Source organism: Leuciscus leuciscus, assembly GCF_965113295.1.
Source record: "Leuciscus leuciscus genome assembly, chromosome: 19".
Lineage (NCBI taxonomy): Eukaryota > Metazoa > Chordata > Actinopteri > Cypriniformes > Leuciscidae > Leuciscus > Leuciscus leuciscus.
Window position 1 is genome coordinate 38,743,180 of NC_138743.1, and position 65,522 is coordinate 38,808,701.

General features: G+C 38.5%; 1 protein-coding gene and 1 pseudogene across 2 annotated transcripts in view; both read right to left on the minus strand.

Annotated features, from left to right (window-relative positions):
- Positions 1–18,098, minus strand: part of LOC309482478 (NLR family CARD domain-containing protein 3-like) — a 199,886-nt pseudogene extending 181,788 nt beyond the window's left edge. The window contains exon 1 of the transcript XR_014211700.1: positions 17,980–18,098. The product of XR_014211700.1 is annotated as an NLR family CARD domain-containing protein 3-like (transcript). The remainder of the gene's footprint in view (positions 1–17,979) is intronic.
- A 12,295-nt stretch (positions 18,099–30,393) lies between these two features.
- LOC309482462 (sterile alpha motif domain-containing protein 9-like) lies at positions 30,394–53,934 on the minus strand. The gene is made up of 12 exons (XM_082147829.1): positions 53,879–53,934; positions 43,391–46,559; positions 42,999–43,036; positions 42,704–42,768; positions 42,396–42,610; positions 41,842–42,086; positions 41,577–41,717; positions 35,639–35,774; positions 32,539–32,568; positions 32,337–32,375; positions 31,827–32,096; positions 30,394–31,608 (listed from the first exon to the last, which is right to left on the minus strand). The coding sequence occupies exons 2-12, from the start codon at positions 46,530–46,532 to the stop codon at positions 31,598–31,600; spliced, it is 4,332 nt and encodes a 1,443-aa protein (XP_082003955.1). The 5' UTR covers positions 46,533–46,559; positions 53,879–53,934; the 3' UTR covers positions 30,394–31,597.
- Between the last annotated feature and the right edge of the window lie 11,588 nt (positions 53,935–65,522).

Sequence of the window (65,522 nt, forward strand, 5' to 3'; positions counted from 1 at the left end):
TGCTAAATAAGTTTCCTTATCTTCTCTGAAAAGCGTCCCGGACATTCAGCTGACATAAAACAACACTTTAATTAAACGAAATAAAACTATACTGTGATGAAATGTTTTCTATGTTGACAACTTGACACAAATCTTGGATGTCCATGTCCTAACTGCTGGGATAATCACACAACGCGCACGACACGTCCAATTCGCGAACTAATAATAACTCCTTTGAACCGATTCATTTTAATGAATCGTTAAAACAACTGATCTTTCCAACAGTGAACTCAGGAGACGTCTGAATCGGTGTATAACTAATCAGTAACACTTTACAATAAGGTTCTATTTATTACATACATTATATAAAAAGTACAGTTTGCTAACTCAAGCTTAAACTTTAAAATAAATAAAACCACTTTTTTTTAAAAGCATTTTAAACATTTTTCCACACAGTGCTATCAAGAATCGATAAGAGAATCGTTAAAGAATTGGATCGATAATCAGAATCGTCAGTGGCATTTTTATTGATAAAATCTTATCAAATCCCATCCCTATGTGAAGACAGTAAAATTATAATCAAACATTAAAGAACATACATAAATAAAAAGATGCTAACATGAGGTCTTATTGTGTCACTGTCAGTCTTGTTACATCTGTGCAAAACTAGGGTATGCAGATTAATTATTATTATTATACATCATTCATCAGAATGCATTGATTAATCCCATGGCATGTATAAAAAAAAAAAGTTAGTCTGCACTACCTTTTTTTTTCTTTTTTGATATCGTATCGTGACGTATCGTATCGTGACCCTGGCATATCGAGGTGCATCGTATCGTGAGTTTAAGTGTATCGTCCCATCCCTACTAGTTACAGCTTGTCCATAACAAACACCATGTTCAAGCATAAGGGTGTCCATCAGTGCACATGGCACCAGGACACTCTAGGCCGGAAGTCAATGATCGACTTTGTGGTTGTTTCATCTGACCTCCGGCCGTATGTCTTGGACACTCGGGTGAAGAGAGGGGCGGAGCTGTCAACTGATCACCACCTGGTGGTGAGTTGGATCCGATGGCGGGGGAGGAAGCTGGACAGACTCGGCAGACCCAAACGTACTGTGAGGGTCTGTTAGGAACGTTTGGCCGAATCCCCTGTCATAGAGATCTTCAACTCCCATCTCCGACAGAGCTTCGACCAGATCCCGAGGGAGTCTGGAGATATTGAGTCAGAGTGGACCATGTTCTCCACCTCCATTGCCAACGCGGCCACTCGGAGCTGTGGCCGTAAGGTCTCCGGTGCCTGTCGAGGCGGCAATCCCCGAACCCGGTGGTGGACACCGGAAGTAAGGGATGCCGTCAAGCTGAAGAAGGAGTCCTATCGGTCCTGGTTGGCTTGTGGGACTCCTGAGGCAGCTGACGGGTACCGACGGGCCAAGCGGACTGCAGCCCGGGTGGTTGGGGAGGCAAAAACTCGGGCCTGGGAGGAGTTCGGTGAGGCCATGGAGAAGGACTATCGGTCGGCCTCGAAGAGATTCTGGCAAACCGTCCAGCGCCTCAGGAGGGGGAAGCAGTGCCCTACCAACGCTGTTTACAGTAGAGGTGGGCAGCTGTTGACCTCGACTGGGGATATCACCGGACGGTGGAAGGAATACTTCGAGGAGCTCCTCAATCCCGCCGTCACGTCTTCCATTGAGGAAGCAGAGGCTGAGGACTCGGAGGCGGACTCGTCCATCACCCAAGCTGAAGTCACCGAGGTAGTCAAGAAACTCCTCGGTGGCAAGGCACCGGGGGTGGATGAGATCCGCCCTGAGTACCTCAAGTCTCTGGATGTTGTGGGGCTGTCTTGGCTGACACGCCTCTGCAGCATCGCGTGGCGGTCGGGGACAGTACCTTTGGACTGGCAGACCGGGATGGTGGTCCCTCTTTTTAAGAAGGGGGACCAGAGGGTCCAACTATAGGGGGATCACACTTCTCAGCCTCCCCGGGAAAGTCTATTCCAGGGTACTGGAGAGGAGAATCCGGCCGATAGTAGAACCTCGGATTCAGGAGGAACAGTGTGGTTTTCGTCCTGGTCGTGGAACACTGGACCAGCTCTATACCCTCTACAGGGTGCTGGAGGGTTCATGGGAGTTTGCCCAACCAATCCACATGTGCTTTGTGGATTTGGAGAAGGCATTCGACTGTGTCCCTCGCGGCATCTTGTGGAGGGTGCTCTGGGAGTATGGGGTTCGGGGCCCTTTGCTAAGGGCTACCCGGTCCCTGTACGACCGGAGCAGGAGCTTGGTTCGCATTGCCGGCAGTAAGTCAGACTTGTTCCCGGTGCATGTTGGACTCCGGCAGGGCTGCCCTTTGTCGCCGGTTCTGTTCATAACTTTTATGGACAGAATTTCTAGGTGCAGCCAGGGGCCGGAGGGGGTCAGGTTTGGGGAGAACACAATTTCATCTCTGCCCTTTGCGGATGATGTTGTCGTGTTGGCCCCATCAGACCAGGACCTTCAGCATGCACTGGGACGGTTTGCAGCCGAGTGTGAACCGGCTGGGATGAGAATCAGCACCTCCAAATCCGAGGCCATGGTTCTCAGTCGGAAAAGGGTGGTTTGCCCGCTTCAGGTTGGTGGAGAGTTCCTGCCTCAAGTGGAGGAGTTCAAGTATCTTGGGGTCTTGTTCACGAGTGAGGGAAGGATGGAACGGGAGATTGACAGACGGATCGGTGCAGCTTCTGCAGTAATGCGGTCGCTGTACCGGTCTGTCGTGGTGAAGAAGGAGCTGAGCCGTAAGGCGAAGCTCTCGATTTACCGGTCAATCTACGTTCCTACTCTCACCTATGGTCATGAGCTGTGGGTTATGACCGAAAGGACAAGATCCCGGATACAGGCGGCCGAAATGAGCTTTCTCCGCAGGGTGGCTGGGCGATCCCTTAGAGATAGGGTGAGAAGCTCAGTCACTCGGGAGGAGCTCAGAGTAGAGCCGCTGCTCTTCCACATCGAGAGGGGCCAGCTGAGGTGGCTCGGGCATCTTTTCCGGATGCCTCCTGGACGCCTTCCCGGGAAGGTGTTCCGGGCATGTCCCACCGGGAGGAGACCCCGGGGAAGACCTAGGACACGCTGGAGGGACTATGTCTCCCGGCTGGCCTGGGAACGCCTCGGTGTCCCCCCGGAAGAGCCATCCAACCATGGATGGATGGATGGATGGATTCATAAAGACTTTACATATGAATATGAAAAGACTAGCACAGTGGTTTTCAAACCATGGGTCGCGAGACTTAAAAATGGGACGCGCGCGCATCGACATAGGCTCGGTCCTGCTCCTCCGTGGTATCGCGGTTGCGGCACAGGCGATGAAACGTCAGAAACAACAACAGGTGACTAAGCTATCGTTATATGATCCCGCTCTTATTCATGCAAATGCTTTTAAACCATTCATGCGCGACAAGACAAAAGAGTACGCGCTGTCAGTGAATGTCCTCCTGACACACACACACACACACACACACACACACACACACACACACACACAACCCACAGATAGACGCGCGCCAGTATCAAGTTCTCTTTCGCGCTAGAACGAACAACACGCATGTATGCCAAAATGTCCGTTTTGTCGAGTATCCTCACAAGAACAGTCTTAAATGAGTTAAATAAAATCTTAAATGAAAGTAAAGAGTAGTGAGAGAATGGGATGCGTGAGATCGTCAGCTGTGGCTGGTCCTAAAGTGGCAGCAGCTAATTCTCGGAGAAAATTACTAACAGCTCTTGACTAAAGAATGCGTGTAGCTTTAATACGGATTTCTCTATAATTAGTTTATAATTTATGCAGTGCGGAATGTTTTGATAACCTTATCCAATTTCTGTATATTTCATATCTGTTAGACAGGAAAGGCACAGGTAAATATGACATTTACAATGGGTTTATGTAAGGTTTGTTTTAAGTTCACTTAAATTAAAAGTTTTTATATTTTTTTTGAAGCCTAATAAATATTTAAAATTTGGGGGGATAATCATTTTAATTTTTTCTTAGAAGCCTATAATAAATAATAGTTTAGCATCCAAATAAATTGCGAATATGGAAAAAAAATTTATTCGAATGAGAGAGTTAGGTGAGCCCAACGAAATTATTTCGTTTTGGCTTGTTTATAGATATTTTTTTCATTCTTGTTCTGTTCTGAATATCATTAAATTTAAAGGATTTGTTGTGAAATATTTTTAGTGAATTTTTTAAGCATACATCAAACGATAGTAGGCTATATTAATTGGTTAAAATTCTGACAATGGTTAATGGTTAACCGGTTAATTAGCATCCCTGTAGCTTTAGCTAGATCAAAAGAGTGCAGAATCAACTTTGCGTTGCGATCGCGTCACGGATAAGCCACTGCACGTGCATCATCAAAAGCGGTTGTTAAGAAAAGGCTTAAGAATAGGCCTATATAGGCCTATGGGTCGCGTCAAAAAAAAAAAAAAAAAAAAGGGTCGCTCTTGAAAAAGTTTGAAAACCACTGCTCTAGCAGTTAATAAACAGAACTGCATATGCGTCTTGCGGAAGAACATTGTTGCCGGAGCTACTTCTCTCTATATGTCTATGACGAGTCACGCAGGCACTGGGCTACTCCGCAGCGGCTGCGATCCGCCAGTCTAGAGTATAGTCCCGAGTAAAAACGCTTATTGCAGGCTTAACGTAGTAATTCTGGATAAGACAAAAACACGGTTTGGAAAAAAGGCATTCATGATGCACTCGCTCATTCTAGGGATGCACCGATACCGATACCAGTATCGGGTATCGGGCCGATACTGAGCTCATGTACTCGTACTCGTACTCGTAAAAATGCCCCGATACCAACAACCGATACCAGGCAGCGTGTGTACGGTGTTTGTGTCCAGACAAAGAAACACTGACAACAGAAATTATAATGGGGATAAAAAAAGAAGGCTGTCTATGAGGCAAATATATCTTATTAGTGAAATATTAAACAGAATATAGTAACGCCTGTGGTGCGCGAGCTGATAAGAGAAAAACACGCAGTGGATTGAGCGCGCAAGCGGCACAGACGCGCGAGCTGGTCGAGCGCATCAGACATCAGTGGAAAGTTTGTAGTTCAGTCGGATGTCAATGGCAAAGAAAGTAAAACGAGGCATGTAGCTTATTATTAACGTTAACTGACCAGAGAGAGAGAGAGAGAGAGAGAGAGAGCACTTCTGTTGAATGCTCTTGATTGTTGATCGTTCACTCAGTACGTGTTATTTGGATTAAAACTAAATCGTATATGTAAGTAAAACATGAACTGTTACCTTATTTATGTTTAACGAGTGGTTGCCTACATTATTACAGGACATTTGCAGGTCAAGAAGTTACATGAACTTCAAACATCCAAAGCGCGCGCCCCGAAAACCATCGCCTCAGACAGCGCGCGATACTGAATGGAAGTCTTTCACGTCTTGCGCTTGTACGGATGAATTCATTTTTCACTGTTGGCGAGTATCCTAGTAAACAAAGTCTGTTATATCTCAAGTGAACGTAGACAGTAAATTGTCTCTGGTATAATTCAAATGGGGTCCGTGCGTTTGGTCTTAAAGGTGCAGCAGTTTAATTAATCTGCTTCTGTGTTTTAATGTTAATCAAACAAAGGACAAATAAATTACTCACTGCTCTTGACTAAATAGGCTACCTTTTTTTTACTTTACAAAAAGATCCATCTATATTTAATTTATACAGTAATGAATATGCAGTGTATTAAATATATAGTTGATGAACAAATTAAGTTTAAATTTAATAAACAACTAATATGATTGATATGCTTTTGGTTTCTCTACCAATACATTTAAAAAATTACAAATGCATGAATTAAAAATTAATTGAAAATTAAAAATACAGGTATCGGTTACGGTATCGGTATCGGCGAGTACCAAAAATTAAAGTATCGGTATCGGACTCGGTCTGGAAAAAGTGGTATCGGTGCATCCCTAGCTCATTCTATACATTTTGTAAATTCTGAACATAAAAAAGTTATGGACTGCGTCTTTATGAATGTTTTGAAGCATCAGATGTAATCGATACACTCGTTATTTGAAGGCAGCGGCTTTCAAAAGGTGATTTACTCTCAGGCATGAAAACAGGTCAGGGGTAAAAAAGGTGAGAAGGATGCGGCAGCAAAAAATCCAATCCAATCAACTTTTATATATATATATATATATATATATATATATATATATATATATATATATATATATAGTGCTTTTTAATGTTAAATTCATCAATCTGGTGAAAATTAAACAAAGAAAAATTATTTTAGTTACAGTGTCTGTCTACATTACTACTACATAATAATAGTTATAATATTAATCCCATGATAGTAATAGCCATATATTGTAAAACAAATGCACTGAAAAATAAAGGAAACTTTCATAATTAGTTTTGTACTAATTTCTTCTATACTTGAAAGAGTATATTTCTATACTTCACATTAAAGGTGTGATTGGGCTAGCCCAGTGTCAATCAAGAAAAGAACCAAATGGGCCGCTGATCTACGTGTTTCATGGGGTGTCAGAAAAAAAAAACTAACGCTGACTTTTTATTGACCAATGCATTACATACTAATTACGCACTAACCCAGCGCCGCCAATTAAGCAAAACAAAACGAATGGGCCGCCGATGTACGAGTTTTATGGGCCGTTAAGACAAAAAACGAAACAAAAAAGTATGAGATGTATCGGCCCAAAAAGCACGTCGGCCCACCGGGAATCTCCCGGTAGTCCCGATGGCATTAGCCTACATGCCTGGACGTCACACAAAACAAAATCCTACCTGTAGCCTTTCACCATCCACTTATTTAGCTGCTGTTGCATCAATTGACATGCCATCTCCTTTCCTCTCTTTCTTTTTCTATGTTTAGCCCCCGACAGCTTTTTTGCATTATCCATCTTTTTCGACGACAACTCACTAACAGTTACTTGTTCCTGCTCGCTCAGCGCTCACGGCGCCCGCGCCCGCTCGCGATATTATCCCGCCCTCTTCTATGTCAAAATTAAAAATAATGACATTGGCAACATCGCTGTCTGTATCTGACAGGACAGTTAACATTGTAAGATAACTTACCTCAGGCTTGCTTTCCGACGTGCGGTTCTTTGTTCGGCAGTGTGTCATCAGACTCGCGGTGTTAAAGACTTTGAAAACAATTCTGCCCTACTCTGACTCGGATTGGCTGTCAGGTTTCGGCATTATGATGATTGGTTTTTTAAAGCTGCTAAGTTTATGGTAACTATAGAGATATAGCGGGTAAATGCTGGCCACGACCACGACCCCCCCTCCCACCCCATAAATATTTTCTCATCGGATCTGCACAAATCACGTAGGTTACCCATTTTGGTTTTAAAACGGCGAATTTCGCCGAAAGGTGAGGAGTTTTCATGCCTGTACTCTATTTTGGTTGCTACCGTAGACATCAGTGTTTATACTCGAATTATAAACTTTTATCTCAGTACTTCTGTGATCATTTGAATATTTGTAACAGAAATATCGATACTTTGTGATTGTAAAGCTGTTTCATATTGACAACTGCTCTCTCTGGGTCAGCGACAGCGCAAACATATTTGAATGTTCAGGGGTGAGGTTTTTGTAATTTAGATCTTTTAAAGATTAACTTAATCGTGCAGCTCTACTCTCTCTCGCTCTCGCTCTCGCTCTCTCTCTCTCTCTCTCTCTCTCTGATGCAAAACGTATTTGAGTAGCGCGAGGGCTTTTTCAGTGCATTCATTACTATTTTAATATGAGGTGAGACTTCGCTATTAAAGGATAAGCTCACAGCACTTCGCCCACACAGCGCACCAGAACCGTTTTCGGAACCGAAACTTATTTTTTCAAAAACACTACCGGTTCTCGGTTCCCAACCCTAGGCACAATACATTTTGAGACAAAAGGGGCAGGGGCTTGAGCCCCCCCTTTATCAGGCCTTTAAAGGGATAGTTCACTTTGAAATTAATTTTTGATATGTTTTAGCTTACCTCAAGGGCATCCAAGATGTAGGTGTCTTTGTTTCCGCAGTAGTTTCAATTTTGATATTTTTAGGTCAAACCGTTCTTGTCTGTCAGTCATATAATGCAGGTCGATGGTCACTGTCTCAAAACACAAGCACAGAGTCCAAATTAAAACAATTCCCCATCGTCCAAATGAAACAATTCCCCATCATAAGTACACATTGATGGCCTAAGACACGAAACGAGCGGTTTGTGTGAGAAAACGAACAGTACTTATATCGTTTTTACCTCTTGTAACCACAGCCACGTCCAAGTGATCTGAGGGCGCGGGCGCTTCGGTCTGCGCAAGCGCCGGAAGTGATCTCTCGCGCCTGTACGTCACTCATTGTTTACACAGAACAGAGATTGTAGGTAAGACGGCTAATAGAAATGGTACTAATTTGCGCTTATCCGGGATGTTTCAACCGTCGTAAAAGAAAACAATTACGTATGCTCGCGCGAACTCATCCGGGAGTGGTGTTTTCACGAATTCCCAATTTATGAGCCTTCTCTCTTGAAGTTATGGTTGATCGCTCTTCGGCTGGATATCAACACACCCATAAACTTACTAAAGTTGAGGAGGGTCTGCAGCGATAATTTTTCCCCTGATGATTTTATAAACCAAGGAGTGGATCGCTTAGTACTGACATCATCAGCTGTGCCTATGATGTTTTCGCATCCAACGGAGGTATGTGAACAACGTCTTTGTGTGTCCTTTCTATTTGTAAAGCTGACAACATATGCTCTCCACTTCTGTTGGCATCTCACAACACTTGCTACAAGAACACCACCAATTTTGAAGAGATCTCTGTCTCTCTGAGGCTTGAAGACGTGCTGCTGCAGCGGATGCTTCCTCCATCGCTCTGAGTTCTTGATCTGTGTATTCTGGTTCAAATAAATATGGTTGTGAAAAAAATTCAACGTTGTCTGTTGATATATCGAAATCGTCTTCCATTGCGATTTCCTGTATATCTAAATAGGTTTAGATCTTCACAGTGAAAGGTAACACTTCCGAAATCTCTGTGTAAACAATGAGTGACGTACAGGCGCGAGAGATCACTTCCGGCGCTTGCGCAGACCGAAGCGCCCGCGCCCTCAGATCACTTGGACGTGGCTGTGGTTACAAGAGGTAAAAACGATATAAATACTGTTCGTTTTCTCACACAAACCGCTCGTTTCGTGTCTTAGGCCATCAATGTGTACTTATGATGGGGAATTGTTTAATTTGGACGACGGGGAATTGTTTTAATTTGGACTCTGTGCATGCTGTTTGAGACAGTGACCATCGACCTGCATTATATGACTGACAGACAAGAACGGTTTGACCTAAAAATATCAAAATTGAAACTACTGCGGAAAAAAAGACACCTACATCTTGGATGCCCTTGAGGTAAGCTAAAACATATCAAAAATTAATTTCAAAGTGAACTATCCCTTTAAAGTAAGTATTAGGGAATTGGCCAAGAGAACTGATTAAAAGATTTTTACTTTACCATTAATGTGCTGACCACATTCACCACTCACTGATGGAAGTCAGCTACACAGTAAATACTCTATGCACTTGTTAGATTTACATATGACAGAGTATGTTGTTATTTCTGTTAAGAACTAATGCTCTATCATGAACTGCACATGGTTTCTCAATGTCAGTATATCAGCTGTAATCTCAGGCTCGTATCAGCTGATCCACGTCTCTTCAGGGATACGACGCCTATCACACAATCCATAAGGTCCTTCAGTATTATCAGAAGTTATTGTGTTTCTCAGGAGCTAATGACCCTCCTCCATCCCCAGCTCCTCCTCTCGGCCAGTCAGCGATTGCTCTTCTGATTCCCATTTGAATCAGACTAATTTCTCAAATTATGTGTTCATAAATGTAGTGAATTGCATGGATGTGCAGGGAGGTCTAGCCCAGAGCAGAATCATACCGAACCGAACCAAACCAAACTGTATGCAAACTGTCAATCATCGACGATGGTCCTGACAGGAAAAGAAAAAAACCACACTCGACATTCAGGCTGATACATTATGACTCTTATTATATCTAATTTTAAATGATTATAAACAAAATTTGATAACATGATCCAACAATGTTACATAAAAAGGTTACATATATTATTCTTTTTTTCTGGAATTTATGCAATTTATGTCATTGCACTTTTACTGCAGTTTTCTCTAAAGTGTTTCTGCTGTGACTGAATTGACCCAAAACAGAACAGAAATAAAGTCATAGTAAATCATTTATGAGTAAGTTATAATAGCACAGACTGAACACTCGAGTGACAACTTAGAATTGGGACTGAATACACACTGCCGAAATCATGCTCTCCAACATTACAGGCTTCTCCTGCTGAAGCTGGCCTGTGCTTTTCTGCAGAGATCCTCCATGGAGAAAGAGTTCATGTGTCTCAGACCGAGCAAAGCTGACAAAGAACGGTTTCGGCAGGAGCTGGGGTCACTCATAGGCTATATGGTTATAATAATATGTTGTTAATTCGTAAAAGGGACAAAGATGTTCATATATATTCGCTTCATGTTTTCTTTTTGAACACTCAGTACCATTTATTCCTTAAGCGAAAGATATGCAGTCAAGAGAAGAGAGCTGCTGCACTAGCTCATATCAGTTATCTCCATAAAAGAGGTGTTGGGAGTTTCTTTCCGTTTTTCAAACCTTTTTTTCTTCCTCAGCCATGAGATCTAAAAAAGGTTTATGTACTGATTAAGAAATTATTTATTAATTCATTTTAATATTATTTAAAGGGGGGGTGAAACACTCAGTTTCAGTCAATCTCATGTTAATCTTGAGTATCTATAGAGTAGTATTGCATCCTTCATATCTCCAAAAAGTCTTTAGTTTTATTATATTTATAAAAGAAAGATAGGCTGTACCGAGTCTTTCCGGAAAAAAAACGAGCGGCTGGAGGCGTGCCGTGTGGGCGGAGCTAAAGATTCACGAGCGCGAATCACACTCACACCATACATCGCATGCTCCATAGATACATTAACTATAACGTGATCATGTTGTTTACTTGCTGTGCTTACGCGCCGATAGCTAACAACACACAGACATTTGAAGCAGTTTTACTCACCGCCTGCGGTTCCAACGCACGACCGTGAACCTTTATCGTCGGGACGGCTCCATCCTTAAGCATTAGACGATCTGCAAATCCGGCGTCGAACTGGGCCTTGTTTATAAAACAATCATCGTCGAAATGCAGGGAACAACCAAGAACACTTGCACAACTCCGTTGATGACTTCCCTAAAGCCGAACACAGCGCTTTGATGGGCGTACTGCTTTCGCTCTCTCGCTCTGGTCTACGGGTGCGCGCGCGCCCTTCCGGGAGAAGTGCCCTTAGGACCTGTATAAGGAAATTCCGCCCCTTCTGACGTCACACACGCCCATACTCGAAAAAAACTTTCCGAAACTTGTGACAAACCGGAAGGAGTATTTTCGGCACAGAAATAGAAACGTACAACTTAATTTTTGAAACTTTGTCCATGTTTAGCATGGGAATCCAACTCTTTAACAGTGTAAAAAACTCAGTATGCATGAAATAGCATTTCACCCCCCCTTTAATTCACACACACAAACGTACTACTGTACCTATAGATAACCTACATTTAAATGTGTGGAGGGAACAGAGAGACTGACATGGAAATTAGTGAACCCAAACGTAGCCCAGCCGGCACATGACCGACCTTCAACGTTGAAATATGGTTTGGAAATATGGAAATATAGTTGTTGTTTCAACGTTGAAATAACGTTTAATGCTAAATGGTTGAAAAAGGTGGCCTGGATGCCAGCCGAACCTAGCCCCGCCCACAAAATGTTTAGGTCGGGAAGTTCGGTCTGGACTTGATCCGTTGAGGAGCTATTATGCCCGAACCAAAGCTGTTCGGACCAATCAAATTGTCAGGGCGGGCTTTATATGATGATGGACAGATGATCAACAGTAACGTAATCATCCACGTCATCAACGAGCGCTTGGGTTGAATTCGTTTACAACAAAGATAACTACCACTGGAGAATTGAGATTTCACACTTACAAATAAGTCAGACAGAATAAATGCATATTTGGCGTGCTGTCCAGGGATTGGCTCCGGGCTCGGTGTTCGGCCCGAACCCAGAGTACTTCCCCCGTATTCCTGACTGTGGAAGAACAGGCAGAGAGTGAGTGGAGGGATGCTGGAAACTGTCGAGGAATGTTAGGAGAGTTGACAGAGTGAATATATAAATGCTGATAGGGTAGACATGGTAATAGTTTGTGGACAGGTTGATTGGGTTGATTATTTGAACGTGCTCCTCCCGAACTTTATGAAACATCATGTGTAGATTTCGCCATCGCGTCTGTTATAGAAGATATCGACAGCGACAGCGCATTCATTTTAAAAGAGGAACAGAGAACCACGATCAAGGCATTTGTCAATCGGAAACACGAATGAAGAACATACGTCTAGGGCTGTAGCTATCGATTATTTTAGTAATCGAGTATTCTACGGATTATTCCATCGATTAATCGAGTAATCGGATAAAAAATTGTGGTAATAAAAATAGATCCAAGTGAACAACAGCCTTTAAAATTACTTAAAGACAAATAGGTAACACTTTACAATATGGTTCATTAGTTACTAAGAATGAACAATATTGATTTCTACAGCATTTATTAATCTTAGTTCATGTTAATTTCAACATTTGCTAATACATTATTAAAATGAAAGGTTGTATTTGTTAACATTATTTGTAATGAACTAACATGAACAAACAATGAACAGCTGTATTTATATGAACAAATGTTAGTTACAGATGTAGCTATTGTTCAATGTTAGTTCATGTCGATTAATACATTAATGTTGACTAATGAGCCTGATTGTAGTGTTACCCAAATAACAATAACAAGCAAAAAATTATTGGTTCAAAAAAGGTATCAAAGTAATCATATGGGTTTTATTGAACAACGCTGTTAAAAACACCATGTAAAATATATGATAACTAATAAACATAACATTTAATTCAAATGTCAACTTAATCTTTCATATTTGGTCACTTATGTACGATAGAAATGCAACAGCTGTCGTAATTTCTTGAAAAGAACATGTGCACGTCAAAACATGCAAGCAGTGCAAGGGTTAAACTTTTATTTTGAAATCGCAATGAACAACAATTCGCACATGAGAATATATGCGATTGCGAATATATTTCTGAATATATTCAGAAACATACTTATGTATTCTCCTGTGTTGGCGAAGATTTATAAATGAGCTGCGTTACGAATCTTGTGAAACGGCGCAGACTGCGTGCAGATGAACGTTATAAGCCACACAAACTCACAGCATGCAAAGATGGAGTTTGAGAAACCCGAGACGCTCCACGCATATAAATGATGACAGTAAGTTACTATGAAACACGCGTCCGGGGTTTTGCGTTCCCAAATGCACATTATTGGAAACTTAAACAAACAGCACATGCAGAGACTGAGTATACGTGTGGAGCAGCGTTTACTGTGAACGGAGCTGAGGTACTTTTAACACAATCTGCACGCATGCAAATAATTAAACCGTCATGCTTTCTCTGTGGGAGAAAAAAAACAGCGCACATATTTATTTAACTTAATCTTAGCCTTTGTGATTTCACGATATCATGATTGTAAACAGTTAAATATATCGCGTAGCCTTAGAAAACTGTGTAATAATGCGGTTCATGGACTCTCGTCTGTGGAATGCGCCACTTCCGGTATTTTGCCGGTTACTCGACACGGGTAAATTGCAATCGAGGATTTTTTTAAATCGAGTACTCGACTTAAATCGAGGAATCGTTACAGCCCTACATACGTCACTTACTCCGTTGCTCTGATTGGTTGTAGGTCTATCCAATTGAGTGCAGAGGCATTTTCTTCCCTGGTTCGGTTGAAACACGCCTCATAATCACAGCCCAATGGAGCAGATCAGACTCACAATCTGACTAGAATCTGAGTATGATGACGTCAGGCTATGAAAAAGGTTAACACAAACACTTCTAAATCAACGTTGAATTTTTTACAAGATCTGTACGTTGAAACAACAATGTTTTCGACAACATACAACAGAAATATCTGCCTTTTAAAGTATTATTATCATCATTAATTAGCATTTAATGATTTTTTTTATCATAACAGCTCTTCAATGTATATGTTAAAATATAATTATTATCATTATTAACAATAATAGTTTCACCCTCAAGAGAGCAGTGCAGCAGAAACTTTTTGACTTGCGTGATTTTGTGTGAATTTACAATTGTGTGTGCTTGCCAAACAGTTTACCATGCATTATTACATTTGTATTCATACACTGTCTTGTCATTTGACCAATTAATTAAATAATAATACAGACTGCAAATAAAACTCAATACACCACTATGTTAACTCGCGCAAACTATTGTTATTGGTTGTTTCGCCGTTTTACATTGAGCATGATTGGTTAATCTGTCAGGAAACTGTCCAATGAGAGTGTGCGCGGCTCTGCGCGCCTATTTTAAGTTTGAAAATACATCCGTTACTCTCGGTCGGTGAGCAGCTGCTGCGCTGCAGCGCTTGTGTTGATTACTCGGTCAGACCTGGATTATTTTATATCTGCCTGTTGAATTCTTAAATTTGAGCGAATTTGAGTTGATATGTCAATGAAGAACAAAAGCTGGAATGTGAACAGAGGAAGGGGTCGTACGTGGTCTGTAACAATACTGGCGATATCAGGTAAGAAAACATTTTTCAGTCTTTAACAGTCTAATGTTAGGGACACGGGTAACGGTCATAGGCTTACTGCAACCTCATAAGATAAATAAGTTATCTCTGTGTGTGTTTTTGTACTGCTTCACCATTAGCGTAGCGATATCTTTGAGACTTTGACAGTCTCAAAGATGACAGAACTCTGCTTATGTTGTGTGAATGTGTTATAATGGCAAACATTTGTACAATTTAAATACATTTTAAGATTGTTTAAAGGAATGGTAAAAAAAAATCCTGCTTTTTAAGGACTTTTCAGTGAATCATTTCTACTTTCCCCTTCAGATTCTCCAAGGATCCAGCTGATTACTGGCAATTTGGTGGAGGATTTCTCTTTAGGCCATCCTTAAAAATATTCTTGTTTGCCGTAACCCGACCGACCCTGTCAATTTAGTACCGACCCAATTCATTTTTTTTTTTTCCTTTTAGTCCGACCGACTTGCCGGTTGTAAACTTGCGTTAAGACCGACCGATTTTTTTTTTAACTCTTAAAACAACTAATACAAATGCAATAAAATAATATTAGTTAAGTATTGTGAATATAAATTGCCTAGACCTACATACAAACATAAGCTACGTTCTTTCTTTTAAATAAAAACCCGTGGCGCGTCATCTATGATATGATTATGTTTACACCATTGGTTAACTCATCACACTACAGCCTGCAAGCTAAAGTTCGCTTCGTTTCATTCACTGTCAATGGTTCGCGCTTGGTAATGATGGCTGCGGCTTTACTCTAAAAATTATTTCATTTTTATATGTTGTTGAATATGGTTTATTAAAAAATAAACATGCGAGAGCGTGTTATAGGCTATATGTCATGTTTTAGTCAGATATGACGACGCTACTGCAACACGCATCACCGCAGATGAGAAGCTGCATCAACGTGCAAACTATCGCAAATCAAAGTGAAAGTAAGTCGCAGACGCTTAACACACAATCATCTTCATTAAATGTAAAGAAACGAAATGATCTTACCAGGGCTGTTTCCGCTTTCTCTTATTGCGGGCTTTGATTCAGAAATTTTAGCTAATGATCAATAAAATAATGTATCTCGTTGCTTTCGGTGACGTGCACTCCATTAAATCTGCATATAGCGGGAATTGAAGATCGGATTTATATCAGCAAAAAAACAACAACACACATTTATGTAACCAGGTGTAAATGGAATCGTTTTGATAAATCAGATTGGAATCCGATCTGAGAAAACGCATGAAGTGGCCTGGTGTAAACAGCCCCTAGACATAGGTGAAAAATGTATCCCGACCCGGATTTAAAAAAAAAAAAAAAAAAAAAAAAAAAAATTCTATATAATTTTTTTTATATATAAAAAAATATAGACCTACCTACCGTCCCTTTTTTCTTTTCTTTTTGCTGTTACTGCAAACCAAAATATTTTTAAGGATGGCCTTAGCTGCTACATTGCACTGTCACTTCTGGTGCCGATTCATTGAACTTTTGTGATATGTTTTGATTTGACTCAATTTAATAAAAATGTACTTAATTTAATTTAATTAGTACAATGTATAGTTAGGGTTCTGAATTAAAACAGTGTATTGTTTCTCCACAAATATCATCAGAAATATACGGAGCGCCCAGGGGTCAGGCAGAAATTGCTGAAACAATATAAACCTGCATTGAAAGATATAAAGAACAACCGACCACAACCCTCTCAGCTCAACACCACAGTTTGTTGATTTCTTCGTCTGTTTCAAAGATGATATCATGACCTTATGATGACAGTAACCGTAACTGACACATGGAGGAATATCATTTACATTTTTTCAATTCCACCTTTGGGCTCTTAAGAAAGGTTTGTGAATAAATGGTTGATATTGTAAATTTACATCTGAATACATAAAATATGTGTTTTAGAATGGTAGTGTTGTATACTTTGTTTTCTAACCGACTCTAATTAAACTGTAAAGTGAAAATATTGTACATGACTTATTTTGTATTCAGTTTTCTTGCTTTTATTTATAGGATAGTACAGACAGCGGGCAAGAAGTGAAGAGGAGTGATGGACCTCGAGCTGGGACTCTGTCGGAGCACTGCACAAGACTGTCATATTTTATTGAGAATTGAAAAACTTTTTTTACTGTAGGCCTACATTTTAAATATTAAATGTTTAATTTAAGGGTTACTGTAATTGAACAAAAACTGTCTTTAAATATTCCATTTATTTATATTTCTACTTCTACAGGTTTTTAACAATACTTTGAAAACGCTGCAATTTAAAGTTTGAGATGTTTTTCATCTGTTTTAGAAAGTATTTTTAGACTTATGTTTTTTTCAGAATAAAACTTGTTTTACAATCTTGAGCATGTGTTATCTCTTTATTAAATGTGTTTAATTAAGCCATTGCTGCAAGTAATTTGACAGTTAACAATTTTTTAGTGTACAGTTAATCACAAATTCGGTCAGCATTGTCATGACTCATGTTCCAACTGCAAACTAGGTTGTAATTGAATGTACAATTGTATTATCCCATGATGAAAGGTAAGACGGTGAAACAACGTCACGATTTCAACGTTGATTCAATTTGCAAAACCGAAGCATAATCCAACGTTGGTTCAACGTCGACATACAACCTTTATTCACCCATATTGAAAGAAGAGACGGTGAAACAACGTCACGAAATCAACAATGAAACAACGTCACGATTTCAACGTTGATTCGTTTTGCAAAATCGAAACATAATCCAACGTTATTCAACCTTGGTCCCTGACGTTATGCCGGCTGGGAGGAGTTTAATGAAAAAAATAACATAGTAGTTAAAAGAACGAAAGTACAAAATAAAACAGGGCAAAACAACCATTATTAAAGAAAACTTAAAAATCACTTAATCAAGAGTTCCTGACAGGAATTACACGAGTGGAAACTTCCAGCGAATAACATTAAAAAGACGCCGCGGCTAGTGAAGTGACGTCATGCGCGTGCACGCGAAGGGGATTCTGGCAGGGAGGGAGTCGAAATTCGGCACAACACCTGTTCGTAAATGTGTTTGCTGTCTGAAAAGTAAGACTGATCAGCCCTAAATTACTGATAGTTGGTCAATCTAGTTCTTAAAACTCATTCTTAATACAGCTCTGTTCATGAAACTGGCCTCTGAAGATGAACTTGTCACTATAGGCCTACATGCGTCACAACTCCCTAAAATGACCGTTCAAATATGATAGCAATCAGAAAACATTCTACGATAATATGACATGATATCAGAAGCTGATAATTGAACTTACCGTTATGGGATATTATGTCAGTTTTTAAGTCCTCGAAATGTGACTCTACATTTCTTTAGAATGGAGTCTTTACTTTTGGTTTGGACTCAAAGGTGTTTCCTCAGAATCGCGCATGCGCAGGAGACCTCAGGTGTTAACAGATAAACCCCGCCCACTCTCTTCTTCTTCTTCTTCTTCTTTGGTGTTTATTGGCGGTTGGCAAACCAACTTGTAGGTGCATTACCGCCACCGACTGGACTGGAGTGTGGACAGGATACATGCTTATAGGATTGACATAATGCGACATATGAATGAAAATTCATGAGGAAACAACAACAAAACAAAACGTAAAAAAAAACAAAAAAAACCAGCCTAAATTCTTTTACTTAATTCCGTTTCTTTAATAAACTTAATAATACTATCATATATAGCTTTTTCCTTTAGTATACCTATTATAGAAAAATCTTTATGCTCAGCTTTAATTAGTGACTGAATGAAATTACGTCTTTCATTGTTGTATTTCCTGCTGTAAAGTATTACATGTTCAACTGTCTCTTGCTGACTACAGTGATTACATTCCCCTGTTGGGTGCTTGCCAATTTTAAACAATGTACTATTCAATCCTGTGTGACCTATTCTCAGACGGGTAATAATATTCTCTTCACTTCTGTTCCTGCTCTCTCTCCTCCCAGCACCAACTTGTTGTTGAATATTATATAAGTGTCTTCCTGTTTCAATACCATCCCAGTGTACCTGCCATATTGATTGTACATATTTCCTAATGAACACTTTAGCTTCTGCTCTACTTAATGGAACTTGTAAATCTATCTGCTTTAACTTTAAAGATTGTTTAGCCAAAATATCTACCTTCTCATTACCCACTACACCAACATGAGCAGGAACCCAAATAAATTGAATTGATATACCCATAAGCTTTATGTTATACAATTTATGGAATATTTCATTAATTATATCCATCCTAAAAGATGATCTGCCAGATTTTATGCTTTCCAGTGCCGAGTAGCTATCAGATGCAATAACTATGTTATTCATTTTCTTTTCTTCTGTCCACTGCAGGGCCATTAAAATTGCCAATAGTTCTGTAGCATAAACTGATAAATGGTCAGAAACTCTTTTCTTAATATGAGAATCATTCATTGGAATATACACGGCTGCACCTGCATATCCTGTCTTCGGGTCTTTTGACCCATCCGTAAACAAAAACACTGAATCTTGGAAATGCCTCTCAAAATAATTCCGCACTATATACCACACTGGAAGTTGTTTGGATTGATCCTTTATTTCCTGTTGTATACTGAGGTCAACAGTTGGCAAGGGGAATAACCAAGGAGGGATGGAGGATATTGAGACTGTGTTGCTATACTGTAATTGATTTAATCCTATATTCCTCGCCTTTGCATCACCTATCCACCCAAAACTCATAAAATTGGTTTCATTATGTTCCCAACAATCTGTCAGTACACTTTTTACAGGATGTGAAACACTTTGTCCCTGGATATTGACCCAATATGCCAACATTAACTTCATTCGTCTTATACCTAACGGTATTTCTCCCATCTCCACCTGCATAGCTGATACCGGTGATGATTTAAATGATCCACTACAGATTCTTAGGGCTTGTGCTTGCAATACATCTAATTGTTTGAGGTTTGTTTCTGCTGCTGACATATAGGCAATGCATCCATAATCAAACACAGATCTCATGAGTGCCCAGTATATACTTTGTAGGGATGCCCTACTAGCTCCCCACTCCCGTCCTGATAAACACCGAAGAATATTAATAATATTTTTGCACTTATTCTTAATTTTATCCAGATGAATTTTCCATGTAAGTTTTTCATCGAACCAAACTCCAAGAAACCTTATAAATTTTACTTGCTCCAGAGGATTCCCATATAATTTCAAAGAGAGGGGTATGCTTCTGAGCCGCCTTGAAAAACAAATGACCTGCGTTTTTGATACAGATAATTTAAACCCCCATTTATTAGCCCACTTTTCAACTTCCTCTATCGCATTTTGCATTTTTTTATGAACATATGTTATATTGCGACCTCTAATCCACAAAGCCCCATCATCTGCATATAAAGATTTTCCAATGTTATGTTCAACTTGTGAAAAGATGCCATTAATCATTATGTTGAATAATAACGGACTGCATACACTACCTTGTGGTGTTCCATTCTCTACTGTATACATTCTAGAATATTCTTCACCTACTTTAACTTGTATTTTTCGGTCAAATAAAAAGTTCTGAACCCAGTTATATGCTCTACCACCAATTCCTAAAGACTTTAACTTAATTAATAATCCTTCTTTCCAGAGCATATCATATGCCTTTTCCACATCAAAAAAGATAGCTACCACTACTTCTTTGTTTGTCTGTGCTTTTCTAATGTCTGATTCTAGACATAATATAGAATCCATTGTATTCCGTCCCTTACGGAATCCACTCTGATAAGGGGACAGCAGATTTTTACTCTCTAAAAAAGTTATTCTTTCTGTGATTATTCTTTCCATTGTTTTACATAATTGAGAAGTTAGTGCAATAGGCCTATAACTAGAAGGATCTGATGGGTCTTTCCCAGGTTTAAGAACAGGTACTATTATTGCTTGTTTCCATATTGAAGGGAGTTGACCAGTTTCCCATACTAGGTTAAATAATTTTAATACTATTTCCAGCGTATTATCTGTCATGTTAGCCAGCATTTTGTAACACACTCCGTCTCTTCCTGGAGTAGTCTGCCGAGCAGTTTTGATTGCTCTTTTTAACTCAAACATGTTTATAGGTAAGTCTAATAAACTATCTGACATCTCATCTTCCTTCACCAAATTAAGATAATTCTTTAATGTGCTACTCCTACACTGCTTTGCTTCTTTTGAAAGATTATCTGAACTATGAATTTTCTTAAATGATTCTACCAAAAGTTCAGCCTTATCTAAATTGGTGACAGCCATTTTGTCTGTACCTATAATCACTGGTAACTCATAGTTCCTTCTAATCCCCCCCATTTTCCTGATCATATTCCATACATCTGACAGATGTACTGTTCTTCCAATACTATCACAGTACTGCTTCCAAAAAATACGTTTTTGTGTTTTTATTGTTTTTCTTACAACTGCCTGGGCTCTTTTATACTGAATCATAGCATCCATAGAATGCTGCTTTTTAAGTTCCTTAAATGCTTTATTCCTTACTTTTATAGCTGCTTTACAACCATCATTCCACCAAGGTACATTTTTTACCTGTCTTTTTCCTGTCGTTTTAGGTATAGTTTGTTCAGCCGACTGAATTATTTCATTAACTAGTTTACTGTTGAATATATTTACATTCATCTGGGATTCTTCTTGCAAAGTCATACATCTATTTTCACAAATTACTCGAAATATCTCCCAATCTGCCTTTTCCAACTTCCATCTAGGACTTCTCTTTTCTTTTTCATAGCATATTTCTGTACCAACCGTAATCACTACCGGATAATGATCACTCCCTATTGTATTATCATTATTTACATTCCATGTAGTGATCCCTGCCATTACAGAAGACACAAATGTTAGGTCAAGTGCAGTCTCTGTATTTTTTATACTGTAATATCGTGTTCCCTCTCCATTATTAATGCACACCAAGTTATTATCATCAATGAATTCTTCAATTAGCTGTCCATTCACATCTGTATTATTACTTCCCTATAATGTATTATAAGAATTAAAATCACCACACCACACTACTTTGTCATGCAAAGAACCTACAACAGCTTCTAAAATAATTCGACTTAATTTTTCACATGGATTATAATAATTAATAATATCTATACTCCCTCTTTTAGTCCATACCTTAATTATTATTGATTCATATTCTTTATTTATTTGTTCTACCTTATATTTCAACCCATTTTGTATAAATGTTGCTATTCCTCCTCCTCTACCATATTCTCGATCTCTTCTAATTATATTATAACCATTTATTATAAAATCCAACTGTGGTTTTAACCATGTTTCCTGAATACATATTACATTAGGTTTCTCTGTTAACATATCGATGTATTTCTTAAGCTCTTGGCCATTTGCAATAAGACTCCTTGCATTCCACTGTAGTAAGGTCAATAACATTACGAAGATCCAGCACATGCCTGAGAAGACTGTGTCTCTTCAGTAAGGGAGTCTCTTATGGTCTCCCATTGCAGTCCTTTGACATCTAGATATTTCTCTGCGGATTTAACAATTATTTTAATCCTTTCATTTCTGCTTTTTGTCTGTGCAGAACAATTTATTATTTCTGCCATGAACATTACAAAATCATTCTTTTCCACTATCAAAGTATCCTCCTTCAATTTATTACATCCTTGACATTTCTTTCCTGAGTCGGCCATATCATCGTTGCGCTCGGCCTGCTCCGCCAGATTGGCCCTCTGATTCATTTCTTTTCTGCTAATTTCTGATTGCTTGATCACTGTCATATTCTCTGAAACCTTCTTTGCAGCTTCTGCATAACTGATTCCTTGAACAACCTTGATTCGTTGCACTTCGGCCTGCCTCTTACTAACCTCACATCCTCTGTAAGCGGCACTGTGTTCCCCTCCACAATTACAACACTTCAGTTTTGTACCCTCCTGGCATTTTCCATACTCATGTTCTCCACTACATTTTCCACATCTCTGCTTTCCCTTACACACCGCCGCTACATGCCCATATCTTTGGCATTTAAAGCATCTGATTGGAGGGGGAATATATAACCTTACATCGTAGCACATAAAACCAATGTACACTTTTTCTGGAAGTTCTTCCTGATCAAAATTGATCATAACCGAAAGACTATCCTGCATATTGCCATTTCTGTTCACTTTTAGACGTCTGACTTCATTTACTCGAGCGTTTGTTATGTTTCTTTCCACATCATCAACCGATACGTTAACCGGAATCCCTGTAATGACTCCTTTTGTAAATTTCTTGTAAGTCTTGAAACATTCCACTTTCTTTCTATTGACTATGTTCATTTTGATTGCTTTCCCTTGCTGTTTCTCATCCTTACACACAATCATCAGAGCTCCATTTCTTAGTACTTTGGCACTCTTTATTTCACCAATTTCCTTATTTAGCGATTTTGTTAGTTGTATTGGATTCATACCTCCAAACGAGTCCCCGTCATCCACAAGTTTTGCAAAAATTACATGCTCCTCCCTCCGCTTCTCCTCCGTATTTGATCCTCTGTCTGAGTCACTTTCATCAGTTTTATTTTGCCTTTTCTTTTTCCGTTTATTATTCCTAACCGACTCCCAGCTTTCATATATCCCGCCACCTACTTCCATCTCTCCTGGTTCATTTCCTGATCCGTCACTTCCTTCCACACACTCCTGTCCATTCACAGTCCAGCTGTTGCCAACCAACCTGGGAGTCGACATCCTCCCCCTGCTCCCCCATCTCTCTTCTTCTTCTCTTAGTTTTTTAAATAAAAAAAAGCAAAACGAATGTATAGAATTTTTGAATCCTTTTCTTTTGGGATTTAATCCCGTCTATTTTTCTTTCTTTATTTTTTTCTGTTTCCTTTGATGCTATTATGAATCTAATAGATAATAATTGAATACATTGTGATCCTCTGTATGTGTATGTTGTTATTGTTCTGTTATGCAATAAAAAAATATTTTCTTACTTTTCGGGCGGGTTTCAGTCTATGTTAAATGTGTTTAGCGCCACCTACTATACTGGAGTGTGTAACATAATGACTTCCTCAATCTCCAATTACATTCTACTGATTAGTCCAGTCTCATGAAAAACTGCATTAAAGCCTTTCCTACTTCCATCTGCTTATTCAGTATTTCTGTTCATTTCTTTACACTTCATTAAGCTATAATTTCTTTCAATTTAATTATTTCTAAATGAATGTTTTTGCAATTAATTCATATATGCTGCATGAAAAATAGCACTCCAATACAGTAGGTGGCGATAATGCACCTTAAAGTTGGTGACAGCCGCCATAAAACCGAAGAAGAACATCAGGGTCTGGTCTCGTCAACGTTACTACGAACGTTGCTGTAACGGCGTTGATACGGCTGTTTGCAGTCAGACTCCCTACAGTCGGTAGTCACCCAGAATGCCTATTACCGCCGCGTTAGCTGGCACGACAAAACCACGCAGCAAACATAAACCAGTCGCATTTCAAGTCGTTTGCGAAATGACCGCCAGGTGGCGCAAATGGACATTTTGCAAAACAGACATGTTGAACGCAGCGGCGCATTCATTTTGATTTATTTTTCTCATAACAGCTAAAACAACTTAATATACTCCGCCATGTTTGGTCATACAGATAAGAGTACATAATTCAAAACTGTAAACTTTTATATTAATGTACACTCACAATAGGCTAACGGCTAAACGTTTTCTGTGGTCTCTGTCTCCGGGAACTGTGCGTCACAACAATGAACCGAAAGCCACTTGCCTCAGCTCAGTCACGATAAGAAATATGTCTAAAGCTTTAAATGTCTAAATATTTAATAAATGTTACCTGATTATGTAATCCATATGAAACCGAGAGACACAGAGGATCTACTCAAACATGTTTATCATGCATATGAGCGCTTCCCAATGAGGAAAGGACAACGCAAGAGTGAAACTCACGCTCTAATTAAACGTAAATCGCTCTGAATTAAAATGTAAAAACAGATCAAATAATTTCTTTGTTGAAATGTTGCGATATTGTTTCATTTAAGTTCATAATTATTCTATAATTATTTTTAGTTTAACAGCAGCACGAAATACCCACTGTGGTTCGAGATTTATTTGAATAAAAAAAAATATCCGCCCTCTGATTAATCCACAAATCACACCCAGGTTTTAAGGACCCAAAGATCCCTGTGGAATTTAATATTGAGTTTAAAAAAATTTCCATGACAACAAATTAACATTTGAACAGTTTGAAGTTTGTATTTCGTTTTTCTTGGAAAAAGCTGGCCTAAACCGAAGTAGCGTTTTAATTCTTCAATTAGCCTATTGAAATATTTAGTTAATAAACTGTTTTATGACAGAAATATAACTACATGTAGCCTAAATGATTTAAGTCCTTCATTGTCAACACTTTAATAATGCTAATGAATTGCGACTTGTCTTTGTCTCAGACGCTCCTCTCCTCTCAGAGGGGCAGTTCAGTGGCTTTATCGAGGGGGTGCAGGACAATATAGGTGTTAATGTCTCGTCCTTCATATGGAGAGTGTCGGATAGCCAGCCTATGCCAAGGACTTGCTGTTGTTCACTGTCTGGGGGCAGCATGAGCTGGTGCAAGGCTCCTGGTACAGATTGGAGAACGTGTCTGTGAGACCGTTCAAGGGAATGGCCACGCTGAGCGCCACCGTGCAGACGACCATCAGTCAGGTGGAAGATTGTGGTGCAGCTAAGGAGTTCACAGACGCTGACCTGCAGACAGTGGTGGGAGAAATAGTGGACGCGGGAGTGAAGGTGGAGCACTTTTGCCCTAAACACCACTTGTTGCAGACCGTCAATTCAAGTACTTTGACTCGCTGCAACGAATGCCAAGCATTTTGCAAAACGTCCAAAACAACGGTTGAGTTTCGGGGCCATGTCAGCGTTATGGTCAAGTCTGCACAGCAGAAGATTTATCTGGATGATGTGCAGATTCCAGATTTGCTGAAATTGAAGGCTGGTGAGTCGGTGGATTCCCACAGTCTGGTTGCAGACACTCTTGTCCACGATGAGATGTGCATCCAGACATGGAGGGAGTTTGTCGCTAAAGTCACCTTTAATGACAAAAGTGTCAGCAGCAGTTCAGGGTCATCTGATGCAGTGGAAGACACGCCAGACAGAAGAGCAGAAGATTCTTCTGTTGAGAGGGAAAAGAGGCTGAGGACCTGGACGCTTTGAAGGATAGTAAAGAAGCACTGGGAAGGTGCTGTTGAACTGTAACAGAGCAATGGACACGTGTAATAGATGAGAAGTATCAAGGGCACTTTTTATTTTTTATTTTATTTTGTGAATGGCCCTTTGAAGAACTTCTGACTGTCCAACACTGCGATTACAGAGCACTATGTGGCTTGATTGTTTTAAAGGAGAAATTGTGTTGCAGGGAAACTAAAATTGTTGCAATATTTAATTTTGTTTATTTTAAAGTTTATTTTATTTTTATATTTAAATCAAAGCAGAGCTGAATCTGTTAAGTGTACAACAGTTGTATAAAGTATAGCAAAGCTGGTAAAAGTAACAAGAGTTTTTTTTTGTATTTATATGTTTGAGGTTGTACAAATAAAATTAAAATAAGTGACAAAGATACATGTGAATTAGCATTCGAAAAACGCGGCGGCAAGTTCATTTGGATTTATTTTTCTCATAACAGCTAAAATAACTTAATATACTCCGCCATTTTTTGGTCATACAGATAAGAGTACATAATTCAAAACTGTAAACTTTTATTCATGTAAACTCACAATAGGCTGACGACTAAACGTTTTCTGTGGTCACTGGTTTTAAGGATCCCAAGATCCCTGTGGAATTTAATATTGAGTTGAAATTTTTTTATGAAAATTATGAAGATGGTAAAGCTGAGATTCGAACTCAGACCATCTGAAGCACTGCAACGCACATGTTAAAGCGTAGACCACACAGCTATCGCCTGAACTCTGATTTATGAACATGAGCTTAACCTCTTATGCTTACGCAAAGCTTCATTGATGTGACATTTTCCTATTGCAATGTTTTATGTTGAAATGTTTTTATTATTTATTAAAGAAAATTATGCTAATCATAACAACCTACTGTACACCTATTTAAATATGAATTAATGCTAAAACACAAATGCTGCGACTAACATCAGTTAGCAAGTCCTGACAATGTTTTAATTTTACGATCATTTAGTTTAATTAATTTCACTGTTGTGTTTCAGTTCATAAATCTAGGACTACTAACAAATTAAAATAACATGAATAAGACACATAACCTTTTCATGCATAGCCTTTCTAGCTATAGACAAACTGGGCACACAATGTTAACGTTTAGCCTACTTTGCTTAAATTTGATGCAATAATAGAACCCTACATTTGTTTCAGTTCTAAATTTGTACTGTATTTTCTGTATTGTGATTATGAATTTGTCTTGTTATCTATGTTTCACTTTAATTTATCTGCTACCATCTCTCAATCGCTCTCAACGAGCCGCGGCAGATTACGCAATAGAGAGAATAAACTGACACTTTTCAAAGTCTGTGATTGTAGCGCCTCTTAGTGGTAAAAGGCAGCAACTACACACAGGAGCGGTTCACAGCCGAGGAGACCGACGTTCTCGTCAGGGCCGTAAAACACAGAGAAGTGACATTGGGGATGGAGAAACACACACAAATTAGCTTCAGTTAAACAGGCGTATAATAATTTGGGTAAATGTGTAAGCTAGATTTATGCCAATTTTTCACCATTTTGCAAAATAGCACCAGGGAACATTTGCGCCGGAACACGCCTCCTCTTTTCGCTGAACCACCCCCGGGAGTGCAAGTTCATTCCCTAGTTTACCTACGTATGGAATGATACATGCGTCGTGTACAAAGTCAATTGTGCTGGGTGCAAGATAGGGCCCTAAGGCTTAAAACCTACTAGTCTCTATTTTCATGCTATTAGTACTTATTTTTTAGATATAGTATCTATTCCAAACACAATCATTATTTTCAATTGTTGTTTTTTTTACAAGAATGGAATTCCCAACAATGAAGACATCAAAAAGAGTCTTGAGATTCTATATGCAGTTCAAAAATCCATATAAAGTATTCATGACGTCATTGTTTCGTTTTAATTAAAATGCATGTTTAGTTATAATTATACAGATAATTTGAGCTAGAAAAGTCATACATTATTGATGCACAGAATTTAATATTAAAGAAAATGGAAAATGTTAGGGGAGCCCAATGTTACTTTTTGCCCCAATACTGATAAAAGTCTAGAAACAACATTCTGTTCTTACAGGGTTTCCCAGTGAACAATACCTGTGTAAATATGTTTATTAGACATTGAAATATACATTCATAATGGCATTGGTAAGATTAACAAAATTTAAGGAGAAAAGGAATTAAAGGACAAGTTCGGTATTTTACACTTAAAGCCCTGTTTTCAAATCGTTTCTGATGAAATACAACGGTTAAGATTGAAATTTGGACAAATGCTGCTGGCCCGAGAATTTTCGGTTTCTGTGGTAGCACCCCCCCACCTCCACAATGGCTGCATAGGTGCACTGGAATAATCCTTCCTAAAACGCATTAAACTTTCGTTTACAAAGACGTGAAACTCACCAAGTGGTCAGGGGTGTTCACTGATATGCTCACACAAAAATCGCTGCAAAAGATGCTTTCCAACAGGTTTTCTCGTAGTTTTTGTCCAACTCCATTGACTTGTATTGGATGAAAAACTACGATAAAACCTGTTGGAAAGCATCTTTTGCAGCGATTTTTGTGCAGGTGGCAACCATTGTGGAGGTGGGGGGGTGCTACCACAGAAACCGAAAATTCTCGGGCCAGCAGCATTTGTCCAAATTTCAATCTTAACCATTGTATTTCATCAGAAACGATTTGAAAACAGGGCTTTAAGTGTAAAATACCGAACTTGTCCTTTAACAATTCATATTAATCTCAACAACCCAAATTTTGTATAATCCTGGTGCATTTGCCAGCTTTTTTAGTTCTCATACAATGGAAACTAGCAGTAAATAAAATATTTTTAAGAGTTTTATATATTTTTAAAGTTTTTGTATTTATATACTTGCATGTGAGAATACAAAAAAAAAATTCAAAAATAAATGTGGCAACAAAAGAAAAGATAATTAGGTGTCCCTACATCAGCTTTGTCTTGTGGTATTGGCACATATTTCATGTTTATGCTTCATAAAAACCAAAAAATAAAAAAATCCTATCACTGCCACAAGACAAAATATATTGTTATTCATAGTTTCTGTTAAAACATGATTTGCTAATTCTCAAGTTAAAGTTTGTGTTCAAATATTTATTTTACACAATAAATCAAGAATTGTTGTTAGTCAGTTTTGCTTAACAGTAACAGGTCAGCGAGGGAGACCTAAGATCATATTTAGATTATAACAGCTGAACTCTTGGTGACCCAGGGCTACACCATCAAGCGCATGGCCCAACTGCATCATTTTTATATAAGAGGACGAAAGCTCTGGGGCTGCCAACTAGGAATTCCATGTCAAGATCATTGACTGATGAGGAGTTGTAACAGCACTTTAGACGACTTCAGTGGTTATATCCCAGATCTGGCAATGAGGTAGTACCAAACTTTTTTTTTTATCTCTATATTGTTGTACATTAATATTGTAATTTTACATTTTATTACTTTAAATGTGAACTTTGTTGACAGTTTTTTTAAATGTAGGCTGATCCCGAGTAAGAGTAGTGTTCTAGTATGCAGTTCCGATCAGAGGTTTTTAAGTTAGCCAGAATCCGCTCAATCTCTGTGTAATTATTTGTTTACCAAAACATCACAGATGATTGCTGGTATGAGATGATGGTACAGATGAACTGAGAGATTGCTGGTATGAGATGATGGTACAGATGAACTGAGGGATTGCTGGTATGAGATGATGGTACAGATGAACTGAGAGATTGCTGGTATGAGATGATGGTACAGATGAACTGAGGGATTGCTGGTATGAGATGATGGTACAGATGAACTGAGAGATTGCTGGTATGAGATGATGGTACAGATGAACTGAGGGATTGCTGGTATGAGATGATGGTACAGATGAACTGAGGGATTGCTGGTATGAGATGATGGTACAGATGAACTGAGGGATTGCTGGTATGAGATGATGGTACAGATGAACTGAGGGATTGCTGGTATGAGATGATGGTACAGATGAGCTGAAGGATTGCTGGTATGAGATGATGGTACAGATGAACTGAGGGATTGCTGGTATGAGATGATGGTACAGATGAACTGAGGGATTGCTGGTATGAGATGATGGTACAGATGAACTGAAGGATTGCTGGTATGAGATGATGGTACAGATGAACTGAGGGATTGCTGGTATCACGACAGAGAGTGAGAGTAACGTTGATGAACACTGACCCAGCAGCAGCTGCACGTAGATGGAGAACTGCCATGGCCAGAAGAACATATAATGTGCCATATCCAAACAGTCTGTGGGACATGGATGGAAATTTGCGTTTCACGAGGGATTTAGGATTTTCTAAACTTTATTTTATTTAACACATATAAAGATATATATATATATATATATATATATATATATATATATATATATATATATATATATATATATATATCAGTGGGGATTTCTTTAAGACTGAAGCTCGGCTTCCCCTATAATGGCAAAAAATTAATGGTCAAATATGTACTATTGTGTTAACATTTTATTGACTAAAAATGCGTCAGAACACGTTAATCTCAAGACGAGTTGGTTCAGAATCAGCTCCATATAGCAGGTCGGCTGACTCGATCTCCTTCTCATTCCCGTAGCGTCACAGTGCATTTCCCTGTTGAAGCCCAACACACACACACACACACACACACACACACACACACACACACACACACACACACACACACACACACACACACACACACACACACACACACACACACACACACACACACACACACACACACACACACACACACACACACACACACACACACACACACACACACCAGCGTGACTTCAGTGGAGCTGCTCTGAACAGTTTCTTTCAGTGCTTCGAAACTAGACGGTCATTGGATAAATGCTGTGATTATGTCCCGCCCGCGGACGCTCAGCGTCTCTGGAGTGAATGAGGAGTGGGCTGGCCTGGACTCCGGCTTCTGCCTGATGATTGGACGGTCTGTCGAAAGGCTGCGTCTCCTTTTGATTGACAGCGATTTCATCCAATAAAAAGTCTCTGATGCTGAAGCTGTTCGAGCTCAGTCCCATCGCGGACTTCTCAAGTGTAGTCGAAACACAAACTGCTGCAACCTATTTCTTGGTATTTGCTTGTCGAAATTGCTAGCCAATTTTCATAATACTTTTCATTTTCACACAATTATACACCATATTCCTTGTTTTAGTTTAACCGAATTCCCACATTTCCTCCGTCGAGTTTAATATCTTTTTTAGATCGTTTGTTCATTCATTCATTCATTCATTCAGTAGGCTAGGCTAGCGTCGTGGGGTGAAACTGCACACGATGGCAGACAGTGCTAATATTGTCGACCTGATTTTGGCGAAGCCATTTGAAAGTCTTCCTTATGAGGAAAAACTTAGAATTAAACAGCAGGGCAGATCATATACCTAAGATTGATTTAATGCAAAAGATAGGGAAAAGTAACAGGTCTTTTCAGCTCTCCTGTTATAACAAAGTTGGCTGGCTGACTGGAAGTGTTGTGACAAAGAAAATGTACTGCTGGCCATGCCTCTTGATGAAACCATCTCACGGATGTGTTGTTTGGTCAAAGGTGGGGTTTGGAGATCTATCTAACTTTGACAGGGCAAATAAAAGACATGAAAAGAGCAATGAACATTTGAGTTCATGTGCAAGATTAATGTCCGTGTAAAACAAATAATTGCTGTGCTTATATAAGCTTGTCTTGTAACCGATCGATCCATTCTTGCTCATCTTGGTTGCTGTTCAGTCTGTGGCTGGAAAACACACACACACACACACACACACACACACACACACACACACACACACACACACACACAGTGGTGATAGAATATACAGTATAGACATACAAGTCATGTTACAGATGAATGCTTTCTAAAATAACAAAAAACAGTCAGATTAAAACTGATTTTGTTTTCTTATAAATATATATATATTTTTTTTTTTATTATTTAGAATTATTATTATTTACCTTCAAGCTTCTCCTGCAGTTCTTTTGCATCATTGTTCTTTTGCATTTTTCCCAAAATGGTCAAAGTGAGTTTAGCAGCACCATCCACTTTACACTTATCAATCATACACGTCACGATATCACATCTTTCTGCTTGCTCCAGTTTACATTTGGGGATTTGGAAGTCTGCCACACCTTCAGTCAAATGCCACTGAAATACTTTCAGTTCTTGAGAGTCCAGCTTTTCCAGAAACTCAAGGAGGATCTCAGGCACAGGTCTGTTACCTACAGCTAATTACAAAACACAGTTGTATTGTAAAAAAAAAAAAAAAAGAGAAGATTTGTGATGCCAAAACACAACGACTTATTTATGACAACTGTTTGCTCAATATAAATGAAACAATGCAGCTCTTCAGGGTGGGGTTATTTAAATCTTTAAAAAAAAAACACACACACAAAAAAAATTTATCTATCTATCTACATATAAAGTAGTCAACAAGTATTTGAAAAAAAGTATTTTCTTTTGCTTACCATTTGAGCTGTAAGATTCTCTGCGTACATCTGCAACAGCTGCAAATAGGTTTTATTAATTCACATAAGTAACTGATAATTAAATAAATGCAGTATTGTGAAGTCTGGATTTCTTTATTACATGTTCGCTCCAGACATTGCATAATGTTAATTGAGCATATGCTTAAATCACTGCTAAAACAGGTGTTTTATTGTCACATACCCATTGAAGAAACACTCTGATTATAATCAGCTGAAAAGATAGAGAGAAACACATATATCTGAATTATTTAAATAGCATGACATAAATCCTATTTGCAGCCAGTTAGAGAAGCAATAATGTACTTCGATGAGTGACTGGGGCAAGTTGTAAAAGACAGTAATGTCAGATTGTAAGGTGTTAGTCTGGAGCCATATTCACAAAACGTGTGGCCAAAAGTAGCTCCTAACTTGCAGATTTAGGAGAAACTCTTAAAAAATAATGGGCGTATCAGTCATAATTTTAGGACTCCTCAATTGTTGCTCTAAGAGTATTTCACAAAGCATTTTAGCACTAAAACAAGCTCCTAAATCTGTGAAAAGTTAGGAGTAGTCAAGAGGAAACTAAGACCAAATCACAAACAATCCTGAAATGGCTTTTTCCAGAAATCCGCCTCAGCAATCCGCCCAACGACAATGTACACCAATGAGGCAATAGAAGATAGAGCTTTGAGTGCTGAGTCTTTTCTTTCATAAATAAAATAAATGTTTTGATTTATAGATTTTAATCTGTGATGACATAACATAAAGGTTCATTTATATACAGGCAAAATGCTTTGAATGATGGAGAATAAAACATAGTGGTCAGGTTGAAAATAATGTCCCATCGTTTGCGCTAATAGCCTTGTGAGCAGCTAGCGGAGTTCAAGTTCTGGCTCGTGGGCCTTTCCCGTCCCCCATTTCTCTATTCCACTTCACTTCCTGTCACTGTCCTATCATAATAAATTTGTCACTCGAATTCTGCAATCTCTCGAGATGCAAACATGTAAGAGGCTTGCAATTAGCTGAACATATACTTGTTTAGTTTAATTAGTGACACTTAGCCTACATTTTAAAATCTTTATTTAAATATGGCAACATTTAAAAAAGATATATTTATTTGAATATGGCAATATTTTTATTTTAAAATCTTTATTTGAATATGGGACCATGACACCTAGTTCTACAATATTTCTATGATTAAATCACTGACAGAGACCCCTCCCCCATGTCACGTTGTATTTCAGGCAGGAAGACGAAGACAGACAGATCAAGTTCAGTACACTCAAAGTTTAACCATAATACCCTAGGTAGGCAGACAGGCGATAGCAAACACAACTTAACGTAACAGTGATCGGACAGGGAATGAAGGCAAGGGCACAACTTTAAGTAACAAACACAAACGAGATGATTAATAGAACACAGCTGGTACTAATGAACTAATAATGGTGAGCATAGTAACAAAGGAGTGGCGGGAAAACATGTGACAAACTGAACATAATGGTGACACCCCATCAGCCAATCACTGTGGGCATAGTTAAGTGTGTTGACATCCTCCATAGCAGCGAGGTCAACCCCGCCCTTTCTCTTAGCTTAAGATTTCTCTCTGTGCCTAAGTAAAAGTTGGTCTCAGCAGCTTTGTGAATAGGTTTTAAGAAGAAACTCTTACCTAAGAACCTTTACTGCTATTTAGGAGAACTCTTAGTGGTAAGATAAAATGTTTTGTGAATACATCCCCTGATAAACAAATACTTATTTTCTTTACATTGGCTTCTTAACATTAGCTTTAAATCACCAAGTTTAAAATTGCATCTGGCACTGGCTCTGGGAAACACGTGGCCTTTGGCTTGGGCTTATGTCGGGTCTGTGGCAGGCATGAGTTCTGGCTCAGTCTTATTTACAGCCTTATTTCCTGTTTGGCATTGGTAGTGCATGTCTACATCACTAAATTAATGAATGAATGAATGTATGTATAACATTTACAGCACATATGTATGTTCGCGTGCCTGATTCATCAGCTGACCACCAGTGATGGGAATAACGGCGTTATAAATAAGCGGCGTTATTTTTTTCAGTTACAAGTAATCAAATGAAAATACTGTTTCCTCCGTTACAACGCCGTTATAGTTACTGACACTAAAATGCGGCGTTACAATAATTGAGCTCACTGAAGCTTCATCTGAGTAGGCTCTCTCTCAGCCATAGGACCTGCAAAGTTTTTTTCGCTGGAGTGTGTGTGTTTATGAGGCGCCGGACTGGACAAAAGTGAACCAAACGCCGCGAGCATGCTCGACATTGCGTGAGAGAAACCAGGCATAATGTAGTTTGTTTTTAAATTAATTACACATTTCAGGAATAGAATATAGCCTATTGGTATCATCTGCAACACTTTAATTAGTTTACATGGATATAAAATAAAACTACAAAATAACCTGCAAGGAACATTCAAAGAAAACATGTATGTTTGACCGGTATGAACATGTGTGGCAAGACATGTCTAGAATTTGGCTTAAATAACCTCTGACGATGACATTCTCTGTAGGTTATAAAAATAAACCCCGAAATATTATTTTATTATTATTATTTATGTTAGTACATTGTTCAGTATTATATTGAGAGCACTTTTTGTTAAACTGTTTACTTTTGTGAGGAAGAAAATACTTTAAGTAGGCTATAGCCTACAGTATGTCTACCAGTTGTAAAGGTGTGTGACAGTTTTATCATTTTAATTTGCACTACAAAGAGTGTATGTGTATTTATATTTTTATTACTATTTATTTATTTTTGGTACATTTCTTAAGAAGCTTCATTTATTTTTAGACTTATTTGTTGGCCAGTTGTGATCTGTGCAATAAATATTAAAAGTTCTAAACCATCTATTTTGTTTTGTTGTTCCATTATAGTAATTATACTATTTTACTTAAGAGGTGTCTCTCACATTGTTCCAGAGCAACATTAAAACATTGTAGATTAGTGTACAATGTTTTTATAATAATAATTTATTCTATTTAGTGTCCATTTCATATATTTAACATATTTAATATTAGGGGTATCCAAGTTATTTCACATATTTAAACTTGTTTTTTTTATTTTTTATAAAGTAACGCAATAGTTACTTTCCCTGGTAATTAGTTACTTTTGTAATGATGTAACTCAGTTACTTAGTTACTTTTTGTGAGAAGTAACTAGTAACTATGACTAATTACTTTTTTAACTAATTTAACTTACCCAACACTGCTGACCATACTACTAGTGTTTGGCCCCAAACTTGATGAAGCTCATAACAAATGTCTGTATAATCTTACCTTGACGTATTTTGACATCCCATACAATTCCTTTGTGATGTTGCGACATCAGTTGAAGGTAAAAGTCCTCATTTGGAGAATCAATGAATACTTCAAAGAAATTTGGTTTAAAGGGCTTGTACTTGAGTTGTAACTTCTATGATAAAGAGAAAGGAAAGAAAGTTAGGTTAAGAAAGGTTAAGAAAGGTTAGAAAGTTTTGATGAGGGCATTGGTGTCATTTGGGCAGGGTGGGGGGAGGGGATGGTTAGGAGAGTTTATGCACTTTTTAATCATATTATTTATACACAGAATTATTTTGCTCTTAAAGCAGTTTCTTACAGGTATGCTTTTGGGGGCAAAGCGTACCAATATCGGGTTCTTCCCCTCGGCCTAGCATTATCTCCTCGCACTAGAGCTTAGATTCTCTGCCTGAGCCCGAGCCCGAACTTGACCCGCGGGCCGGGTCGGGCCGATATTTCCCGTCACTATCCTTGGGCTGGGCCCTTGATCATGCAACGTCACGTGTCATTCGCAGCGTCTCCTCCACTCGCACGCATCACACCGGTCATGCTGTGCTGTACTATTGTGTAGCTTAAGTGCAACATGGAGCTTGAAGAAGTAAAGAAAAAAATTAAAACAGGAGAATTAACTTTGAGCAAATTTGGAGGAAAGTTGGAGGTATGGAAACATTTTAAACTGATCGTGGCGGGAAGTGACAACATGTGTGTTGGCTTTGTCGAGTGCATTAAGTGCGGCATGCTGCTCGCCTATGACAGCGAAAAAACGGGGACTTCGACGATGAACAAACATAAAATATTATAATGTTATTTTTTTCCATCTATGTTGATTATGAAAAGTGAACAGTATGAGTATATGGGACGACGCGCAATATATCGGGAGACATGAGTGGGTCAGACATGATTTTGTCCACTTCCTTAAGTTTTGTTTTGTAGAAAGCCTTTCTTTAAAGTGAATTTCGTTCAATTTCTTAATTTGAATAATTTTTTCATCAACCAATTGCCCGGCGAACCCTCCACTCTTGTACCGCTCACGCTCACCGGTAAAACGATGTTCGTTTGGATTTAATAAATAAGAAGCAAATATAGCAGACAATATAATCATGACATGGAGGCGCCGGCGAGCCGCAGTCACTTGCATTTTGTACGTGAACAGAAGCACATCTCATCATAAATTAAATCAATGCACGCGACACTGAATTTACAAATGGACATCTTGCTTGATGCATGAGCACACATATTATCTCGAAATAATTATATGTTGAAATAACATTATTAATAATAAATCTTTAAGAATATTTAATTGAATGCTGAATGTTGTGCTTGTTCAATTTAATTAAATGTAATTAAATAATTTAGATAATTAAAATAATTGAATATTAAATATTGAGTGGCCAATTTTTGCCCATTTATTAATAGTATTTATATAATACAGGCTATAATTGCGCAGCTCCCCCATCAATGATCTAGCACCCATTCAGCACCTGCGTTAAAAAAATGATCTGGCTCCGCCCCTGGTTATAACGGCCCACGTATTAAAAATGGTCGGGTTTAAATCGGGCTCGGGCTCATAATTACAGTTAATGTGTCGGGCCGGGCCGGGCTCGGACACAACGTGCACGGGCTCGGGTAGGGTCGGGCTTGCTTTTTTGGGCCCGACCTAAGCTCTACCTCGCACCGATGGCGGCGTGTACACGCCGCAGCGCCGCAGCGCCTCAGCACTCCAAAAATTGGTACCTTTTGTGTAGTCTAATGGCAGTTTACTTTTTACTGAGTGCCACGAATGCAAATGCATATGTAAAATACAGTCAGCATGAACTGTTCATCATCGCTTTGATGCCCAGGGGCTGTATTTTCCACCAGGAAGATCCCAGTCACGACATAACGGTTGAGCATGTTAGACCACCGGGGTCTCCGTGGATTACTCTCCCAGCTGGAAAGCAACAGAGGCGATGCAGAGAGAGGAAGCAGAAGAGAGGCTGTAGAGCCAGGGTACAAGCTAGGCTAGGCAGAGACCCACACAAGCCTCTACTGCCGAGCCTCTTCGTCACAAACGCAAGATCTCTTCCTTACAAAATCGAGGAGCTGTAACTTATTATATCCACGCAGAAAACCCGGACTGCTGTGTCATGGTAATTACGGAGACTTGGCTCAACCCAGCTATCCCAGCAGAGGCTAGACTCCGGTAAGAACAGAGGAGGGAGGCTTTGTGTTTACACTAACAACAACTGGTGCACAAATACCGTAATAACTGACACTCACCTGGAGTATTTATCAGTAAGATGTCACCCCTTCTTTCTGCTACGAGAATTTAGCTACTACCATTACTTTATTCATTACGATGTCAGACACTGTAATTCGCTCTGGCCCTCTTCCTGTTTGCAGGAGTGATGAGATAGTTAGTAGATTGTCCTCACTCAATGGCTGGCTGTCGAGATGGTGTCCGCAAAATAATATAGAATTCATAGACAATTGGAAAAGTTTTTGGGGCAGACCTGACCTGTTGAAAAGAGATGGTATTCATCCCTCCTGGGATGGTGCTGCTCTTCTCTCTAGTAATATGGCACATAGTCTTAGAGATCAAACATGAAGGATTCTTTAGTTTGTATATAGCCCACATTGGAACAAACAGTTGATGACTTTATTTTTGACAAAAACATACTATACTGTATATATTTAACATATGAGCAGAAATTGGCAAACAAAAGCTTATTTGATGTGGCAGTAGTCTATTTTACAGTAAAAACTTTATAATCTATCCAAAACTAGACAACGAAATGTTGTCTTTCATATTTTGTCTGTAACATATCGTTTTTATGATATATTAGGGCATATAAATGTTAATTTGCAGTTTAATACGTTTCTTATACAAAACATTTTATTTCAACATATTTCAGTCGATTTTTACTCATCTCAGTATAGCAATATAGTTTGGTAAAAGCTGTTCATTCATTCACACACAGACACGCGATTCAGATTTAAACAGTCTTTTGCGGTTTACAGACACTATTGCACATTTTCCAGGTAAAAATTTATTATTATTATGATAGTGTTATTCCTCACAGCGTCGCGAGACGGCGTAAACAAGTAGCCTACATTAATCTGATTAAACTTGATGTGTTTTATCCAGCTGATGTGGGCGTTCACAGGTTTGCATGTATTGCCTCAGATAATTTGCGTTTGAAAAGCGCGCGCTCTCCGTGGGTGTGTTCACATTAGCAGATAATGAGTTGTTATGAGCTGTAATGAGAATGACTGACATCTCTCTCTTTTCATACAGATTACATAAACAGAGAATATTTGTTTTAGTTTTGAATTAGATCATTTAAAAGCAGACAATTATATGATTATAAAGATATATAGCTCATGCCTGGGTGAATAGTATTCACTGAGTTTTGTTTAAGTTCCTCCACGTGCTCCAAAAAAAAAGTTCACTTCAGAATTACTAAGTCTAGTTTCAAATATAATTCTTTTAAAGTGTTGGGGCTTAATATAACAATATAGCTGTGCTGGCTACTGTATACAGGCCACCAGGGCACCATACAGACTTTATCAAATAATTTGCTGACTTTCTATCAGAGTTAGTACTGGCTGCAGATAAAGTACTAATTGTTGGTGATTTTAATATACATGTAGATAACGAAAAAGATTAATTGGGATTGGCATTTAAAGACATTCTTAACTCTATTGGAGTTAGACAACACGTGTCAGGACCTACTCATTGTCGTAATCATACTCTAGATCTAATATTATCACATGGAATAGATGTTGATGCCGTTGAAATTCTGCAGCAGAGCGAAGACATCTCAGATCATTATCTAGTCTCGTGAAAACTTCATTTACCAAGGCTGCAAAGCCGACTCCGTGTTACAAATATGTTAGACCTATCACTTCTGCCACTAAAGATTGCTTTATTAATAATCTTCCTGATCAGTTTCATCATCTCAGCATCCCGGATAGCTTAGAAGAACTCGATATTGCAACAAACTTTTAACTCTCTCTTTTCCAGCACTTTAGACACAGTTGCTCCTTTGCGCTTAAAGAAGATTAATGAAAATAGTCCAACGCCGTGGTACAGCGAGCACACTCGGGCCCTTAAGAGAGCAGCCAGAAAAATGGAGTGACACTGGAAGAAAACAAAACTAGAGTTTTCTCGCATTCCAGAACAGAAGTGGATCTGTTTGCATCAGAGGAATCTACCCATTGTCTGCTTTGGTGTTGCTAACAGCTTTAACTTCTCTAAAAAAGCTGTAGAAGATTTGCAGGTCCTATCGGTTGCAGACTCATGCCTTAATTTTTCCCCTGGACTGCTCAAGGTGATATTGTTCCCTATCCTGATCACGTCCCTAAGGTGCATTCATCAACCTTTCATCTTGTTATTAATCAAGCCTTAAGCAAATTAGTATGTACATCCACCACTCAGACCAGTGGCGTAAGACTGAATAACTCTGTTGGCCCTATTTTAACGATCTGAAACGCAAGTATCTCAAGCGCAAAACGCAAGTAACTTTGTGGGCGGGTCTCGGGCGCTATTGCTATTATAATGGCGGGATAAATGACTCTTGCGCTCGATGCAAATCTAAAATGTGCTGGTCTAAAGTAGCTTCATTACTCATAGGTGTGGTTTGGGCGTAACGTGAAATAAACCAATCAGAGCGTCATCTCACATTCCCTTTAAGAGCAGGCGCGCTTTTTCCAAGGCGGATTCCTATTATAACGGCGGATTTGCCAGGCGCACGCCAGGAGCGGTTCACAGCCGAGGAGACCGACGTTCTCGTCACGGCCGTAAAAGAGAGAGAAGTTACATTGGGGATGGAGAAACACACCCAAATTAACTTCGGTTAAACAGGCGTATGATAATTTGGGTAAATGTGTAAGCTAGATGTATGCTTTTATAATAAATTGTCCTATCTATCTATCTATCCATCTATCTATCTATCTATTGTAATAATGTATGATTTGCAAAAATGAAAACAGCTGCTTCTGAGTAGATGAGATAAGCAAAGTTTATGCGCGTTGTGCACACGCTGCATTGATTATGGCCAAGCATGCGCCCTTAAAATAGCATATGAATAACATGCGCAACGCATGTTAGAATTGTTTTCTAAACCTGCTAAATAGTATCAGCGAACGTTTGCGCCGGAACACGCCTCCTCTTTTCGCTGAACCGCCCCCGGGAGCGCAAATGCATTTGCTAGTTTACCGACGTGCGTCTGTGGAGGGAAAAGTTCGCTGTGCGCGGGTGCAAAATAGGAATGATACATGCGTCGGTGTACAAAGTCTATTGCACTGGGTGCAAGATAGGGCCCTTTGTATGTTTTGGATGGCACAACCAAGGTTCTGCCACTTTCAAACAAACTATATATTACTGGGTTTTGGATGCAGTCTCCCACACAAATGAGGCATGCGGTCTCACTTTGCTTCGAGGCGTCAAGGGGTGTGTCTTTGCAAGATGTTTTTGCTGTGGTAGGCTGGTTGTCTCCACACACATTCATTAGTTGAGTGTTAACCCCAGGTTCTCAAATATTCTGGGGTTGACTCATTACTGTACTTACAGCTTTGTGTCGCAGTGTTGATGTTCCCTCGAAAGATAACAATGTAACCTGAACCTTATTCCCTGAGATGGGAATCAGACGATGTGTCACGTTTCCATACTTCAAGTACACCTGTGTGGCTTCCTGTGAGGCGCCATTTAATACACATAAGCATGCATTACGTGGCATCACCCAATGTCATCCATGGCCAATGAGATTGGGGTTGACACAAACACACTCTGAAGGTGTTCACATAGCATCAAATGCATCAACACAGCGTCTCGTTCCCATCTCAGGTAACCGGGTTACATACATATCCTTGAGACATATTGTGATAGAAGACTGTAGGAGTATGCAGAAAAATAGCTTTCACACTGAACTACAATCAATAACAATACAATAATTACCATAGGTATGATTTCAGAATTACATTCAGATTTCCTCATTTTCTCCAGCGTCTTCAGTGAAAACCAAGTTTTCATCAGAAGTGAGCATTCAGGCCCTGGCTTTGAGATAGCCTTGCTATCCGTCTCATTTTCTTCAACAGCCTACAGAGAGGAAATGTCATACTTTTCAAAATGTATATATTTTTTCTTCCATAAAGCCAAGACACTTTGAGAGTCAGGAAGGGGGATCATCTTCAGTTTTACTGTTCATTTCAAAAACACTTACCTCTAACATTTTTTTATCACTTGGAATCAAGTACACATGAAGAGTCAGGTGAGATTTCAAAGTTTGATAGATCAGTGCTTCACAGTGATAATTCACAGGGAGGCCACTCCTCACTAGAACACCTTTAGGGGAGAAGGTGTGGTCCAGAAGCTTGGCATGGAATCGAGTTAACTTGCATTTTTCAAATGAAACTCCACTGTCTTCAACATGAAGAATTCTCACTGCATCTTTAATGGGAGATCCACCTGTAATGTATTGAATTAAATCATTATATGCAGGTGCAAACTAAGCAAGCATCATAATAAATGCATTTTTAACAATTTATTTAAACTGATTTTTCTTGCTTAAAACAAAACCAGCTAAAATGTAAATCTCTTAATCACAATCAGATACTGTGGCACTGATATATATATGCTAGACAAAAGAATGAATACAATATAGCTAGATGTAACAGTATGACTTTATGTAAAGCTGCTTTGAAACAATGTGTATTATGACAAGTGCTGTACAAATATATTTTACTTGACTTTTTGAATTTATTATAATAAAATTACCTAAACACAGAAAGTGAGGTAGATAGACTGCCGTCAGTTTTCCTGAGATGATGGCAATATCCATTAAGGGGCCACACGGTGTAAAATGCTCCATTTCTGGAATATCATTTACACTTTCCCAGTCATGAATGAGATACTCCAGTTGAACATCACAGGAGCATTCAATACGAAGACCAGTCCTCCTGCATTCATAACACCCGGATGCTAGATCCACTCTGGTGAACAAAGATTAATTTAGGATTACCATTGCTGTAAACAAAATATGTACAATGAATATAAGAGATGCAAATATGCAGCAGGTACAGCACCTGTACTTCATCTGTGCATCATTTGAGATCACAGAGGGTTCAATCAGGTCCCATTCAGTTGAATCCTGAGACAATATGTTAGGAATTAAAGATCAACTACATTTCAACAATTACAACTGGTTAAACATTTGTTTTCTGGAGTAATTAAATATTTCAAAAATATTTTTTTTTACACTGAATAAAGTCAACCCAAACCATTACACCAAGACAATAGGAAAATAATCAGAAACATCAGTGTAAAAGCTGGTTAAAAAAAAAAGAAATCCAATTAACTGCTTTTTTTTTTTTTACTTACCTTGACACTGACACAGGTTCGACATTGTCTATGTGATGCTTGACAGAATAAAAGATAAAAGATCATCAGCCATAAACTGCCATCCTAACAACAGAACATTTTCTATTCAAATGTAGAATTTTGTTTTATGTTCCTTGTTCCTTGTTGGGCTCTGGTGTGTCCCAGTATACTGATCACTGAAAAAATGTGTTTTTCTTTCATGTTATTATCATGAACGACCAGTGGATAGGTGTTAAAATGTGTAAATATAACATTTTAGAAATTGAAAGTTTTTGAGATATAGTTACTTCATATTCATAGTTATGATTTTAAAGCCCTCCCAGTCAAACCAATTGGCTCACATGCATTTAAACACTACATGCTTCTCAAAATTATAGAGAATTATTACTCACGTCTGATGTTGTAGGCTACAGGGCCTTTTATTTTAAAGCCAAGATAGAATGATACAAATCCTTGACCACGCACACTGGCTGGATTGTGTGGGGTTACTTCAATCTGGTTAGCTCCTCTCAGAGCAAACACCCTGTGGTCTCGAACCTCCCCCTGAACTCGTTGAAGATCCTGGATTTCAGCTTTCTCATCACCTTTGGTTAGAACATCCATTTGATGTTGGTCTACTTTTGATCTGTGCACGATTCTCTGCAAATTTTCACCTTTCCCAAGGAAAAAGAGAGGCACCAAGTACCGTGAGCGCAGGTGCTTTCTGTAGGTCCTCTCAAAGGCTTGATGCATATATTTTACACACTCTGCGAGGTTTGGCCGGTTTGGTGTCCCTTGTTTCTGTTGATCTTCTTCAGGCCAAAACAACAAAAGCACTAGCAGATAAAACTCTGGGTTCCTGTAACCCTTTTCATCCTGCCAGTGTCTCCTTAGTATGTTTTGAAGCTCTTGCTTTGGCCTGAGGTACTGAGATGTGGGTAACTTGTTGCACAAAATTATATTGGCGAGAATGTTATTTTGGATATCATCAGCATTATTTACACTGCATCTGAGGATCTTCTCCAACTCTGTCTCACAGATGTCTTTGTCTAAGAGATGCAGTAACCCTGGAAATGTATTGGCTTGTTTCAATTCAAGAATTTGCTGTTCACTTCGGGCAGCCTGTTCCTCCTGTATCGCATACCTCCTGTAGCATTCATCAACATCTCGTTGAAAGTATGGTGGTTCCTGTTTATCAATGCTTGGTTTTGAGTATGTCATATAACACTGAAAAAAATTAGTTTTTTCATTGATTTCATCTTTGAGGTTCTTGAGGAAAGCATTATAGTTTTTAAGTTTTTGGTCTTTAAATGAAGAGCCAAGAGATGTGACTGATGTTTTCCCTCTCAGAAACTCTGCCCATTGTGGACTGTGCTTTGTGAGAGCATCAAAAAGAATCTTGATAACTTGGATGTAGCCAAATATGCCCCTTATATTAAAGGCGTTGGGAACATTGTTGTTTCTAATATCTGATTCTTGCTCTCCTCCAGCTTTTTCTGACTCTTCTTTGAATGCTTGCTCTTCTTCAGCTTTTTCTGACTCCTCTTTGAATGCTTTAGTAGCAGAAACTGCATGCTCTAAAACTCTACGAGCATAAATCGGCGACGATTTATCCTTGACTGTTTTCCTCAGTCTGTTTTTGTAAACTTGTCCGAGTGTGTCTCTAAAAAAAGAATTCTTTGGATCTCTTTGAATTGCTAATTTGGCAAACTCTTCAGCCTTTGTGTAGTCTTTCAGTTTGATGTAATAGAACCGTGCAAGAGCTTGAGGATAGAAGGCATCTTTATAATACAGATTCGAGGCAAACTTCAACACAGATATGCAGCTGGCCATTTGGAGGTCTTCTTCCATGATGTCAAGAATGAGTGTTGAAAACTTGTCATCCTCTTGTTCACCTTTTTGTCTTGTGATCAGAAGGTCTTTGCAAATGTGTAAAAAGTCAGTCTGCTTCTTTAATGCTTTCACAATAGAATACAGAAATTTGTGTGTTATGTCACCTCTTGTCATAGAGCAGGTAAACAGCATTTGCATACAAGCATCAGCAATCATAGGATGAGCAATACGGACACATCTGTCCTCACAGTGCTCTGCTGTGTATATCACCAAAAGTTCCATGAACGGAGTCATTATCTGTTCGAATGTTTCATGAGACTGCTGACTTGCAAAGAATTCCTGACACAAAGTTCCATGCAAGCAGGAGCCTGGTATGTATGAATTTAGCAGGGCTAAAAATGAGAAGAGTTTTGTGTTTGTAGAATTCTTGTTGGCTTTGGCATAACGTTTTATGCCATTTTTTATGAGATTTTTAACTAAATCCTTTCTGAAGTTTCCAAGCATTATGTTATAGCTATGAAACTTCTCAGAATCCTCTCCATGCTTGTCCTTGATCACTGCCTTGTGTTCCTTAAACAGAGTTGTTTCTTCTTGTAAAAGCTCCATTTTGAGTTTCACAGTGGTGCTTCTGGGAATTGTTTTCTTGCTTTCTACATTCATGATGATGAGCATAGGAATGTTATCTCCAGCACTTCTCTTTTGAAGCTCCTTATGCAAGAGGCGTGATATTTTTTTTCCTTCTTCCCCAACATCCAAAAGGAGAAGCACTGTGTTATGATTCTTTTCTCCTCCCTCTTTGAAAAGGCTGATGATGTCGTTTTTGATTATCATTATGTCAGAAGTTTTGTCTGGCTGAAGTCTGGCACATCTGAGCTGTTTCCTCAAGTCCCACAGCACCCGCATAGCTAGTGTTGATCCTCCACTACCTGGGTGGTGAAACAGATTGATGGTTGTCACATTCCATTGGCTCTTTTGCTGCACATTGATCTGCTGGATCAAGGAGTCATAGAGGTCTCTCTTGACAAACAAGGAGCCTTCATGTTCCAAACAGTAAAAGTCTATCCACTGGGGTTGACCTCCTTTAAGAAACTCACACTCTAGGTCCTTTGCGGACAGACGATCTAATGGCACATCTTCATACATGTTTGCCCATAGTATGTCAAGACAGGATTTGGAGAAAATTTCTTTTTTTTTTACTTGTATTTTGCCACCATTTGGTGTTGGGAGCATGAAAAATTGTGGGGAAGGTGTGAGGGGTTCGGCGCATTTTAGAACTGACCGATAGTGTGGCACACAAAAATTTCCAAGCATTCTGTTGAAGCCCCTGAATTTGTCATATCCTTCATGTTTCTCAGTAACTTCATTGTGTTTTTCCCTTAGTCTTTTTTCTTCATCTTCAGACAGGTTTGCCTCAAGACTGAACTCATCTGATCGTGTAAAGTCCCTTTTGATGCAGTTTAGGATAATCACGACAGGAATGTTTGCTTTGATGTTCTGCCCATTTATTTCCTTGATCAGGTGTTCCTGGAGAATTCTTTTAAATGGCTGATCTTCATTCATCTTTTCCTTGATGTCTAGCAAAAGCAGCACAGTGTTCTGATCCCAATCATCTCCTACCAGAAAAAGCTTGACCACTTGCTTGGAAAGCTCTGTGACATCCAGGGCAGAGTCTGTCACTCTGGCACATCTGAGTTCCTTTCGAAATCTCCAAAGAACCTGCATTGCGAGTGTCGAACCGCCACTCCCTGGCTGGTAAATCAAGGGCATATCAATGACGCTCCATATTTTCCTTTTGTTTTTGTTAACTAACTGAATCAAATCGTTGTAGCCATTCCTTGTCACAAATTGTGTGGCTTCCTTTTCTGACCAATAAAAATTCAGCCACTGTGGTGGAGCTCCTTTGAGAAAATCAGCTTCTTTTTTCTTGGCATCATCTGGGTCAATGTTCTCATTCTCAAACTTGTTGGACCATACAATGTCAAGAAGTGAAAGGCAATCTATGACCTCAGTAGAGATTGGAATTGTCCCACCCTTAAATGAAGGTATAGTGTGACCTTCCATTATCGACTAAAGGGATTTTTCAGGTCATCTGGTGTTAGCTGAGTAAAAAAAAATAATAATAAAAAAAAAAAAAAGTCTGGATATAAATACACGATTATATCACATTTCACAGCTACGGAAGCCCTGAACAGCATGGTGAAAAAAAAAGAAAGAAAACGTATCTCGTTAATTCGAGATATTAAGTCGTTATTTCGACATATCTTGTTATTTCGAGATATGAACTCGTTATTTCAACATAATAAGGGGACATTCCTATATGTCGCGGTATGTTCTGCTGCGTCAGTCTTCCACTATTGCAGTGTGAACTGATATCCAGTGGGCTATAACCCATTAGTCAACTAATCACACATTTATTAATTTAATTACTTAAGTTGAATATATAGCCTACTGGAGAGAATAGGCCTATACTAAACCATAATGAGCATTTATAGGCTATTCCGCACTCAAGTGCACGCATTAAGCTTGCCACAAAGAACCGGCAAAAGTAATGATTATGAATGTGTCAAAAATAGCAAGGAGACATTTTAATTGTTTATTAATAAACTAGAGATTTCTGTGTCAGTGTCGGCTGCAAAGATGAAATTGATGGTGCTGACTCGCCATCTCTGCTGTAGAGAAACGCTCCAAGAGAGATATGTACATTTCATATTCAGAGAATAGACCATTTATTTTTGTTTTGAATGGTTTCATTTAAAAGTATTTCAAGCTTTCTTTAGTTATATTTCTCATGTCTGTAAGCAAGTAGCCTTTGGTTCATTTATGAGACAAGCTCCTGTTCACGAGCAATGCAAGTGATCTCGCCGGCGCCTCCATGTCCTGATTATATTGTCTGCTATATATTTTCTTCTGATTTATTAAATCCAAACGAACATCGTTTTACCGGTGAGCGGTACAAGAGTGGAGGGTTCGCCGGGCCCGTGAGCGATTGAGTGGATCGCACTGACAGAGCGCAATATTGAACACCGCTCCGCTTTGCTCACATGCTCTGGTTGAAATAGTCTTGGCTATTGGACCCGCCGTACGTGTCCGACCCGCACCCGAAACATAAATATTATTACACCTGTTACATTAAATATACACCGTGCAGGCATGTAGCGTGGCTAACTGAACAAGACTATTTACAAAAACATATGAACTTGATAGCAGTTCTGACTATTTTTTTTTCTTGCCGCAGATTGGACGGGTATATTTTCAAATGTTGCTTCACAAATTAATTGTATCACTGAGGTGGTGAAGATAAATAACTAGTATTATTAAATAGACCCATTTAGTTAAAGACATTCCATTTATGAATTTCAGTCTCTCTACCTCTTCCACTCTGAAAGCAAGGACGAAAGCTGACGTGTTTCGTAGGCATTTAAAAAAAATGTTCCAACCATTTGATATCAACAAGTTCTTTCTTTGTTGTCAAATGAGTTTTCGAACTAATTTTTGGTTTATTGTTTGTTGATAATATGAAGGCTATCTGATTGTATCATTATTTATTCAAAATTATTAATATATTACAGAGATGTTACTCATATTGTGTAATATGAATAAATAAATGCAATGCTGTTGTAATCAGTAGTCAATAATTAAACAATTGGTAATTAAATCAATAAATTCTTAAGAATTTGCTTACCTTTGTTTTTTGTCCAGTAATGTTTCATTGTACTTAACGGGTCCCAGAAAGAATTGTGTTAAAGTTTATAGCCCACTGGATATCAGTTCACACTGCAATAGTGGAAGACCGACGCAGCAGAACATACCGCGACATGTAGGAATGTCCCCTTATTATGTCGAAATAACGAGTTATGTCGAAATAATGATTTAATATCTCATAATAACGAGTTATGTCGAAATAACGAGATATGTCGAAATAATGATTTAATATCTCATAATAACGACTTATGTCGAAATAACAACTAATTATGTCAAATAACGACTTCTTATGTCGAAACAACAAGTTAATATCTCGAAATGACGAGATAAGTTAAGTTTTCTTTTCTTTTTTTACCAGGTTCAGGGCTTCCGTACACAGCCTTACAATTTGCGTGTAAAGTTGAATTGCATTTTTGATCATTTTCACCAAACTGTCATGGCCCCCAGAATATTGTGTTGAATGAATATCTGCACAAACAATATATAAAATAATGACTAGCCTCTGCTTTTAAACAAACAAACAAAATGTTTTATTTTAGCCTCATGCATTCCTTTTTTTATCAACACTTATATGTTGGTAGGTTTCACAAAAAAATAAACATTAGCTGAGAAAATCTTGTTTTTTTATCAATGATTACATCTGGATCACATTCAGATTGATGATCAAAACATAGATTGCGTCGATAGTGTTCATCAACACCCCCACAGCTTGCACAGTCTTACATCTCTTCATAGGCTCTACATTTAATTCAGTAACGTTAAAAAGCTTTGATTTATAAGCCGATTAATGTTTGATGGTCGCATTGGCTTGCATATACCTGGGCTGTGTTTCATTTTTATGCCTTTCCCTTGCTAACTTCCCTCCGTCTCGTTGTCTCGGATGTACGTCATTGCAATCGTTGCACGAGTGCCCACTAGAGACAGAACCCTTGAAATGTGTTTAAATGGCCCTTGATCACTGAAATCCGCAATGGAGCTGAATTATTATTTACAGTTTTCTTCCTCAGGAATTTGTTTTGTGCACCATTCTATTAGCCTGGAAATCCAGACCCAAATCTGAAAGATGAATGGTCTAACATCGACTAATGAAGCTCGGCCAGCTTGAGGGGCGGCACCAAGCATGCATTTGAAAATCTCACTGCACGCAATTGGATAACACTATGGCCAATCACAACAAGCCCCATACGCTTAGCTACCAGCAGAGCTGACTGGTAGATTAGACTCTTGCCGTATCCGGTCGGCAAAAGCAAACAGCAAAAACGTCCTCCTTGCAAAGGAACGATTCGAGCGGCGTCTTCTATTCCTGTTTTAGATAAAAAGTACATGGTGAGTGGACTCGCTCCCTCAGTCAGAAGCGAGGGGTTGAGGGTCCGTCCAAATAAACTTCCCTCGCCCACTTGACAAAATTGAATGCACTTCAAAATGGTGGTGGGGATTCCTCCGAGGGGAAGTGATTATGGAAGTTCATGAGTGTTCATGAGCTTGCCGCTTATGACTTCATGACAGCACGCCACTCACACACACTCAGTCAGTCACACTCACAGTCAGTCAAAGAAAACACATTCAGCATGACTGAAAGAAAAAGCAGCACAATCTGAAGGTATTTCACTCCAGTTAACAACGATGAAGCTCCATGTGACATTTGTCAAAAAAACAATAAGCCTTTGATGTGGCAATACCACAAACATGACATCTAAAGCATCTAAAAGTAAAACACCCTAAAGAGCACGACGACGTCCCTCCATAAAGGCATTATCCAGGTACCAAGTGATAATTAGATTAACTGAATTATTTAAATAAAAAAAGTCGTCACCTTTATTTATATCGCAATGTTGTTTCCGATATTAAGTTATTACATATGCCTATATTTCAAGAGGAGCAGAATATTACACTGCATATGGATATAAAGGTTTAAACCGGACATTTTAATTTAAACAGAAGGATTTTTATAAATACATTTTATACATTTTTATTAGCCTATATCAATTTCTGTTATCTTGTATCTTATAGTAGATATCCTTAAAGGTGCATTAAGCAACTTTTCATGTTAAAAATACCCGTTTTTCTAACCCATACATGCTTAAACAATTGCCTGATGGGCTGAATGAGCCCTTCTCTGATCACTGAGATTGTCTCTATAATCCTGTAAAGTAAAATAAATAAGAGGGATTCGGGACGGAATCGACTGGGCGTGACGTCATGCGCGTTCACGCTCACCTGGCTATGTCTGGCAGGTTTGTGTATTCGCCGCCATTATCCGCATCAGCGAAGACAACTCAAGCGACTTTTGCAAAAGTAGAAGATGGATTCAAAGAGACCGGCTTCTAGTTCATCCCAAACCCCAACGCAAACTCCACGTAACCGCGTGCACAACTCTGGTTGCAGTTTCGCGTGTCGCCAGAAGGGGGCATAGTTCTGCAAAAACTCAGAGACTTGCTTAATGCACCTTTAATTAAATCATTAACTTTTTATTTTATTTAGGCCTGTGTATGTGTATATATATATATATATATATATATATATATATATATATATATATATATATATATATATATATATATATATATATATATAATTGTTTTGCTTAATTGTTTATTAAATAAATTGATGTCGAGTAATACCTCGGGGAGATTTATTACCATAATAAATTCTGTATGCCTGTAACACAGCTTTATGTATTATATTTTATAGATGACTTCCAGAGAGCATCAGAAATTACAAGAAGCATAGGAGAGATGATACGGAGGGATTTCCAATTATCCATGTTACCAAATCCCTAGCCGGAAAAAGTTGATGGAGGGTACAATTAACAAAATGTATGGTCACTGCAAAGTCTGCCACTAGTCTACCACTTTTTTTCTACCAAACAAAGTAATGGCAACATTACAACAAGCTACTCATGTGATTCTCACAACAGACATGTGACCTCAAGGTCCACAGAGGCATTTCTAACTGTGTCCTGTCATTTCATTGACAACTGGCAAGTAGGGATTTGTGCTAGAAACCTGAAATTTCACTGCACAGCTGACAATATTAGTGCAGAGCTGAAAAGAATATCTGAAGAATGGGGCATAACTCAAAGGGTGCATGCAGTTGTCACAGACAATGGTGCTAATATGGTTTCTGCAGAGCATAAGTCTGGGTGGAGGCATTACCCATGTTTCGTCCACACTCTGAACTTGGTGGAAAAAGATGCGATAAAAGCATCTCCTGAGATCTCTCACCTGCTGGAAAACTGCAGAAGAATCGTATCATTTTTCCACGACAGCACAAAAGCCACAGAGAAGCTTAAACAGCTACAAAAGCAACTAAAGATGGCAGAACATAAACTGATTGTTTCAGTTGAAACCAGGTGGAATTCAGCTTTCTACATGTTGGAGAGGCTACATGAACAAATAGATCCAGTTACCACAGCCCTCTGTCTACTTGGGAAGAGTGACCTGTGACCGATCTGTTATCCACCTAACCATTGAGGCCTGGAAACCTTTTGAAGAGGCAACATGAGAAGTATCAGCAGGAAAACACATTTCTGTCTCAAAGGTAGTTCCCCTAGTATCACTGCTTCTCAGAGCAACTGCTGCTAGTGAGCGTCAAGGCAGCTCTTTTGCCACAGAACTGGCACAGCAATGTCAGCGCAGATGCTGTGGGGTTGAAACCATACACAGTCTCGCTGCTAGCACCTTCCTTGACATTAAGTTTAAGCACCTTGCATTTACTTGACAAAGATCATGTAGAAGTCATGAAAAAGCGACTCTTGCCTGAAATGCAGGATGTCCACTTGGCCACATCAGAGAAGGCTGCTGCACCACCACTAGAAGATACCGCAACATCTGTCCTAGGGTCTGTCTCAGTACCTACAGCAAGTTGTGCCTCATCATCAGTAGCCGCGTTCCCATTACCCTTCAAATTGCGTGAATTGGAAATACGCCCAATGGAAACATGTCAATTTCGCAAAAACTCCCATTTATCGCAAAAAAGTTTTTACGCTCGTATGAGGGGTTTTTTCAGGCAATTCGAAAAAGGAATATTTTGCAAAACTGCAATGGAAACAGTTTTTGCGCATTTACAGTCACCTGACGTAGATGACGCGGTGTGTTTGGACAGAATACGAGACAGAGCTCTTTATTAAATTCATAAAAGACAAAATAATTTTAAGGGTAAAAATGTCATCATTCTTTTGTTCTATCAAAAAAGCCATTATAGGGGAAAAACGTAGAAACATCATGTGAGCTTTATCAAAAATGTTTTGTGTGACGTGTTATGTTTTTGTTATATAAATTGCTATGTAAATAATGTTCAGTCAGGTTTTTGGGGATCATAGGCAGTGAAGGACACATCTATGCTGCCTTCAACACTCGATCAGATGAAGGAATCTCAGTAGACAGGAAGTGAAGCAAACACTGGATGTGTTGTTGCCTTCCTACCTCCGTATTCTGCCTGAACAAGAAGCATTTTACAGCTTTCAGATGCAGCAAGGTGGTTGCTTTAGTGAAGAACGTAAACAGGGCATGACTGTATGCTAGGGTACTATCCGATTTGACTAAATTATTTGCCTGTTGCCTTGGAGCGATTTGTATCATGCAATACACTAAGTCGAACTTTGAAGTAATACAAGATTGAAAAAAAGACTAAGTACAGAAAATTTAAAGAACCGCAATGACAAGATAAAACAAACAATGACAGTCAACATGATTGTTATTATTATTATTATTATCATTATTATATTGTTATTATTAGTTAGTCAACGTATTGCTAAGCAGTGACATTTGACAGTTCAAAGTAAAAATTTTGGGATTTGATTTTAATTTATTTGTTTTTAATTTTATTCATTTTGTCCTTAAAAAAAAAGTCTAATAAGATTGTCACGCTTCGTTTGCACACAATGAGGATAAGGACATAACCAACTCGTAAACAACACTCACTATTGAAAAACAACAATACAACTGGGTATTCATGATGTTGACTGACAAAGCATTGAAAAAAACGATCAAGGAAACGGGTGACAGCTGTAACTAATAAACAGAACTAAACACACTCAAAACTCGCCCAAACAGTCAAGAAACACAGAAGCTCCCTTACAATTGTAGTAAAGTTGTGTGTTTTTATTATCTCTATATTTGAGTTTATTGTTTCATAGATAAGTGTCATTCTGTGTAAATGTACAACAGAGCATTGTAATTCCTGGAGAGGTAGTAAGGACGGGTAAGATATATGTTTAATATTTAAAGTGAAGCTTTGTTCTATACAGGTATAAGATTAATTTTCGATTTGCCTTTCATAGTAAATCACAAGTGAGAGTTAACATTGCGGTTGTGTATAAGATAAAGATCTGCAAAGACACTGACACATTCCAAATATCTGCTCACCTGCAGTAGAGAGTATTCCTTCTGTTTTGAAGAGTCATTTTCAGGATTGTGTGGCCTCTGTATTTCAGAAATGTGTTGATCAGTTCACTTCACACTCAGCACTGTTTCAGAATCAGTTAAACTTCTTTATAAAGCCACACCCATATATACTACAACACTTCTAGAGAAAAACAACAAGCCCAGACATATTGTCACATTGTGGGTTTTGTTTCTTGTTCCTTGTTCTTGTCAGTGATGTGATCCTGCCATGTGTTCCCTTGTCTGTTGTGTCATGTTGTCATTGGGTCATTGTTTAATTGGTCACAGGTGTCCCTTGTCTTGTCATTAGTCATTTGTGTATTTAGCCCTCATGTTTGCCCTGTGTTTTTGTCGAGTATTGAATGTTTCATGTTATGTCGTGTAAGTTTATGTTCTTATTTTGAGTTCCATGCCTCTGTATTATGTTTGATCACGTTTTGGAATAAATTGCATTTAGGTTCTCACTAGTGATGGCAAAATGAGGCTTCCTGAACCACTGAGACCTCGCAGCTTCAGCCAAAGGTTCATTACTCGAAGCTTCATTCAGCATTGCTCACTAGTGACACCTAGCTATTGTGCAAAGAAATAGCAGACACATTAATTCATTCTGAACCAGCGTGTGTCCCCCCTCCCCCCGGTCTGTTTTATATTTTTATTTTTTTATTTTTTTATTTTCTTCTCAGTGTTAATGTCTGTAACCTTTCATTTGCAATAATAAAAATACCTGAGCAGACATTTGTCCATTGCCTGGGTATAATATAAAATATGTAGGCTATCTTTCTCTGTCTGAATTTACTTGTGCAGAGACAACTGTCAAACACAGTTAATTAATTATTCATAAATTGTTTGGATAGTGACAGTATGAATAGCAACATTGACACTGTGTTGAGAGCAGTGCTTATGGTGGAGGGAGTGTAGTAAAGTAAACTGCAACAGAATAGTCTGGGGTGGGAAAATTGTTTCTGGGGGTTTTTGTGCTGTGAACTGTTACTAGTTTTAGTGCAGTGCTGTGCTTATGGGACTGGGGATATAGAGGAGCAAACTGGTTGGGGTGGGTGAAGGAAGGATTACAATAGATTTTTATTGAGAAACAGAATTATTTCAAGTGTGTTGGGGTTTAGACGATTCCTCTTCTCGGACAAAATCTCTCCAGCCTTGGAAAAGAAGGAACAGAGGAACATAAAAATGGCAGTGCCAGTGCTATTTTAGGTACATTTATATTTGATAGAATTCAGATTTAAGATAATAACTAAGCCTACAAAAATAAAATAAAAATTGGATGTGATCCTCAAGATGACTATGGTCTTGTAAATAATTACAGTTTTTCTGAATTGCTAAAACACATTTCTTGAAACCATCACTCATTTTCTCAAACCAAATTTTCAAACCACATTCAGAGAACCTCTGACTCTTCTGGCAAAATCAAACAATTGCCTCGAAACCATTTTATCTGTGCTCAAAATCAAACAATGCTCTCAGATCATACACACAGCGAGTCAAAATTATAAACACTACAGATCATTAGACACTACATCAAATAATGGAGAACTGAATCCAAAGCATGCAGTTACAGGAAAGAAGTATATTGTAACAAATCAAAAAAAAAAATCAATTACGTAAAAAAGTATAGTAATGACAACTTACAGTAGTAAGGTGAATATTTTGTATACTATATCCACTGCAAGTGTAGTTTTGTATCGTAGGCCAGCTCTTGCATACTGTGAAAATACAGTAAAACAAATGCAAAAGCCAAAAGGGCTACAGTAAAAAACTCTAAATGAAGAACATGTTACTGTAAAGTACACTCAGAAGAGTTGTGCAACTGCAGAATCACAGTTAGTGAGAGAGAGAGATTCTGCTTCAGCATCATGTCTTCATGTTGGTCCGGCTGGAGGAGTTCCCTTTCGAGGGGACTCGAACTGCGTCGAATGACACTATGGGGGAACGCCCTTCAGCGTAGCGCCTCTGAAGCATGAATGAAACTAAGCCAATCCTGATTGGTGTTGCGTTATGACATAACGTGTGACGGCATATGCGGAAGCTACAAAAGGACGTCGGCACACAACAGAGATAGCTTTGATCTTTTAGCTGATTTTTTTGTGCACTCAATCTGAACGGCACACACACACACCTAGACAGAGTCACCTGAATGGACATGTGGTTGACATATCACACAAGGACAATGATAACACCACTCAGCCACAACAACCTCTGCTCACGGACTCAATCTCAGCTGAACCCTGCCCACAGAGCTCATCACAGACAGACATCAGAACTGCTTAAGAGTTGCAAACTTGTAGACTTTTTTTCTCTTCCACAAACACAACACAACAGTTACACCTTCTCAAATTCTTCATTGTAGGTGGACAAATCCTATTCTACAAATCACAAATTTAGAAACTCATAAGCTCATATTTTTGCTACAGTTGCTGCAGTGAATATAGTGCAAAAAGCATTTACACACCTGCATCAAAAAATGTGAAGTCACAGAGAAATGTTGCTCAACCGCAAATCAGTATGTGAATTCATCCAATGAGAGTTGCACACTTGTAGAATATTTTCTCACAAATGTCTTGTATATTTTTCTAGCACAAACACAAGTACATAACTACCCTTGTGAAAAAGAAGTGTGCTTAATTATATTGAAAAAATGCACTTACAGATAATGTAATATAATTAAAGTTAAAGGCCACTTATGTGTGATTAAAGAGAATACACTTTAATGAGAATATTTATTAACACACTTAGTGCACTTTTTAAAAATGCACTTTGTTGTCATATTACAGTTTTTCTCAATTGCTTAAACACTATAACCAGGCTTTTGAACTAAAATTTAAAAACCATAATGCCATTTATCAAAAAGCACACCCATTTCACTAAACTATAAACACTATTCCCTGTTTTGACACATGAGTCAGATTTGTTGAACTGTCGCTGCAAAACTCTACACACAAATCTCTTCATTTCTCATTGCCTACACCATGTTGTCATGTATAAAGCACTAGCATTCAATATTGTTCACTCAAGTCAGCACAGCTTCAGCTCAGTGAGCACACAATTACCCAGCTGGAAACACTAAGAGTCAAAATTGAATACACATCAATCAGATCCTTCAATAGATCAAATCAGGCCCAAATCAGTTTATTGAGTTTTGGAATAATGGATCCAGAAAGACATGAAGGAAGAAAACGAGGAGGGATGAGGAGGACGAAGGGCAAGGGCAAGAAGACAAGCAGTCTCAGATGAAATTCAAACCACTCTAGTACCCCATGTCTTTGTCAATGGTATGTCTATGAGGGAGGCTGGGCTACGAGTAAGGCCAAATTTGAGTCGCTTTACCGTCGCCTCGAGAACCTTCTGGGAGGAGTGTTGACAAACAAAACTCTATCACTGAATAAGAGACAAACATTTCCAATAGTCTTTGATGAGGTTTATTTTCTTGCAAGAAAAGGCCAGCAGTCGCACAGTCACACAGAGTGAAGGGAGGGCATCCTTCCTCCTTTATAGTCTTGACTCCCAGAATGTTATCTTTCTAGGCCAATGATGGTATTTCAACCATATGTGGAACATTCTTAGACTTGTTCATCATATTGTCTCCTTGAGAGGAGGCTCTCCTGTCACGACCAACACTCTTTACCATTCCAATACAATTCCATATTAGAATAAGGTTTGTGTGTGCAATTTTTACTGTCATATGATGGCCACACACATCTTACTGTAAGTAAATATAAAAAAAAAATTAGAGGAGAGAATAAAAAAAAAGTAAAACAGAGAAAAAATTTTGTTTTTGTTTTGTGTGTGTGTGTGTGTTGTACTGTGTAGTACATGAATGAATAAAAATGTGCCAATGTATCCATTGGTTGTGTCTTTTGTGTTCATCGTGTGAAAAGGTTTGTGAGGGGGCAACAAGCAACATAACTTACCAGTTTTGGAAATGTTGTTTTGAATTTATTGCACCAGTGTGTAAGGGCGTTTTTCCACTGGGTTCGTTTGCTGCGGTCCGAACCCGAGTGCGCTAGTTCCCGGCGCCCCCCGCAGCGTTGGTCTGGTTTCACACTCAATTAGTTGTATCGAACCCAGGTGCGTTTGCAGTGATCTTACGTCATCGCAAACGCACACGGAAAACGCATGGAGAATACAACTCGACTGAGCATAGCTGTAATTTGTCTGTTTTTTTGGTGCTATTATGCACAACATAGTGAGAGACAACTACGTTTATGTTCATTACATGGTGTAATTCAGCATATATCCAGGGGACGCCGTGTTTCTGCTGCTCGCAGAAGATTTTTCACTGATGCGACAGTGATACGCATGCGCGGGATACTATACTTCCTGAACAAGCACGCACCCGAGTCCGTGTTGCTTGCACATTAACGCGAACCGCGCCACGGTTCGAGAGCAACCGAGCTCAGACCACCTCCTCCAGGTAGTCTCGGGTTTGGTACTCTAGTGCGCACCCGGGTCCGATGACAGCGTTCACATTAGCGATTTTTCATGCGAACCGTGCCCCGGTCCGCACTAAACTGCCAGTGTGAAAGCGCCCTAAGACTATGTTGTAGTGTGTGTGATTTTGAGGGCTTGTGTGTCCTGTCTGAGGGCAAAGTTTGGTTTTTCAGCAAGAGTGAATGGTTTTGAGTGTAGAGCTTCATTTTGACCTGAAAATAGGATGTTTGGGGAATTGGGTGAGACGTTATGGATTTGTGTTTACTGTTTTGAGAATATGAGGCATAGTTTCAAGAAATGTGTTTAAGCAATCGAGAAAAACTGTAAATGAGGAGGAAGCAAATATGCAAGTGAATATGTTTATTAAGTATAATAGGTCAGAGGAGTAAATCACAGGACACGATGACGGATGAGTGGCGCAGGGACCTCGACAGGCAACACAGGAAGTGATGGTGGTGAGTGATGATCCGTGAAATGAACAGGGTAGATGAATCCAGACGAATTACAGGGAGAACGCTGAACATCAAACAGGAACACACCAACGGAGGCCAACAGGAAACGCCAGACTGATACCAGGAACAGGACACGGGAAAACTTCACAACGATCTGACAATGAGAGGACAGAGAACGTGAGTATAAAAAGGCGCGTTGATCAGCTGCAGCTGGCGCCGCTAATCAGCGGTAACGATCCGGACCACGCACACACACATACAACAACAACAATGACACGAGACAAGAAGAAGACGTGAATTCATGAACCGTGACACTTTGTATTAATGTCTAAATAAGTTTAACTTAAAACAAGTACACTTTAATGACAATATTTTTAAACACTTGTTTGCACTTTTCAAAATGCACTTTGTAATAAAACTTACTTAAAGGTCCCATGACATGCTACTTTTTGTAGGCTTTAATATAGTCCTTAGTGGTCCTTAGTACTGTATCTGAAATCTCTTTCCAAAAATTCTGCCTCGGTGCAGAATTATAGCCACTACAAGCCAGTCCCAGAATGAGCTTCCTTCAGACTGCACATTGATTGCACATTTTAAAATGCACTGTAATAAAACTTACTTAAGTTTTACTTAAAGCAAGTACACTTTAATGGCGGTACTTATAAACACACTTAAGTGCACTTTTTAAAAATGCACTTTGTATTAATGTCTTATTAAGTTTTACTTAAGGCAAGTACACTTTAATGACAATATTTTTAAACACACTTAAGTGCACTTTTTAAAATGCACTTTGTAATAAAACATACTTAAGTTTTACTTAAAGCAAGTACACTTTAATGGCAGTACTTATAAATGCACTTTGTATTAATGTCTTATTAAGTTTTACTTAAAGCAAGTACACTTATATTTTTAAACACACTTTATTGCACTTTTTAAAATGCACTTTGTAATAAAACTTATTTAAGTTTTACTTAAAGCAAGTACACTTTAATGGCAATACTTATAAACACACTTAAGTGCACTTTTTAAAAATGGACCTTGTAATAATGTCTTATTAAGTTTTACTTATACACTTTGATGACAATATTTCTAAACGCACATAAGTGCACTTTTTAAAAATGTACTTTGTAATAATGTCTACTTAAGTTTTACTTAAAGCAAGTACACTTTAATGACAATACTCATTAACACACTTAAATGCACTTTTTAAAAATGCAGTTTGTAATAATGTGTAATTAAGTTTTAAGTAAACATACATTTTAAGCCATTATGTTTTTGTACTGCTTTAAAGAAGTACACTTATTTTGATGTATTGACTAATGCTAAAGAACATGTAAAATAATTTTAATTGCAACTTAAGTGTGCTGTCCAAAATTACATTTGTTAATGTATTTTAAATGTTTACTCTTTAATATATATTAATATATGTGTGCCTTAATGCACTTGAAAGTGTCAGTTTTCTGCATAATATTTGACATGAAGTGTCATTTATGAGAGGAATATTTGTACTTAATGTAATAGTAATGTAGCCTACTGTACTTTACATCTGTGTACAGAACATTGTGGAAAATAAGTGTGCTTAATTGCACTGAATGTGTACTTTAGTGTGCTTCAAATCATAAAAGTACACTTTAAAAAGTGTACTTGCAGATAACATAATATTTCTTACATTACAGACCACTTAGGTGTAATTTAAGAGAGTACACTTTCATGTTCATGTTTTTTTTAAACACACTTAAGGACATTTTTAAAATGCACTTTGTAGTAACATCTAATTGAGTTTTACTTATACATAATTTAAGTTTTAATAAACAAAGTTGTACTTCATTGTTTTTGTAGTACTTCAAGAATACACTTATATGACCACTCGGCCCTACACAACAGAACAGCCCTACTACTTTCGCTTGACGCAGAAAAAGCGTTTGATAGGGTCGAGTGGTCATATTTGTTTGCAGTTCTGAAGAAATTTAATCTGGGTGAAAAATGTATTGGGTGGGTCAGAACTATGTATGGCAATCCACAAGCCCAAATATGTATAAATGGTACCCTCACTGAAGCAGGGGTGCCCTCTATCTCCATATTTATTTAACTTGGCAATTGAGCCACTCACAGAAACCATACGGGCTAATGAAGAGATTGCGGGTATTAATATCGGGAAAACACAGAACCAAATTTCGCTATATGCGGATGACATAATCCTATACTTAACCAGCCCCGAGCAATCAATCCCAGCAGTATTAGACCTTATCACTAAATTTGGAACAATATCAGGCTACAAAATCAATTTGACAAAATCCAATGCATTATTAATTAACTCGTCAGTTTCTAATAGACTCAGAGCAATCTCACCTTTCACCTGGGCCCAAAGCAGCTTTAAATATCTTGGGGTGAATGTGGCTCTAAAACTCAAGGATCTTTACCTCATAAACTACATTCCATTGCTTAAAAAGATTAAGGAGGAATTAGAACATTGGAAAATGCTCCCCATCTCATTTCTCGGACGAATTAATGTAATTAAAATGAATGTTTTGCCCCGTTTTAGCTACTTATTTCAGTCACTGCCCTGTTACTTGGATAAAAAGTTCTTTAAATCCATAAACAAAATACTTACCTCTTTCATCTGGAAAAATTCCTTACCAAGAATAGCTTTTAAAACTTTAACAAAATCTAGAGAGAAAGGGGGACTGGCATTACCAGACTTGCAGATGTACTATTGGGCCGCCCAGACAAAGGGTCTGATTAGCTGGGTGCAAAGACGTAATAATGCACATTGGATAGACATAGAAGAAGAACTTTGTACTCCTATTTCTATAACCTTGCTACCATTCATTAACAACATAAATGCAATACATCAAATAACAAAAACATATGTAGTTTACAACACTCTTCGGGCTTGGCAAGACATAAATAAGTTCTGCGGGAATTTTGGCAAAATCTCCAGGCTTTCCCCCTTATCCTTAAACCCAGATCTGCCACCATCTATTGGTGGTTCCTTGTTTGCAAAGTGGAGAGGAAATGGTGTACATCAATTCCAACAATTGTTTGACGGGGATACACTCAAGTCCTTTGCTTTTTTAAGGTCAGAATATGGAATTCCGAAACAGGACTTATATAAATACTTACAAATTCGCCATCTAATAAACACTCTAAAAGGAGAAAAACGCCTGTCTTTGGGGCTAACAAATCTTTAGGAGATTTTGGTCAAATCAACATCATTAAAAGGGAAAATCTCTGAAATTTATAGTGTTTTGTTGGAGCATTACAGCTCTTCCTTAACCTCACTTAGGAATATATGGCAGAAGGATATGGGGCGTGCTTTTGATGAAGATCAGTGGGACACGATATGTCAGAATGTTTTTTCCTCACTGTCCTGTAATAAAATAATCGAACAAAATGATAAATTCATGCACAGGATGTACCTTACTCCGCTCCGCTTAAGTAAAATGTTCCCTAACTCATCCCCCAGATGTCATCGTTGTAAAACGTGTAAAGGGTCAATTATGCATGTTTTTTGGGAATGCAGGAAATTAAAACATTTCTGGAAGGCGGTACATGATCTAACTGTTAAGATTGTGAAAACCCCGCTGGACATTACACTAACATGGTGTAATGTACCTCTTTGGTACGGAATTGGACAAGACGCTGGAGACCACATGCAGGAAAAGGATTATCATAATGTCCTATATAGCAAAGAAATGCATCTTGCTCAATTGGAATCAACAAAGACCTCCATCATTTAATCTGTTTAAACAAATCCTAAATGAAACTTTAAGACCGGAACAACGCACATACGCCCTAAAAAACAAGGGAGATTCCTTCCGAAAGATATGGGAACCGCTTATGGACCTCTGACACTACCATGTCATAACGGGGTTTGGCATGTTTACATATCATTCACAAAGGATGAACTGTGATCTGTGACCATGGACTGAGTTGATTTAATTTGCTAATTTTATTTTTATTATTATTATTATTTTATTATTCATTATTTTTTTTATTTTTTTTTATTTGATTTTTTTCCTCTTCTGTCTGTTATGTTAATAAAATGTTAAAAATCAATAAAAAGATAAAACAATAAAATAAAAAAAGAATACACTTATATTGACGTATTGATGTTTCAGATTCTATTGTATTCTAACCCAGTTCTATACTGTACACAACATTCAGTCCCTTTCTACATTATTTGGGAGAGGAATGACAAATGTACTTTCCTGTAATTTTAACACTACACATTTTCTTTTAAATGAGTCAGTGTTCACAGCATACACATAATTGGTTTCAGACACCTCATACACAAACTTGGATGAAATATTCAATTGAATGTCCCTACACAATTGTCTTCTTGACTTTACAAGATTCTGCACGACTACACAGCAATTTTTTCCACCATCACTGTCATGCAATAGAATTATTTATTTTCTTTAATCTGCTGTGACCTTCTGCATGATTGAGTGTGCCACCGATTAGGAAACGACTGTAGGATGAACACTTACATACTATACCACCATTCAATTCTTCAATGGCAAAGATGTGTGATGCACATACAATGTCATAAAGAGGACCAAACACAGTGACATTTCCAGTCAGATTTTTTGCTTTACAACTCACTAATTACTATTTAGAATTTGGGAGAAGAGGCCTTTTAGTGTATCGTCTGTGTTGACTAAACATTTTTCCACCCTTTTTCGCAGACTCTTCCACCTAAGCAATGTCTTCACTATTTGAACAGGGACATGTGTAGTCCCACTGAAGTACTTTAATAAAGTACCATTGAAAGATTCAAATGAAAACGTTGATGTTGCCCACAAAGGACCCCAGTTTCTAACACTTTCTGCCAGGTGTGTCAACAGGTGTACATTGAATGACACATTCCTAATACCATACAGCACCTTAAACTTCTTCAGTGCTATTTCTGCTACACTGACTTCACAGAGTTTGATCTGCTGTTGGAGAAGTAAATGCAAAGCAAAAACTAAAAGAAAGATGTGGTTCCAATATTTCTTCATTAGAACACCGTTTAGAATAGGCAAAGAATAGAAAAGAAGAAATGACTGCCATTCTGATGCTTTCCAAAATGACCTGGGTGTTCTTGTTATCTCTACAGGAGGTTTTATAGCCAGCAGTTTTTGGTCAATCATGTCTGCTTTCGTGTCTATATAACACTCTTTGTTGTGATTGTTGGAGTCCAGCCACAGAGTTGCCAGTTGTCGAGTGACACCAAGACAAACACTATGCTGATATTCTGGGACAAAACCATTAATCATCTGAAACTTTTCTAATCTCATTAATTCTGATGGGCCTTTAACACCCTTGACTGGCAGTTGTACGGTAGCTGCCATAGCATGGTCATAATGTTCTGTTTCAGATCGGAGAAGAGGCTCTGGTCTTCTATATGGATAAGGACCTCCACCTATGTGATAGCAGAAATCACACCCATTTTGTCCATTGAATTGTTTTGTGTTTCTTAGGAGTGAGCGAGCAACTGAGTCAGAGCTACATATTAGTGCATACACCTTGGAAATATGCTCTACATTTTGTGAGTCTTTCCAGATTAACCCTTCCCTCTCAAGAGAACACAGCTCATTTACAAAAGGGGTTAGCAGAACAGACATGGTAGGTTTCTTTTCACCAAACCAAATGCATGGCAAACAGATGTTGTTTTTTCTGTCCTTTGGCCCTAGTTCTATTACCTGACACTGAATGGGCCACACCTGATAATTTGAGCTTTTGAAAATGGGAATTCCATCACAATTACACAGTAAGCTTATGTCACAATCACCTAAAAGCCCATTTTCTCTAAATTTTCTATATTCAGCTCCACACTGTATGTCATTTAGCACATCTTTCTCAGCTGTAGTCTGCCTTGACAAAGTTAAACTTGGATTTTCAAGAATGTCTTTGAGCTGTGATGACAAGCTCAATACTAGAAAAAAAGAGCCATTTTTCATTGTATCATCTGCATCAAACGCTGCATGACAGACAGCACAATGCATTGGGCTTTTCTCTCTTGTACCCAAGTAGTTACAACGTGACACAGTAAAAATGAGGTTCACCATAACTTTTGTTAAACAGGTATACAGTTTCTGGAACCAATCCTGGAAAATGTTCAGTAAACATTTTTAAGAGATGTTGTAAGGTAACTCCTGTAAGATTGTGTTGTCACACATATGACATCAACAGCAGCAAACTCTGGCCTTTGGTAAGAGATGATCCAGGACACAGCAACTCGTCACCATCATGTGACTCCTAAAAAGGACATGTAAAGAGTTTTTTCGGCAGTTATTATTCCATGTTTAAATGAATAGCATGCTTCCTGTTACTCACTAATTACCTTTTGTTAAATAGTCTCATGATAAACATCATTATAGTTTTTTTTTTTATTTTTTTTTTTATTGCCGTTTTTTAATACTTATTTTTATTTTATAACATGCTGTGGTACAGACTGGTTTGTCGATTTGATGTAGAGTTACAGCAATTATGGATTTTATCACCCAATAGCTTTAGATTACAAAGGCCAGTAAGACATTTCCAGAATCTGATTCAGAGTGCAGAATGTGCTTTGACAGTGACACTGGTTTGTGTTTACCTGTGATGTGCTGCTGTGAGACTCTACAACTGTCTCTAGTAGTCTCTGGGTGGCATCAGATTGGCTGCAAGTTCAAGTTCAGTCTCAGTTGAGGTTGTCTGTATGATTAATAGCCAATGAAACAAATGTCTGTTGTATGTTTTGC

Bases quoted from the DNA above. Each gene is read 5' to 3' on its own strand.
- LOC309482462 (XM_082147829.1), bottom strand. From the start codon at position 46,532: ATGCAGGTTCTTTGGAGATTTCGAAAGGAACTCAGATGTGCCAGAGTG. The intron at 41,718-41,841 runs GTAAGTGTTTTT...TCCTCTCTGTAG, and splicing joins GTGATAAAAAAATGTTAGAG to GCTGTTGAAGAAAATGAGAC. The intron at 32,097-32,336 runs GTAAGCAAAAGA...TTTTGTAATTAG, and splicing joins AGAATCTTACAGCTCAAATG to CTGTAGGTAACAGACCTGTG.